At 42.8% G+C, this 72089-nt stretch overlaps 1 protein-coding gene across 3 annotated transcripts; it reads right to left on the minus strand.

The window, feature by feature from the left end:
* Window positions 1-651: 651 nt before the first annotated feature.
* cbll1 (Cbl proto-oncogene-like 1, E3 ubiquitin protein ligase) lies at window positions 652-52521 on the minus strand. 3 transcript variants are annotated; one of them, XM_073065943.1, is made up of 6 exons: window positions 52447-52521; window positions 51697-51864; window positions 38046-38146; window positions 37472-37555; window positions 19036-19109; window positions 652-2355 (listed from the first exon to the last, which is right to left on the minus strand). In XM_073065943.1, exons 1-6 carry the CDS (start codon window positions 52457-52459, stop codon window positions 1317-1319), a joined length of 1479 nt encoding a protein of 492 aa, XP_072922044.1. In that variant the 5' UTR covers window positions 52460-52521; the 3' UTR covers window positions 652-1316. The 3 variants fall into 3 exon arrangements, with proteins under 3 accessions (XP_072922044.1, XP_072922045.1, XP_072922046.1); XM_073065944.1 differs by lacking the exons at window positions 38046-38146; window positions 52447-52521 and having other exon boundaries at window positions 51697-51819; XM_073065945.1 differs by lacking the exons at window positions 37472-37555; window positions 38046-38146; window positions 52447-52521 and having other exon boundaries at window positions 51697-51818.
* Window positions 52522-72089: the final 19568 nt, after the last annotated feature.

Here is a 72089-nt window from a genome sequence, read left to right on the forward strand (position 1 = left end):
TATATCTTCATGCCAAGATCAATCAAGAATCTATCAATCTCTATCCTAGATATACATAAAGACTTGGCCTTCCCAACTGCCTGCGGCAAAGAATTCCAGATTCATCACTCTCTGGCTAAAGAAATTCCTCCTCATCTCCGTTTTAAAAGGACACCTCTCTATTCTGAGGCTGTGTCCTGTGGTCTTAGACTCTCACACCAGAGGAAGCATCCTCTTCTTCATATCCACTCTATCAAGGCCTTTCACCATTCGACAGGTTTCAATGAAGTTACCCCTCATTCTTCTGAATTCCAGTGAATACAGGCCCAGAGCTATCAAACGCTCTTCATATGACATGCCATTCAATCCTGAAATAATTTTCGTGAACCTCCTTTGAACCCTCTCCAGTTTCAGCAGATACTTTCTAAGGATCCAAAACTGCTCAGCATACTCCAAGTGAAGCCTCACCAGTGTGTTATAAAGTCTTAACATTACATCCTTGCTTTCATATTCTAGCTCTCTTGAACCGAATGTTAACATCGCATTTACCTTGCTCAGCACAGACTCAGCTTGCAAATTAACCTTCAGGGAATCCTGCACAAGGACTCCCAAGACCCTTTGCATCTCTATACTCTGCACATTTTATTAGAAATCACTGCAATACAAAAGACCTTCAATTAAAACTCACTTTGAAGTTTATTTTTCTTTCTTTTCTTGTCAGTAAAAGGTGTTTTCAATAATAAAACAATATTCAGCTGGGGTGAGAAGACCTGAGGCAAAGCAATCAACAACATATTACAGAGAATGCAAACTCATTAAAAGTTGCTGGCAATCACTTAGTTTGGATTTAATATTCAAATGCATGTGAATTTATACACAGAAATTAATAAAAATATCTCCATTCTATGATCTGGCATTGAACCCTACACATTGTCAGCTTAAGGCTTTATGTGTATGTTCATCTTAAAACAACATAAAATGCTTAGAAGTATATTTGTATATACAGTATATTTTACAGTGGTGTCAAAGAATGGATGTTAAGAAAAGTAAACAACACTCCAAAATGAAATAAAGCGGAATTTTCAGCTACTCATTCCTCGTTTCTTCACCCAAGTACTGATTGTTACAGGACAACTTTGTGCACGATTGAAAATGTAGTTGTACATAGTCTGAAAAATACGCCATGGATGGCAAAACACTAATTCCCATGGGCTTGACACAAGTTGAGATGCAGAGCCTCTCTTCTTAACCCTTTACACTGTAACTCCTCTACTGCATGCTCCCTTCTAATATAAAGAGATATGGAACCAATGTTAGACCATTGGACAGTGAAGAGCTTACTGATAGTACGGTCTGTACCGCGCCTGGTCAGGGTGATGTGGTGCAGGTAATGGAGCCTGTGGCGGTGGAACTTGAATCCTTGGGGGAGGTGGACCTCGGGGAGCAGGCCAAACACCAATACCAGGGCTGTGCCCTCCAGGTTGGGAGAATGGAGGACTGAGAGTTCCTTGGTCTTCTGTGTACTGAGGCATTGAGGAAGCAGAGTAATGATGGGGAGGAGGAGTATTCACGGGGGGTCCCGTATGCTGTGGAGGAGGTGGCCCATGGGGAGGATGGTTCATATATGGTGGCATTTGAGCCAAGATGTGCCCTGGTGGGGGGTTGATTGGGGGGGGAGCTGCTGACAGTGGTGGGGGTGGTGCCTGATTGTAGACCATGTGTGGGTTGCCGGCTGTCTGTGCCGGGTGCTGCATGGGGTGGCTGATGGGTGGAGGAGGGGGAGGCGGCGGAGCATAGTGCTGCTGTGGAGGCAACATGTGGTGTGGGTGAGGCACCACAGGATTGTTCTGGTACTCAGGATGGTGGTGAGGGGTGGCAGGCGGGGGCTCTCGACTGCCTGAACTGGAAGAATCATCCTGAATGGGAACGGTGATCAGGTTGCTGTGCTTCCTTGTGGTCACTGTTGAGATTCGGAAGGTCTCCTGGTTCACGGACCGTGGTGGTGGAGCAAGAGCCATCTCAGAGGGCGGTGGGCGGATGTCCTCATGCGTCTGGCTGTAATGATCATGTGACACGTGCTGCAGAGGAGGTGGTGGCATCATGATGGCATGCTGCTTGGGTGGAAGGTGAGGCAGGTGATGCTTATCTTGTGGCATCAGGAAACGTTCTGTAATCTCTGCCGCAGGAGTCATGGCGTTGTGCAGCTGCTCTGGCTGGGGCCTAATGACGGCTTTGTTAGTTCTCATGTGTCTATGGTTAATGTGAGCTTGCAAGTCTCTTTGAGAAAGATATGTCCGTTTGCAGCCTTGGACAATACTACACATGAACAGTGACCCCCTTAAGCACTGCTCAATGCGTTGGACTGGGTCATTACACCTAAAAGATATAAAATAAATGGATTTTATCAACCTCAATAACATTATGCTTTGGTTCAAGAACACTGATAAATGTGCTTTGGAAGTTTCACCACACAATCAAACTCTGCATTATATTTGCTCATTATGGATATCAAGATCACTAGAACAAGTGAACATCACCTTCTAAAATGTTATATAAAGAAATCAAGATTCAGTAACACAGACCATGAGCTTAGCAGCGAGTTCACAGTTCATCTCCAATGATGGAGCAGCCATTGCTTCACTGAGCTGACAGGACTACAACAAAATTAACGCATGATTGTGAAGTGGCCAGAAAGCTGTATCAAAACCATCATATTCACAACTGCATGTTTGTGCACTTGTGACACCTCCAATCTGAAAAAGGCTTTTGAAATGTAGGTTACATGGCAAACTCAAGAAAATGATGAAAATCAGTCAGAGATGAGTCTTGTACATCCCTGAATAAGCAGGCCATCCACACCTAGGAAACAGAACAGTACAGCACAGGGAAAGTTGTCTCCAGGATCCTTCTTGATAGCCTCCCAGTGACTAAGAAAGGCTCACTGTGCTTCAAAGTGCTGATACTGCCCATTCAAAGGATATAATTTTCACTCAAAAGGAGATGTAGAATGGAGCTTCAACTATGTGCAACATTTTCTGAACAGACTAAAACCTCTGACTCCATCAACAAGTGCAGAACACTCCACTCACTTTCTGATGCCCACAGAAATTCTTCAGTTTTACATTTGCTCCACAATATTGATCCTAACAGATCTAAAACAGAGTCAAACTCAATGAACAGAGACTTTCTCTTCTTTGCTCCTAACTCGAGGGATCCTTGGACTGTTACTCAATACTTCCAAAGCCCGTATCGTATAATCCTCCCAAGCTGCATCTGGATTAAATTCCACCTGCCATTTCTCTATCCACCTTACCTATTCATTATTAACATTTTTCTCCCTTAGAGGATAGATCAAGTGTGCCCTCACACAGTATGCTTACTCTTCTTACTCTAATGCACCACTTCCCTTGCAAAGTGTTCCCTGCACTTGCTTATGAACTGTGATCTGGCTCCTGCTCCTTGTTCTGACACGTTTCATGATGCAGCACACCAAAATTGCTCTGCACATTTCTCTGCTAAAAATATTTATTCATTCTTACAGCCAAATGAAGATCTTCCACAACCGCACCAACTCCCCAACTCCTGAATGTAAGTAGGAGCAACATCAGACCTGCTACACCTTTCTCCTCCATCAGCCCCACCTTCCTGCAAAAACCACAATCTGCTTCTCAGAGAGTTTTGGATATGAATCTCAACCAGTCTAAAGTTACTCCAAAAAGTTCCAAAGGTTCAGAACCTTTCAATCAAAGGAATTTTATTTCATCTCAGTTCAGAACAGCAGACCCATTATGCTGACCCCTGTTTATTTCTATCTAAACAGCATCTCTGCTGTAAATACCCAATAGAATTTGATATTTCAATGCGATCAACCCTCAGCCTTCAAGCCTCTGGCCTAGTCTGCTTTAATCTCTCTTCACAATTCAGACCCTTCAATCTAGCAACTAAGTGAAAACAAATTGCTGCAGACTCTCTAGCATGAGTTCATTGTGGCTTTGGTGAAGAGACCAGACCAGAACTGGCACACTTATTCCCATCATATTCTGTTCCTTAACAAGTCCTCAATCCACAAAATATACCAACACCACAAACCCACAGGCTCCAATACTGCTCAAAATCCTCTTCTAATGATCAAATCCAAATACATAACTGGTTCCTCCTCATCTAATGTGCTAGTTATAATCTCAAAAAAGTTAATCATTTGTCAAACATCCTTTTTTGGACCCATTCTGATTCTGCGACTCTGCTCTATTCTATCATTATTTTGTAACTGGCTTTGTATTACCACTTCCTTAAGAGCAGATTGGGGTATTGCCCTCCTTATTAATTTATAGCTACCTGGGTTTTCACTTCCTCCTTTCTTAAATAGAGGGGTTACTTTTGCTATTGTCTAACTTTGGGGACCATTCTAGAATGGTTGGAATTCTAAGAGACATCCAATGCAACTGTTATCTCCGCATGCTCCTTTGAAACAATGGCATTTAGGCCAGAGTTCTGGAGTCTCCCTTTAAGAAAAACATATTGGGATAAATTAAAACAAATTCCTTTCATTCCAAACCTGATGTTTTCCACTAATGCCAGGAAATTTTCCGGGACTTGTGTGACAACAATATTAACTTCTCTGTTATTTCCTGTCTCAGTCTGCAATTATCAACCTTTCTTTCTTTCCTGCATTCTATATTCCATTTATTATTCTTCCGATTTCTTAGTGTTCTTTGCTGCTGTCTTATTCAGCCTTGAGTAAGCAGATCTCTGCTTACTCCTCACATCATTTTCACACAAGTCTTTTCACTCAAGTAATATCATTAATTGTCTAAGGATTTAGGACCGAGACTTGCACTGTGTCTCTGGTAGCAGCCAGATTGATTCATGCCTGAATGTTGTCTAGGTCTTAAAGTGTGCAGGCATAGCCTGCCTCCTTTGCTAACATGCTGCCAGTTGTTCAAGCATCAGCAAAGATTCCCATTTTGACCCCAGTCATGGAAGAAAGAGATCAAGTTGGGTTTAGGATACAATCCCATGGTAACAAACAAAATATGCTTGTCCATGATCTTGTCACTTGGTCCATGTTTGATACTCCTCTCCCTTTTATTGATCTGTTACCAGCTACCGGAACAGATTACCTGTGGACATCTTGCAGAATCATAGGTATAGCCATAGGCCTCAGCTAGGCCTGCCTTTTCAATGGCTATGTGGATCAGCTCATGTTCCAAGTTCACACTGGTAATGCACCCCAACTGATTCTCTAATACATTAATGACTGAGCACATCAATTTCATCAACTTTGGCTCCAACTTCCACCCTGCTCTCAAATTGACTTGGTCCTTCTCTGATATCGCTCTTCTCTCTGTCTCCATCTCCAGATACAGACTGTCAATGGAGAATGTTAACACCCAATATTTTCCACGTTGTCCAAGATTTCCAGCACCTGCAGAATCTCTTTAGCTGAGGTACAGTACTTCTGTGGTAATACCCTGGGACTAAGATGATTTCCTACAACCACAAAAATCTTCCTTAGTGCATTTAAAGAGCTCCCCCCCACCACACTACTTTCAGCTTCACCAGATCTCACTGGTATGTTTGGTCAAACACTACTTTGGGTCAAGGCACTCACTCTCATCTTTGGGATTTATCTTTGGGATTTTTCTTTGGCCTCTGTTTGGACCAATGTTTTGATGAGGGCCTGGTGTAACGAATGAGAACAACTGAAGAGTGGGGGGGGGGGGGGGAATGGGATGGCATTGATTTGATGGGTCAAAAGGTTTCTTGTTATGTTATAAGAAATAGGAGGGTATGTATGATGTGTGTCTTCCATCACTTTGCTGATGATTGAGGGTGTACTTTTTGAACAGGACATATCTGGGCAATCTTTTGTGTTATTGAGTAGTTGCCAGTGTTGTAACTTTACCTGAGTAGAAAGCTGGGATGAATTATCCATTTAGACTTGTGGCTGAACACACTTCAGTCTTGTCTTCAGGCCTAATATTGCCGAGGATGTGAATGTTCTTAGAGACTCCTCCTCCTTTTAGCTGTATAGTTGTCCACCAATATTCAGGACTAGGCATTATAGAACACAGAACAATACAGCACAAGTACAGCCCCTCGACCCACAATGTCTGTCTAGATGCAAAATTAAACTAAATCTCTTCTGCCTGTACCAGAACCATATTCCTCCATCCTTTGCATATCCATGGATCTATTAATACCATCTTAAACACCACTATTGTACCTGTGTCTACCACCAACCCTGGCTGCCTGCGGCATCCACTACTCTGTGTAAAAAAAACATGCCTCATCCATCTTTAAACTTTCCCCCCTTGCCTTAAATGCATGATCTCTAGTATTTGAAATTTAAACTCTTAGAAAACGATTCTACTGTCTAACCTATATAGGCCTCTCATAATTTTATAATCTTCTGCAGCTTCTCCAAAGCTTCCACATCGTCAATCTAATGAGGCAATCAGAATTATATACCAATGCTCCAAATGTGGCCTCATAAAAGATTGATATAGCCACAACATGACTTGCTCTACACTGTGACCCATGAAGACAAGCATGCCATAGTTCTCCTTTACAACCGTCTACCTGTGTTCCACTTTAAGGGAGCTATGGACCTGGGCCCCAAAATCCCTTTGTACATCACTGCTGTGAAGTATCCCGCCAGTAACTGTACACTTACCCCTTATGTTTAACCTCCCACAATGCAACACCTCACACTTGCTCAGATTAAACTACATCTGCCATTTTTCTCTCCATTTATGTAACCGATTATACAGCAGAATATACATTTGAAAATATACTAACTCAGCCATCCACATATTCATCCAAGTCACTTGGATTAATAGAGCACTTCAGCACAGAAACAGGTCCTTTGGACAATCTTGGTCATGCAGAATTGTTATTCTGCCTAGGCCCAATGACTCAAACCTAGCCCACAGCCCTCCATGCCCATCTCATCCATGTACTTATCCAAACTTCTCGTAAGTTTTGAAATCAAATCCACATTCACCAATTCTACTGGCAGCTTGTTCCATACTCGCACCACCCCCTACCCCCCCAGGTTCCCCTTAAATATTTTTCCTCTTGAATTAGTCTTATCCAACCTCAGTGGAAAAAGCTTGCTTGCATTTACCACTGAAGCCAATGTCAAATACAATTTATTACCTCAAACAGAATGACAGTTTTTCCTTCATTAACTTTCTTGGTAACCTCCTCGAAAAATCCTGTCATGGTAGACATGACCTACCATGCACAAAGCCACGTCCACTGTCCCAAATTGTGCCCTATCTAAATACAGTGGATTCCAGTTAATTGGACCATTAGTCAATCAGGGCAGCCGCTTATTTGGAACAACTCTTAAAGAACAAAAACTACTTGAGAAAATAGCGAGGGTTCCTTTCATTTATTTGGGACACTATAATCACTTAAATGGGAGAGGAAACTGTTGCTGACCAGTTTCTAACTATGGTCAGTTGCGTGCGCTTGTGTGGCCATTAGACACTACACCATGCTTTGAGCAATCATAAACATCCACAGATGCTAGAAATCCAGGCAACATACACAAAAAGCTGCAGGGATTCCAGGTCAGGCAACATCTATGGAAAAGAGTAAACAGTCAATGTTTTGGCCAGGGACCCTTCATCAGGACTGGAAATTAAAGCTGAGAAGTCAGAGTAAGGAGGGGGGAGAGATGAAGTAAAGAGCTGGAGAAGGAGAAATCTGATAAGAGAGAGTGGAAGACATGGAAGAAAGGGAAGGGAGAGGAGCACCGGAGATCTCACCTTTTCTGGCAGACGGGACATAAGTGCTCGGCAAAATAGTCTCCCAATCTACGGCAGGTCTCACTGATGTACTAGAGGCCACAGTGTGAGCACCGAATACAGTAGATGACCCCAAAAGACTCACAGGTGAAGTGTCACCTCACCTTGAAGGACTGTTTGAGGCCCTGAATGGTAGTGAGGGAGAAGGTGAAGGGGTAGGTATTCAACTGGTTTCACTTGCAAGGATAGGTACCATGAGGGAGGGAAGTCTGCAGTAAGTGGGAAGTGGAGGGAGGGAAAGATGTGCTTGTTTGGCGGTGGGATCTTGTTGGAGATGGTGGAAGTTATGGAGAATTATATGCTGGACACAGAGGCTGGTGGGGTGGTAGGTGAGGACAAGGGGAACCCTATCCCTGGTAGAGTGCCAGGAGGATGAGGTGAGAGCAGATATGGGTGAAATGGAAGAGATGCGGGTGAGAGCAGCATTTTTACTGTCCCTTTCTTTGAAGGAGGACATCCCATTAGTTCTGGAATGAAAAGCCTCATCCTGAGAGCAGATGCGGCAGAAAGGGAGGAACAGAGAGAAAGGGATGGTATTTTTGCAAGTGACAGGGTGAGTACAGTCCAGGTAGCTGTGAGAATCAGTAGGTTTATAAAAGATATCAGTAAGATAAACTGTCAGAGGCAGAGAGATTGAGAAAGGGGTGGGAGCAGTTGGAAATGGATCAGGTAAATTTGAGGGCAAGTTGGAGGCAAATTTGATTAAGTAGATGAGCTCAGCATGGGTGCAGGAAACAGCACCAATGCAGTCATCGACTTAGTGTAGGAAACATTGGGGAGTGATACCGGTGTAGGCTTGGAATATAAACTGCTCCATGTAGCCAACAAAAAGGCAGGCACTCATGTGAGTGCCCATGCTACACCTTTGGTTTGAAAGAAGAGGGAGAAGTCGAAGGAAAAGTTATTGAGAGTGAGGACCAGATCCACCAAATGGAGGAGAATGGTGGTAGATAGGAACAGGTTGGGTCTTTTGTCTAGAAAGAAGCGGAGAGCTTTACGGCCCTCCTGATGGGGGAAATGGAGGTGCAATGAGATGATCGGGCCGGGGAACTTGAAGTCATTGAAAAGATCTAAAGTGTGTGAAGTGCCACGGATGTAGGTAGGAAGAGACGGAACTGGGGGGATAACACAGAGTTGAGATATGTAGATACAAGTTCAGTGGGGCTGGAACAAGCAGAAACAATGGGTCTACCAGGACAGGCAGGCTTGTGGAGCGAAAAGTCTGTAATTTTTGTCACTGATAGTTGGAAAGAAATAAGCTGAATGACAAATTAGAACTGTTTTGTTCATTGCAGTTTCAAGGATTCAGGTTTGTAGATGACAGAAATGGCCATGAGTGAAAATGTAATGATTTCACAACATGAAGAAGTTAGAAACCACGAAGAATTAAGGTATCGGCAATCATCTTGAATGTTACAATGAAAATGAAGATTTGGAAAGTACAATTGTGAAAAGCATCTTACAAAGGCAGTCTATTATCTGTACCAGGTGTTGACACTGATTTTGTTCATTTACAATCAAAAGGAACATGGACGAATTTCTCCATTGATACCTATTAGGAACCAATACTCACTTACGGTACTGTAGAAATGTTCCAATTTGTTCTGCATTTCATTTAAATAGTCAATTAAATGACATATGGCTTTTTTAATACCTTTTTGACTACTGTATTTCCATGAAAAGTAGGTTAATTGGGGCAGCTGCTTAATTGGGTCAAAATGCACTGGTCCTAATTAACCAGAATCCACTGTCCTTATGCATCTGGTCCCTTAGAATACTTTCCAACAACTTACTCACTACTGAAGTCAGGCTCACTGGTCCATAAATTCCTGGCTTATTCTTACAGCAACAGAAACACATCGGCTGTTTTAAATACCTCTGCTGAGGCCCCTCTAACTTCTGCACTAGTCTCCCACAGTCCAAGGGGACAATCTGTCAGGAATTTGACAATTTGCCACAAGACAGCAAGCACCTCCTCCTCTGTAATCCATATAAGGTCCGTGACCTGACTGACATCTTTTTTGTGCCCATCTCCTGAGTAAATATAGGTATTAAAACAAAATCCATCTGACTGCCCACCTGTTTCTTAGTTTATAAACAAAACAAACAGCAGAGGTCCCAGCACTGATCACTGTAGAACTCACTGGTCACAGACCTCCAGACGGAATAACCCCCTTCCGCCACAACCCTCTTGCCTTGTATGGCGATGACAATTGTGAATACAAACAGCCAAGTCACTGTGGATCCCAAGTGTCCTCGTGAATTAGCCTATGACCTTGTTTAATACCTTACTAAAATCCACACAGACATTCACTGCTATACCCTCATTAATCAGCTTCATCACCTCTGCAAGACTTCAATACATTTGTAACCTGCCTCCCACAAAGCTATGCTGACTGTCCCTAATCAGACCATGATATTTCCATGTGTGTAAATCCTGATCCCTAAGCATCCTCTCTAGTATATTCCCTACCACTGACATGACACTCACTAGCCTGTAATTTATTGGATTCTTCCCATTACCTTTCTTGAACAAAGGCACAACACTAGTTAATTGGTCTGGGACCTCACTTGTTGCTAGGAAGGGAATGAAAACTTGTGAAAATTTCAACCAACTTCCCCTCTTCATCAGATTCTGAGGACTGACCCGTCTTAAAGCACTTCAAAAGACACAGCACCACGACTTTCCTGATCTCTAATTAATGTTACTGATCACAATAACCATCCCTACACTGCTCTCGCTACCCTCCTGTCCTCTTCTCAGTGAATATCTTGTCCGCATCCTCTGACTCACAAGCATAAAAGCCCTCCTTTACCTTTGTGGTCCTACCCTCTCCATAGTTACCTTCTTGACCCTTTGTCACAACCAAAATATTTGAGTTGCCAGTCCTGTCTCTTGTATTCAGATCTCCAAAGTGGACACAACATCATAGTTCCACATACTGATCCAGTCTCTAAGCTTATCACCCTTACCCTTTATGCTTCTTACATTGAAATAAACACTGCAGAACTCCGGATACTTGATCTGCAACTTACTGAAGAGATCATAAACTTTGCCTGTTGGCACAGTGGCATGCTATCTTCAGGTGTGCTTGGCACTATTTTTGGCATGCCCTTCTGCACTCTGCAGTGACACAAAATGCCATTTACAGTTCGCTCAAGTTGTAAACTTAGTAAGACACTTCCAAGTATTTTTTTTTTGAACAGACCATCGGCATGTGCTCATTTTTTATTTCTACTTAGTTAAAATGAACAATTTTTGAAGGAATTGTTAGTTTGGCTTCTGAAGGCAGTTTTGTCTGCAAATCAGCCTAATATGTAGATAATGGACCAATGTAATTATAGTGATTTGTCTGATAATTTTGCTTGCAGACCAGTCAAGTTTCTTTTGAAATCAAAAATGGTTGATTTTTATATTGGTCTCCTAAAATAACTTCTGAGGGATTTGCTAAATATATCCTTTGTGTTGTCCACTATTGATTTTGAGTTGGGTTCCTAAGTCCTATCAAATAATTCCTGATACTTTACAATATTACAAATATTATGAAGTAACTTATTTGAAATGTAATTCCTAAATTATGGAATTCATTATCTAAAACTACAAGTGATACAGACTCAGTTGACACTTTTAAAAGCCAACTCAAATCCTACTTAACTTTTAACTAACATCTTTTCATCTTTTATTTTCATGTTTGCACTTTATCCCATTGTAAAGTACTTTGAACTACACTGTCTGTATGAAAAGTGCTCTATAATTATTATTATTCTAAATGGGAAGTACAACATGAAAGACCACTTGGTCCAACTGATTGATGCTGATGTTTGGTGAATTTATTTACTATTGTCACATGTATTGAGCGACAGTATTGCATGGTATTGCATACCAGCCATATTGATCATTTCATCATTAGTACATTGAGATAGTACTAGGCAGAAGTGTTACAGTTACAGTAAACGTGTGGTGCAGGCTGACAATAATGTGCAAAGCTATGATGTGGTAGATTGTGTGGTCAAGATCTTAGCTTTGTTCAACAGTCTTATCCAAGGGAAGAGTTGTCTCTTTTCCCTTAGTTCCATTGCAGCTACTATCCACTTCCCAGTTTGCCATGAAAAGATACCTTTTTTTAAAAAAAATGGATAATGTTCCAATCATCAGAACTTCGATTAAATCGTTTCTTCTAATTTCCGAGTATGATTTAAACCCATGCCTGTGCAATCAAACTAATTCATGATCTAAAACTCCTGAACATCCATTGTCCCACTTTTCTGTTGACCAATCCAGGAATTCATCAAGCTACTTTACCAGTCCATTTTTAAAAATTGTTTAATTCAACAAATAAATGCTCTTGTTGCCTAAACTAATAACAACTAGAGCCTCCTTCAGCAGCAATAACCTGCTGTAAATGCTTTCTGTAGCTGCTGATCAGACTTGCAAATTGGTGAGTAAGAATTTTAGACAATTCCTCCATAGAAAACTGTTTCAGTTCATCAATATTTCTGGGGTACCTTGCTTGAACAGTCCTCTTCAGGTCATGCCACAGCATCTCATTTGAAAAGGTCTGGAATCTGACTTGGCCATTCCAAAACACAATTGTTTTCTTTTTAAACCATTCTGTTGTTGATTTACTGCTGTGTTTTGGATCATTCTCTTGTTGCATTAACCAACTTCTATTAAGCTTCAGGTGACAGACACTACCTTGACGTTCTGTAAAATGTCGATACAACTTTGAATTCATTGTTCCCTCAACAACTGCTGTCCAGGCCCTGAGGTAGCAAAGTAGCCCCAAACCATCATGCTCCTTCCGTGAACCACGAAACGCCTTGGTAGGATGGGTGTGAAGAGGATGTTTCCTATGGTGGGAGAGTATCAGACCAAAGGACACAGCCTCAGAATAGAGGGGCATCCTTTTAGAACCGAGATGAGGAGTGGTGAATCTGTGGAATTCATTTAAGGCAGAAGTTGATAGATTCTTGATTGGTTAGGGCTTGAAGGTATACAGGGAGAAGGCAGGAGATTGGGGTTGAGAGGAAAATTGGATCAGTCATGATGAAATGACGGAGCAGCCTTGAAGGGCCAAATAGCCTTATTCTGCTCCTCTATCATATGGTCTTATAAAACCCTGGTTAGATCACACTTGGAATATTGTGCTCAGTTCTGGTCATTTTATTAAAGGAAGGATGTAGAAGCCTTAGAGAGGTTGTAGAGGAGATTTACCAGGATGCTTGCTGCCTGGATTAGAAAGCATGTTTTATGGGGATAAATTGAAAAGCTAGGGCTTTTGTCTTTGGAGTAAAGGAGGGTGAGAGACAACTTGGTAGAAGGTGCAAGTGATAAAAAGTATAAATCAAGTGCATAGCTAGAAAGTTCTTCCCTTGGCGGAAATGGCCAATACCAGGGAGCGTAATTTTAAGATGGCTGGAGGAAAGCATAAGGGGAATTCAGAGGCAAGTTCTTTACACAGAGAGGGACATTTAAGAATCTTTTGGATGGGCACATGGATGATAGACTTGATTGACTGTGCAGTGTGCTCTTTTAAAGTAAGGAAACATAATATGCAGCTCAGTGGGTATGTGACAGTGTATCTGCAAATACCAAGGTCCGCTGCCACATTTTGATCAGCAATTTCAGTAGGCAGGTTGCCCTCAAATTTTTTATACTGTCATTAGTGTCAACAACACACACAAAATGCTGGTGGAACACAGCAGGCCAGGCAGCATCTATAAGGAGAAGCACTGTTGACGTTTCGGGCCAAGACCCTTCGTCAGGACTAAATGAAAGGAAAGATAGTAAGAGATTTGAAAGTAGTGGGAGGAGGGGGAAATGAAAAATGATAGAAGACCGGAGGAGGTGAGATTAAGCTAAGAGCTGGAAAGGTGATAGGTGAAAGTGATACAGAGCTGGAGAGGGGAAAGGATCATGGGACGGGAGGTGTAAGAGCAGGTGTAGCACTTGTTCCACTTACAAGGATAACTGCCAGGAGGGAGATCGGTGGGAAGGGATGGGGGGGTGGAATGAGTGGACAAGGGAGTCGCGTAAGGAGCGACCCCTGCGGAAAGCGGGGGGGGGGGGGGGGCGGGAGGGAAAGATGTGCTTGGTAGTGGGATCCAGTTGGAGGTGGCGGAAGTTACAGAGAATTATACATTGGACCTGGAGGCTGGTGGAGTGGTAGGTGAGGACAGGGGGAACCCTATCCCGAGTGGGGTGAGGGCAGATGTGCGGGAAATGGGAGAGATGCGTTTGAGAGCAGAGTTGATGGTGGAAGAAGGGAAGCCCCTTTGTTTAAAAAAGGAAGACATCTCCTTCGTCCTGGAATGAAAAGCCTCATCCTGAGAGCAGATGCGGCGGAGACGGTGGAATTGTGAGAAGGGGATAGCATTTTTGCAAGAGACAGGGTGGGAAGAGGAATAGTCCAGGTAGCTGTGAGAGTCTGTAGGCTTATAGTAGATATCAGTAGATAAGCCGTCTCCAGAGATGGAGACAGAAAGATCAAGAAAGGGGAGGGAGGTGTGGGAAATGGACCAGGTAAATTTGAGGGCAGCGTGAAAGTTGGAGGCAAAGTTAATGAAGTCAACAAGCTCAGCATGCGTGCAGGAGGCAGCGCCAATGCAGTCATCGATGTAGTGAAGATAAAGAGGGGGACAGATACCCGTAAAGACTTGGAACATGGACTGTTCCACAAAGCCAACAAAAAGGCAGGCATAACTGGGACCCATACGGGTGCCCATGGCTACACCCTTGGTTTGGAAGAAATGGGAGGAGCAAAAGCAGAAATTATTGAGAGTAAGAACTAATTCCGCTAGACGGAGGAGAGTGGTGGTAGAGGGGAATTGGTTAGGTCTGGAATCCAAAAAGAAGCGAAGAGCTTCGAGACCATCTGGGTGGGGGATGGAGGTACATAGGGACTGGATGTCCATGGTGAAAATAAGGCCAGGGAACTTAAAATCATTGAAAAAATTCAAAGCGTGAGAAGTGTCACAAACATAGGTGGGAAGAGATTGAACAGGGGGGGGGGATAAGACAGTGTCAAGGTATGCAGAAATGAGTTCGGTGGGGCAGGAGCAAGCTGAGACAATAGGTCTACTTGGACAGGCAGGTTTGTGGATCTTGGGTAGGAGGTAGAAACGGGAAGTGCAGGGTGTGGTAGGAGGTAGAAACGGGAAGTGCGGGGTGTCAACATGTTGTTTTCTCTCAAGGGAGGCTCCAATGCACAGAAGGTTCTAGACCTTCGTCACATGCCAGCTCCGTCACATGCACAACCTTCCCCCAAGAGGTGGAACCTCAAGAAAGTATCACCAAGTATACTCACCACCCAGGACATGCCCTCTTCTCATTATTATGATCAGAGAACAGGTACACTAGCCTGAAAACCCACACTCTAAGATTCAGAAACAGCTTCTTCCCTCTATCCATCAGATTTCTGAATGGTCCATAAACAAGACTTTATTTTTCCTTTTTTTTTCTACTACTTTTGCAATTTATAGCTATTTTATGTCTTTGCATTGTATTGCTGCTGCAAAACACCAAATTTCACTTTACTTATGTCAGTGATAATAAACCCGATTCAGATTCTGTGAAGCTCAGACTGCATAAGCACCATTGGAAACTAAATACTAAAGCCAGAAAACAGAAGCAAAAGAAAGCACTTGTACAAGCTGCTGATATGAAACTTTGCACCAGCAATGGGTGAATCACAGACAGTGTGTATTAAGTGTATTGATAATTCAACAGGAAGTGCAGGAAATATATACAGTACTGTACAAAAGTTGTAGGCACAGATATATAGTTTGGGTACACAAGGCTTTTACTCAGTACTCTATTTGTCAATGTGGAGCAGCATGGGAGGGGTGTGAGACAGGGGGCAGAGAAGGAGGGGTTGCATAGGTACAGACACACCCAGCTGTGAGACAGCTGCTAAGGTCATTTCATTGCAAACAGTTAGTTTATTGATCATTACAGAATGTCTCTCTGGTGCTTCCTGCTCCCTCCCTTCTCCTTTTCCAAACCATGATCCCCCTCTTCCTGCTCCTTCCCACTCAGTCCAAAACACAGGCCTATTATCATCACTCACATATGTCATGAAATTTATTTTTTTTGCAGTAGTACAATGCAATTAATAAAATTACTACAATACACTGCAAAAGTCTTAGGATATATATAAATATATATTGTACAGCATGGTACTGTATGTAAGGCACCAACTGCTGAGAGAAACCAAAGCATCCTTTCAGGGCAATGACCTTTCTTCATTCTCAGTGGTTCAAAGGTTCATTCACTGATAAATGAACCTTTGAAATCTATGGATTTACAGAAATCTACATTTTGGAAATAGTGATCATAATTCTATCTCTTTTACAATAGCATTGGAGAGAGATAGGAACAGACAAGTTAGAAAAGCGTTTAATTGGAGTAAGGGGAATTATGAGGCTATCGGGCAGGAATTGGAAGCTTAAATTGGGAACAGATATTTTCAGGGAAAAGTACAGAAGAAACGTGGCAAGTGTTCAGGGATATTTGTGTGGAGTTCTGCAAGGTACGTCCAATGAGACAGGGAAGTTTTGGTAGGGTACAGGAACCGTGGTGTACAAAGGCTGTAATAAATCTAGTCAAGAAGAAAAGCTTACAAAAGGTTCAGAGAGCTTGGTAATGTTAGAGATCTAGAAGATTATAAGACTAACAGGAAGGAGCTTAAAAAGGAAATTAGGAGAACTAGAAGGGGCCATGAGAAGGCCTTGGCGGGCAGAATTAAGGAAATCCTCAAGGCATTCTACAAGCATGTTAAGAACAAGAGGATAAGACATGAAAGAATAGAACCTATCAAGTGGGAAAGTGTGTATGGAACCAGAGGAAATAACAAAGGTATTTAATGAATACTTTACTTCAGTATTCACTATGGAAAAGGATCTTGGTGATTGTAGTGATGACTTGCAGCAGACTGAAAAGTTTGAGCATGTAGATAATAAGAAAGTGGATGTGCTGGAGCTTTTGGAAAGCATCAAGTTGGATAAGTCGCCGGGACCAGATGAGATGTACCCCAGGCTACTGTGGGAGGCGAGGGAGGAGATTGCTGAGTCTCTGGTGATGATCTTTGCAACATCAATGGGGACGGGGGAAGTTCCGTTAGATTGGAGGGTTGTGGATGTTGCTCCTTTATTCCAGAAAGGGTGTAGAGCTAGCCCAGGAAATTATAGACCAGTGAGTCTTACCTCAGTGGTTGGGAAGTTGATGGAGAAGATCCTGAGAGGCAGGATTTATGAACATTTTGAGGGGTATAATATGATTATGAATAGTCAGCATGGCTTTGCCAAGGGCAGGACCTACCTTACAAGCCCGATTGAATTTTTTGAGGATATGACTAAACACATTGATAAAGGAAGAGCAGTAGATGTAGTGTAGATGGATTTCAGCAAGGCATTTGATAAGGTACCCCATTGAAGGCTTCTTGAGAAAGTTAAGGAGGCATGGGATCCAAGGGGACATTGCTTTGTGGATCCAGAACTGGCTCTGTTCTGGGACCTTAACTCTTCGTGATTTTTATAAATGACCTGGATGAGGAAGTGAAGGGATGGGGTAGTATGTTTGCTGATGACACAAAGGTTGGAGGTGTGGACAGTGTGAAAGGCTGTCAGAGGTTATAGCGGGATATTGATAGAATGCAAAACTGGGCTGAGAAGTAGCAGATGGAGTTCAACCCAGGTAAGTGTGAGGTGGTTCATTTTGGTAGGTCAAATATGATGGCAGAATACAGCATTAATGGTAAGACTCTTGGCAGTGTGGAGGATCTGAGGGATTTTGGGGTCTGAGTCCATAGAATGCTCAAAGCAGCCGTGCAGGTTGACTCTGTGGTTAAGAAGCCATACGGTCTATTGGCCCTCAGTAATCCTGGAATTTAATTTAGGAGCCGAGAGGTAAAGTTGCAGCTATATAGGACCTTGGTCAGACCCCACTTGGAGTACTGTGCTCAGTTCTGGTCGCCTCACTACAGGAAGGATGTGGAAGCCATAGAAAGGGTGCAGAGGAGATTTGCAAGGACGTTGCCTGAATTGGGGAGCATGCCTTACGAAAACAGGTTGAGTGAACTTGGCCTTTTCTCCTTGGAGCAACGGAGGATGAGAGGTGACCTGATAGAGGTGTATAAGATAATGAGAGGCACTGATCGTGTGGATAGTCAGAGCTATTTTCCCAGGGCTGAAATGGTTGCCACAAGAGGACACAAGTTTAAGGTGCTGGGAGTAGGTAGAGAGGAAATGTCAGGGGTAAGTTTGTTTGTTTTTTTTACACAGAGAATGGTGAGTGCGTGGAATGGGCAACGGAGGTGGATACAGATACGATGGGGTCTTTAAGAGACTTTTGGATAGGTACATGGAGCTTAGTAAAATATAGGGCTGGTAAGCCTGGTAATTTCTAAGGTAGGGACATGTTCGGCACAACTTTGTGGGCTGAAGGGCCTGTATTGTGCTGTAAGTTTTTTATATTTCTATTAAAGATACTACTTGACCGGAGTTTTTCCAGCATTTTTTAAATTTCTAGTTTCTGCAGATCAGCATTAAGGGTTGTAAGGAAATTACATGATATTAGAATAATTCAGAACTGAATCAGAAGCTCAGAAGTTCTTGTTCACCTAGACACAAGAGAGTCTACAAATACTGGAAATCTACAATAACAAATACAAAATGGTAGTCAGGCAGCATCTATTGAAAGGAATAAATAGACATTCCTTTGGGCTAAGAGTTTTCATCAGGACTGTCTACTTGTTCCCTACCTACTATGATAAAGCTAAAGCTCCCCAAGTAAATGGATTAAAAAAAAACTTTAGAAAATAATGAAAAACCAAGCAGTTCTATGGATAACAATGTGAGTGGTAAATCAGCTTGTGGTTATAATACAGTGACCCTAAAAAAGAAAGGCACCTTTCATTTGATAGTTAGCCATCTGCAGAATACAAGCCAACACAAAAATGCTGGAAGAACTCAGCAGGCAGCATCTATGAAAAGAGTACAGTCGATGTTTTGGGTCAAGACTAGAGAAAAAAAGCTGAGGAGTAGATTACAAGGTTGCTTTGAACACTAGATGTCCACACCTGCAAATAGTGTTATATACCAATTACAGTTCTCATATAATCTGCACAATCTTGTACATTTGAATAAAATTAGAGAATAAAACCCATGCTAAGCAGTCAGAAAATAACGCCATGAATATCATCTGAGAAATACAGATTCTTGTTAGTAGATGTGATCTTACCCAGGACATATCCTGTCCCCCTTTCTCTCTTGCAAACTTGCACAGTTGAAACAAAAAACATGTTTACATGGAATCTGTAAAGAAATTAAGACAACAAAACATGAGATTGTGGCTTTGTGCTTACTAGGGACAAAATGTTAAATTGATAGGAAAGACAGCTTTGAAGGAGAAAATTAGATTTTGACTCATCTCCTGTTCTTAAGGATAAGATCAGAAGCTAATGTGTGTCCCAAGGCTGTATGCCCCCTCAAGTTGCATTGTTTCAACAAGATCAAACCTGATGATCTTCCATTATTCCACACTTCTGTGGAATAATTCCCTTGACTCCTACTGATCCTAAAATAAATCTCAGAGTATCACAGACATCTGGAGTAAAGAGTTCCAAATGTTTACCAAATTATTAAGAAATAACCTCTGATGTCCAACAATACTAGAAATTGTTGATTTCCAATGCTAGATGCTGGAAACACACAAAAAATGCTGGAGGAACTCAGCAGGTCAGGTAGCATCTATGAAAATGAATAAATAGTTGACATTTTGGTCCAAGACCCTCATCAAGGCTGGAAAGGAATGGCGAAGACTCCAGATTAAAATTGTGGGCAGAGGGAAAGGAGGACAGGCTAGAAGGTGATAGGTGATGCCAGGTGGATGGAAAAGGTGGATGAAATGCGAGAGAAAGAATCTGAAAGGAAAAGAGAGTGGACTTTGGGCAGAAGGGAAGAAGGAGGGGCACCAGGGGTGATGATAGACACACAAGGAGAAGAGTTAAGAGGCCAGAGTGGGAAATATAAGGGGAGAGGGGAGCGAAGAAACAAAATACTGGAAGGAGAAATTGATGTTCATGTCATCAGGTAGGCTGGATGATATACCAGAAGGTGCTCCTTCATCCAGAAAGTGGCCTCATCGCAGCAGATGAGGAAGCCATGTGCCAACATGTTGGATCAGGAATGAAGATAGCTAATAAAATGGCTGGCCACTGGGAAACCGGAAATCAATAAGGACCCTTATTATCCAGGCCATGCTGTCTTTGGTCCCACACCACCAAGTTCAGTAACAGTTATTACCACTCAATCACCAGGCTCCTGAACCTTCACTCATTTCAACACTGAACTATTCCACACCCTATGTACTTACTTTCAAGGACACTGCACCCATGTTGTTGATATTATTTATGTATTGCAATTGCAGTTTTGTCTTCTAATGTACATTGGTTGTTTGCCTGACTTTGTGTGCAATTGTTCATTGATTCTATAGTGTTTCTTTGTATCTACTGTGAATACCCACAAGAAAATGAATCCCAGAGTAGTATATGATGACAAATATATACTTTGATAAAAAATTTACTTTGAACATCACCTCCAGACTTTTGAATTTAATGCTTTGACAAATAAAGTCATGCACACCATATGCCTGCTTTATAAGCCAATCAACTTGTACAACTACTTTCACGGATTTGGACCTCCAAGATCCCTCTGTACATCAACACTATTAGGGGTCCTGCCATTAACAATGTGCAGTTGCTTTAATTTCATCTTACAATGTGCAACACCTTACCTCTGGCCACATTAAATACCATCTGCCATATCTCTGCCCATATCCGTAACTGATATCTTTCCTGCTGTGTATCCCTTAGCAATCTTCTGCACTAACCACAGAACCACTAATCCTTGCACCAACTGCACATACTAACCCACACATCCACATTTTTATCAGTTATTTACATCTATCACAAACAGCAATAAATCTCAACGTAGATAGATACCTTAGGAACACTACTAGTCATGGACTTCATATGCCAGGATAAGACCGATTAAACACTTCCTTTTAGTCTTCTATGGGCAAGCCAATTTTGAATCCAATAACCATTCACCAAGAATTCCATGCATCTTAATTTTCTTGATGAGCCTATCATGAGGGCCCTTGTCAAACACCTTAATGAAATCCAAGTGCACAGTGTCCACTGCTCTACTTTTATCAATGACTTTCAAGCCCCTTCAAAAAACTCAATCAAGCCTGTAAGATGTGACTTGCCCCACACAAAACCATGCTGACTGCCCCGAATTAGGCCACAGTTTTCCAAATGCTCTCGTCCTGTCCCCAAGAATCCTCTCCAAAGGTTTCCCTGCTACTCACGATCATCAGAATATGATTTCCAGGCTTTATCCCCATTATTTCACTTTAACAAAGGAACAACATTAGCTATCTGCCAGCCTTCCAGGACCTTGCCTACAGCCAGACAGGACACAAAGATCTTGGTCAATTCCACAGCATTTGCATCTCTTGCTTCTCTAAATAACATGGGGTATATTCCATCAGGCCTGGGGACTTCCCCACCTTAATATTCTTCTTCCTCTTTATCTTCAAATGTCCTAGCATATTAGCACACCCACTATCCATCAGTACCTTTTTTGCTTGCTAAACACCAATGCAAAGTACTTATTTAGAACCTCTACCAGATACTCTGCCTCTAAGCACATATGCTCTCTCCCTCATTCTTGTGTGGTCTTATCCTCTCCCTAGTTATCCCTTTGCTCTTGATGTATGTATGTATATTCTTTTTAATCCTACTCACCAAAGACTTTTCATGGTGCCTCCTGTTTATAATCTTCAAAGGCTCTGTTTGATTTTAGCTTCCTAAACTTTACATATGCTTCTATATTCTTGTTGAGCACATTCACCAACTCTGCTTTACATCCAAGGTTCTATATCTGGGTGCCACAGTAATGCAGCGGTTAGCACAGCACTGCTACAGCTCAGGCAGTCCAGAGTTCGGAGTTCAACTCCAGAAACGTTCTGTAAGGAGTTGCTATATATCCTCCCCATGGAACGGGTTTTCCCCAGGTGCTATAGTTTCCTTCCAAAAAATAACAAAAAATAAAAATCTTGCTTCCCTTGTCCTTACTTCTTCCTGGAACATATCTGCCCTGTACTCTGTTCAGTTGATCTTTAAACACCCTCCAAATATTAGATGTAGATTTGCCCAAACAGCTATTCTCAATTAACTCTCCCTAGGTTTATGCTGAGTACTCTCGTAATTTACCCTAACATAATTTAATACTCTTCTACAAGATACATACACGTTGTTGTTTGTCATCTATAATCAATGATCTGGATGATCATGCGGTTAACTGGATTCACAAACTTGTGGATGACACTAAGATTGGGGGTGTAGTGGACAGTGAGAAAGACTATTAGAGTTTGCTGTGGAATCTTGATCAGCTGGAAAAATGTGCTGAGAAGTGGCAGATGGAATTTAATGCAGACTAATGTAAGGTGTCACTTTTCTAGGACCAACCAGAGTAGGTCTTACACAGTGAACAGAAAGACACTGAAGAATTCCATAGAGCAAAAGGCTCTGGTCTCAAATACAGGTCCATAAGTAATTGAAAGTAGCTAGGGTCATTTTGGCACATTGACATGTTACAGGAGATAGAATATTAGGGTGAATTTGCTTAAGATGTTGGTGAGGCCTAATTTGGAGTGTTGTGTGCAGATGTTGCCAGGACTGGAGGTCCTGAGTTATAAGGAAAGGTTAAACAGGTTAGAACTTCATTCCTTAGAATATAGAATAATGAGGGATGATTTGATAGAGGTATACAAAATTATGAGGGTTATAGATAGGGTAAATGCAAGCAGGCTTTTTTCCACTGAAGCTGGATGGGACAACAACTAGATGTCATAGGTTAAGAGTGAAAGGTGAAAAATATAAAGGAAAAATGAGGGGAAGCTTCTTCATTCTGAGGGTTGTGAGAGTGTGAAACGAGTGGTGCATGCGAGCTCAATTTCAACATTTAAGAGAAGTTTGTATCGATACATGAATGATAGGGGCATGAAAATGGACCTGGTACAGGTCTATGGGAGTAGGCACTTTAAATGGTCCTGCACAGACTAGATGGGCCAAAGGACCTGTTTCTGTGCAGTATTTTTCTGTGACTCTATATCCTTATTTATAACTATACTAAAGATCAAGGATTTGTGAGTACTATTTCTTACATGTTCCTCTCCTGAAAAGTTAGTCACCTGGCCAAGTTTATTTTCCAGTATCAAGTCCAATATGTCTTTTCATTTAGCTGGACTTCCTACATACTGATTTAAGAAACCCTCCTGGATGCATCTACCATTTTAATTCTAAAGAGGTCAAAGTCTAAATTGGGGAAGTTGATGTCCCCCATGACAACAACTGTGTGGTTTTTGCAGCATTCTCTAAGATGCCTGCATTTCTGTTCCTCAATATCCCGTTGACATTTGGGTTCTGTAAAAGGAACCCCATCAAAATCATTGCACCTTTCTTATATTTGAGTTCTGTCCATGTATACTCAGTGAATGAGTCCTCTGAGTAATTAATTAATAATGCAGCTCTCTCAACCTTTACCATGCTCTATATTTATCTAAACATTAAAACCATGGAACATTAAGTATCCAGTCCTACCCCACTCTCAACCAAGAGTCTACAATGGCTATTACATGTTCCATGTTCTATGGTCATTACCCTTACCATTTAGACATCCATCATTAAAATATCCATCCCATCACAGTTGCAGAGAGTACATCATTTAAACAATCACAATCTAGGTTCAAAAAACATTGGAAACCTCTGGGTAATGCCTTCTGCAAAAGCAATTTGGAGTCAGATGTCCCAATCAATGAGATGAGATTGGAGGTGTGGGTTGTCAAGGTGCCCTGCCCTATAAAAAGGCAAGGTCAGGTTACCGACGGAGCCTACTCCTCAAGAAAAATCTGTTTTATGTGCACCATGCCTCGATCAAAACAACTTTCAGAGAGCCTTAGAAGAATCGCAGAGATGCATGAAAGTGGAAAATGCTACAAAAGCATTTCTAAAAACTTGAGTGTTCATCAGTCCACAGTAAGAGAAATTGTCTACAAATGGAAGAAATTCAGTACTGTTGCTACTCTCCACAGGAGTGGGCATTCTGCAAAGATCACACCGAGCATAACGTGAAATGTTGAAGGAGGTGAAAAAGAATCCAAGGGCAATATCAAAAGACCTGCAGAAATCTCTAAAACTTGATAAAGTCTCTGTTCATATGTCCACAATAAGAAAAAAAAATTGAACAAGAATGGTGCTCATGGAAGGACACCACAGAGGAAATAATTACTCTCCAAAACAAAACGTTGCTGTACATCTCAAATTTGCAAAAGACCACCTGGATGTTACACAACTCTGCTGTGACAATATTCTGTGGATAAATGAGACAAAAGTTGAACTTTTTAGCCAAATTGTATATTGCTATGCTTGGCGGAGAAAGCAAAACCAAAACTTCATCCCAACTGCGAAATATGGTGGAAGGAGTATCATAGTTTCGGACTGCTTTGCTGCCTCAGGGCATGCAATTTGTTGAGGGAACAATTAATTCAAAAATTATATCAAGACATTTTACAGGAGAATGTCCGTCGCCTGAAGCTGAATAGAAATTGGATGATGCAACAAGACAGTGATCTAAAAAACAAGAGCAAATCAACAACAGAATGCCAGAATCTAGTGATTATTAGTCACAGAGAAGTAAAGAAGTAGGGACTTCAGCTCATCTAGTCCATGCCAAAGCTATTTAAACTATCTACTCCCATCGACCTGCACCAGGACCATAGTCCTCCATATCCCTACCATCTATGGACCTATCCAAACTTCTCTTAAACATTGAAATCGAGCTTGCACGGACCACTTGCGCTAGCAGCTCATTCCACACTCTCATGACCCTCTGAGTGAAGAAGTCTCCCCTCCCCTTAAGCTTCTCACCTTTTACCTTTAACCCATGAGGCACTGATCGTGTGGATAGTAAGAGGCTTTTTCCCAGGGCTGAAATGGCTGCCACAAGAGGGAGTTTTAAGGTGCTTGAAGGTAGGTACAGAGGAGACGTCAGGGGTAAGTTTTTCATGCAGAGAGTGGCGAGTGCGTGGAATGGGCTGCTGGCAACGGTGGTGGAGGCGCATACAATAGGGTCTTTTAAGAGACTTTTGGATAGGTACATGGAGCTTAGAAAAATAGAGGACTATGGGTAACCCTAGTAATTTCTAAGGTAGGAACATGTTCGGCACAACTTTGTGGGCTGAAGGGCCTGTATTGTGCTGTAGGTTTTCTGTGTTTCTATGTCCCACCCAACCTCAGTGGTAAAAGCCTGCTTGCATTTACCCTATCTATACCCTTCATAATTTTGTATAGTTCTATCAAATCTCTTCTACATTCTAAATGCGACAGTCAACCCGCAACGTTTCCTCTAAGGTGTGCACGCACACATCTTTTGCTAATAGCACACATAGGAATTCAAACTGTGCACAAAAGCTTGTCGCCTTCGACCTTGTTGGCATGTTAAGTATATTTCATGACCGTACTGGTGGCCAGAAGAAACTTCAGTCTAATCAAGGACAGGTGAAGCAGACAAGGCAGTTGTCTTTGTTTCCACCTTTTTGTTGACTCTAAACTGATTCTTGCTCTTGGATGATCTAATCAGAGCAACTGAATGTGGACACAGGAAGCTTCAGGTAATGATCTGCTAAACCTGAGAGCATTCTTAAACAGGTAGCCATCTACTCTGAACTGATTCTTGCTCTGGGACAATCTAATCAGAGCAATAAACCTGACACCATTTTCAGAGAGTAGCTATTTGTTATGTAAAATGCCAGACCTGCAATTGGTAATCTTGTTAGACTGTCTGGGTTTGGACCAGTCAGAGCCATGAAACAATGTTGTCTGTAGCCCTGTACACTAACTAGTAAGAAGATGACCCAGGTAGATCAGGCGACCTTGAGCCAATGGGATGGAGATCCAATGGTTTAACCGATGAGGAACAATATAAGACTCAGGAGCTTCAAATATGCAGGGGTGATAACTCTCTAGCAGCCAGAGACCAACCGTCGCGGATAAGGAGGACCCCACAGACACATGGAGATCGGGACCATGAGGAACGCCTGGCAGCGTAGACTCCTTTTCTGGGTAATAACCTTTTCTCTTCATTGACTGTTCATGGAGGGTCAGGGATTCTAGCAGGGAGCACATAGGTAGATAAGAGTGTGAACTCATGTGCGTTTTAGTTGAAACAATAAAAGTTACTTGTTGGTAAATACAGGTTTTCTCTACCTCACTGATCATTATTACAAGGGGTGATGCTTGTAACAGTACACAATCACATTTCCTTTTCTGGTTTCTGATGTGAACGGTGTTGATAACATGGAGTCTGCAATTATCTGTCTGCAGATTTTAAAACTGGTTGGCTTTGTTGTTTTTAAATCGAATTACACAGTGCACAATATACACAATATACCTGTCACTGGGCAAAAATTTGCACAACACAAGACTTTTTTGCGTACATTTGGTCATTACAAATTAGAGGAAACATCGTCCACCCAGCAATATCCTTGTAAATTTTCTCTGCACTCTTTCAACCTTGCTTACATCTTTCTTGTAGGTAGGTGACCAAAGCTGAACATAATGCTCCAACCTAGGCCTCACCGACATCTTATATAACTTCAACATAACATCTCATCTCCTGTACTCAATACATTGATTTATGAAGGCCAATGTGCCCAAAAGCTTTCTTTACGACCATATCTACCTGTGACACCACTTTCAACAAATTATGGACCAGTCTCAGATCTCTTTGTTCTACCACACTCCTCAGTGCCCTACTGTTCACGGTGTAAAAAAACGCACTGGTTGGTCCTACCGAAGTGCAAAACTTTGCACTTGTCTGCATTAACTTCAATCTGCCATTTCAGCCCGTTTTTCCACCTGGTGCCGATCCCAATGCAAGCCACGATACCCTTCCTTGCTATCAACTACACCCTCAATCTTGGGTGTCATCTGCAAATTTGCTGATCCAGTTAACCACATTATCATCCAATCATTGATATAGACGACAAACATCAGAGGACCCAGCACCAAACCCTCCAGTCACAGAGGCAACCCTCTACTACCACTCTCTGGCTTCTCTTACAAAGCCAATGTCTAATCCAATTTACTACCTCATCCTGAATGTGAGCAACTTGACCAAACAGGACCCCATCAAATGTCTTACGTAGACAACATCCACTGCCTTGCCTTCATCCACTTTCCTGGTAACTTCCTCAAAAAACTATTAAGATTGGTTAGACATGACCTACCATGCATGAAGCCATGCTGACTATCCTTATTTAGTCCATGTTTATCCAAACATTTACATATCCGATCCCCTAGAATATCTTCCAATAACTTTCCCCACAGCTGATGTTAGAGTCACTAGTTTCCTGGCTTCTGTTTAGAGCCTTTTTTTAAATAGTGGAACCATATTGTCTGTCCTCCAATCGTCTGGTACATCTCCTGTTCCTAACAAAGTTTTAAATATCTCTGCTAGGCCTTGGCAATTTCTGCACCTGCCTCCTGTAGGGTCCGATGGAACATCTTGTCAGGCCCTGGAGATTTATCCACCCTGAAATGCCTCATGGTAACAAACACCTCCTCCTCTGTCATCTGTAGAGGGTCCGTGAAGTTGATGCTGTTTTGCTTCACTTCTACAGACTCTCTATCTGTCTCCTGAGTAAATACAAATGCAAAGGACACATCTAAAATCTCCCATCTGTTTTAGCTCCACACACAGATTGGTCCAGAGGACCAATTTGTCCCTAGCAATTCTTTTGCTCATAATACACCTGTAGAATCCCTTAGGATTCTCCTTCACCTTGTCTGCTAGAGTAACTTCATGCCTTCCTTTAGCCTTCTGGATTTCTTTAAGTGTTCTCTTGCATTGCTTGTACTCCATAAACATCTCATTTGTTCCTACTGGCCTATAGCTGCTATGTACCTCCTTCTTTCTCTTAACAGGACCCTCAATAACTCTTGAAAATAAAGGATCTGAACACTTGTTATCTTCACCTTTTATTCTCACAGGCACATACAAGTTTTATGTTCTCAACATTTTGCTTTTGAAGGTCTCCCTCTTTCCAAGTACACCTTTCTCAGAAAACAGTCTGTCTCAATCCACACTTGCCAAATCATTTCTGATACCATCAAACCTGGTCTTTCTCCAATCTAGAATCTCAACCTGTGGACCAGACCTTTCTCTTTGCATATTTACTTTGAAATTAATGGCACGGTGGTCACTGGATGCAAAGTGTTCCCCTACACAAACTTCTGACACCTGCCCTGTCTCATTCCCTAATCTCGGATCCAGTATCACACACTCTCTCATTGAGATTTCTACATTCTGATGAAGGGAACTTTGCGGAACACATCTGACAAACTCTATCCCATCTAGTCCTTTCACAGTAAAAGACTCCCAGTCAATATGTGGAAAGTTAAAGTCACCTACTGTAACAACTTTAAGTTTCTTGCCAACAGTTTGCAGTCTCTTTACAAATTTGTTCCTCTAAATCCCTCGGACTGTTGGGTGGTTTGTAATGTATCTATAAATGTGGTCATGCCTTTCTTATTTCTCAGTTCCATCTGTAATACCTCACTAGTCAAGTTCTCCAGTCAGCCCTGACGCCACCCTTCCTCCTTTAATCCTTCCTACTCTGTCATGTCTAAAACAATGGAACCCCGAAATATTGAGCTGCCAGTCCTGATCCTCCTGCAACTAAGTCTCGTTAATGGCTACAACGTCATAATTCCAGGTGTTGATCCATGCCCAGAGCTCATACACCTTTCCTATGTTACTTCTTGCATTGAAATATTCGCAGCTCAGAACACGGTCACACCATGCATGACCTTTTGATTCCTGACTTTGTCTGAGCTTTTACAAACATCTGCCTCCACAACCTCGCCACTAACTGTTCTGGCACTCTGGTTCCCATCCACCTGCAACTCTAGTTTAAACCTCACAGTGCAGCATTAAACAAACCTTCCCACGAGGATATTAGTCCCCTTCCAGTTCAGGTGCAAACCATCCCTCCTGTACACGCCCTGCCTTCCCTGGAAGAGAGCCCAATGATCTAAAACTCTTATGCCCTCTCTCCTCCACCAACTCTTTAGCCAAACATTAAACTGTATAATCTTCCTAGTTCTGGCCTCACTAGCATATGGCACAGGTAGCAATCCTGAGATCATAACCCGGGAATCTTGCCCTTTAACTTAGCACCTAACTCCCAGAACTCCCCATGCAAAACCTCGTCAATCGTCCTACCCATGCCATTGGTACCTACACGGACCGCAACCTCTGGCTGTTCACCCTCCCACTTCAGAATGCTGAGGACTAGATCCAAGATTTCCCAGGCTCTGGCACCCAGGAGGCAACATACCACCCAGGGATCTCAGTCTCGCCCACAGAATCTGCTGTCCATTCTCCTCCCCTATTGCCTCTTCTCCACCACTCTTTTTGAGTCAAGAGCCAGACGCAGCACCAGAAACCCAACCATTGTGAGCTTCCTCTGTTAGATTGAAGTGATATACCTGTTGTTGAGGGGGATGGCCACAGTACTCTGCAGTGGCACCTTAACCCCTTTTCCCCTTCCTGTCACCCAGTTTCCTGTGCCCTGCACCTTGGGTGTAACTACCCATCTGTATGTCCTATCTCTCACCTGCTCAGCCTCCCAAATGATCCAGAGTTCATCCAGTTCCAGCTCCAATTCCTTAAAGTGGATTGTCAGAAGCTGTAGCTGGATGCACTTCTCACAGTTGCAGTCGTCAGGGACACTGGAGATCTCCCTGCCTTCCCAACCCCGCAAGAGGAGCATTTCACCATCCTGCCTGGCATAAGAACATAAGAAACAGGAGCAGGAATAGGCCATGTGGCCCATCGAGCCTGCTCTGCCATTCAATAAGATATTGGCTGATCTGGCCATGGACTCATTTCTAGCGACTGCCTTTTCAACTACTATGCAAAAATCTTGTCTTAAAATATCTCTACTGTCCTAGCTGAGCAGATATAAAAGATGGAAAACAAAAACTTAATCTAGAGCTTTTCTTGAAAGATCATTACCAATGCCTTCAACTACTTCCTTTAGAAGCCTGGGGTGTAGTCCATCTGGTTCAGGTGACTTATCCACCTTCAGACATCTGAGTGAGTTTGCGAAAGTGAACAAAAACAATTAAGGGTTTGTACTTTCATAACAAAAAAAACCTTCCAGAGCTAGTTAATTACCAACTGCTAGAGCAAGGATTAGACAGCATCTACAGATGCAAAGGAATACTTGATATTTTGGATCAAGATCTGATGCAATGCCTTGATTTGAGAAGTCAATCATGAGCACAGAAAGATGATTTATTAACCCGTTTAAGAATTTTATTCCATCTTTCATCAGAAATCTGACAATTTAGGTCATCCTCCCAAGCTTTTTATATTTTATCTAAAAAGTCTTGTCTAGAATCAATCAACAAGTTATAGATAATAGAACTATTAACAAAAGGTTTTAAATTTAAAAGATCATCCAGTAAATTTTTATCAGGACCTATAGGAAAAGTAGTTAATTGGAAACGTAAGAAATCTCTAATTTGAAGGTATCTGTTGTTATGACCCCAGCCCCCTCCTTTGTGAGATTCGCAAGAGCCCTAGTCAAGGGGGGGTCAAATGGCCCAAGAGGGGGAGAGACGTGCTGAATAGACACAGGAAAATGGGAGAGAAAGCGGGAGACGTGCTGAAGACCACGTTCCCCCGGGAAGCAGAATAAAGCGACTCTTTGACTATTGTCTCATGAAGACCATGTGTAAAGCCCTCGGGCAAAGTGGGCTGGTTGAGAGAGAGATTGGCACCGGCGATCCCGTGAGGAAGTATAAAGGAGGGTCTGGGGGGGAGGACCCCTTCAGACGCACCAGAAGACACGCTAGAGATCCTGTGACAGCGTTTTGATAGCGACAGCCGGTGGTGGGGTTCGTGTGCGTCTTTTCCTTGCCTGGGATTGGCGACCCCACAACGGAAGAACGGCTTAGCTACAGGGGAGGCCACAGATGAGCGTTCATTCCCCCAACGAGGCTCCGACAAACCGAACTCCTCCAGGTTGGAAAACCGGTCGGGTAACTCTTTCATCCCATCTCTCTCTCTCTTTCTAACAAAAGTACACCAACGCGACACCACAACGACGGCAGCTGGTGGAACTGCAGTGACCGCAAAAGACTTTTAGATATCCAGTAAACAATATATATCTACATTACCCCTAGACAACGATAGAGCTTATTTCTTATTGATTATTACTATACCTGTGCTTTACATTGAGTTGTGATGACATATATGATCTGAATGTTTTCTATTAACCATACATTTGTGCCCCTTTATAAATAAAAACGTTTGAAAATAGTAGCATCAGGCTTCAGCGGACCCATCTATCTTTGCTGATAAGTCACCCGGTTACTGGGGAACGTAACAAGTGGGTTACTCGTCCCGGATTTGAAACCAAAGGGGAAGGTCAGTGAATCGGGCTGTAAGTCCAAACTTAAATCTGGTTACGCAGGTAGCCAGACAGGAAACCAGCAAAGATGGATGTGGGTGAATTTATGAGAAATCCGACTGTAGAGGCGCTGGGGACGGCTACCAAATCAGACTTGGTAAATCTGGCAAAGGGGTTAGGCCTCGCAGAGGTGAGGTCATCAATGAAAAAGCAGGAAGTGCGAGGGGTCATAAATCAGTATTACATTGAAAAGGAGGTGTTTGCAGCTGAGGATTTGGAAAATATCCCCGAAAAGAGATTAGCGAGTGGGACAGATCAGGTAGAGTTGGAGAAAGTAAGGTTGGACCATGATCTTAAAGTAAAGCAGCTAGAAGCAGCTGAAAAGGCTGAGGAACGAGCTGCAAAGGAAAAGGAAAAGGAAAGGGAGCAGGTGTTCAAACTAAAGGAATTAGAGATGAAACGGGGTCATGAGCTCCAGCTAAAGCAGCTAGAAGCAGAAGAGAAAGAGAAACAAAGGAGCCATGAATTGGAGCTGGACAGGCGAAAGCAAGAGCCAAGAGCTCAAGGGCAAGAGAGAGAGGAGGGGTTTGATGTTAGTCGGGCGTTGAGGTTGGTCCCCCCCCCTCGAGGAGACGGATGTTGATAGTTATTTCTTGCTTTTTGAAAAGGTGGCAGTGAATCAGAAGTGGCCCAGAGAGCAGTGGGTGGCGTTGTTACAAAGTGTGTTACGAGGGAAAGCACAGTGGGCATATGCCACGTTGCCCCCAGAAGGGGAAGGGAATTATGATCAAGTAAAGGAGGCCATTCTCCGAGGTTACGAGTTAGTACCTGAGGCGTATAGACAAAGGTTCCGAAATTTAAGAAAAGGATGGAATCAAACGTATACCGAGCTAACCCATGAGAAGGGTGTGCTCTTGGACCGTTGGTGCACCGCGGAAAAGGTGGCCGAGAATTATGGGCGTCTCAGGGAGTTATTTTTGATTGAGGAATTTAAAGGTTGTGTTCCGGAAGAGATCCAGATGTATTTGAATGAGAGGACGAATCAGTCCATCTCAGAAATTGCTAGGTTCGCCGATGAATATGCCCTAACCCACAAGACAAAGTTTTCCTTGCAAAAAAGTTACCAGAGAGACCGTGGGAACGGTAGAGAAAGCCTGCCGGCTGAGGCGGAGATCCCGCTGGGAGCTAGTGGTAAAATTGAGGAGGACAGGCAAGACGGCAGGAGAGGTCCTGGCTTGACCTGTTTTAATTGTGGAAAGGTGGGTCATATTGCATCTAAATGCTTTGCTCCGAGAAAGGAGCCAGAGAGAGGGAAAGCAGCGATCCCTATCGGGTGTGCAGTGGTAATCAGAAAATCGGCAAGAGGGTCCCAGGAGAGCAGAGAGCGCAAGGGGTCGGAGATTTATCTGTCACAAAGAACCGTGTCTGTGAGGAAGGGGGACCCGCCAATTCCCGTACGGATTTGGAGAGACACGGGGACAGAGCTATCATTAATTAGCCGTAACGTATTACAATTCAGACCTCCGACGGGCGAGGTAGCACTGAGAGGAATAGGAAAAGGGACAGAAAGGGTGTCTTTGCGTAGGGTCATTTTGGATTGTGAGCTGGTGTATGGATCAGTTGAAATGGGGGTGCCATCAGAATTCCCGAGAACTGACGTGGATGTCCTCCTTGGGAACGATTTAGCAGGAGGAAAAGTTTGGTCGGCCATGACTATGACCTGCTGACCGGTGCGTGTTGAGGCCCCGCCCATAGAGTCCCCGAGCTATCCCGCATGCGCGGACACTCGCAGCCTGTCGAGAGCGGCAGCTGAGAACGGGAGCAGTTTAAAATTGGCCAGTTTTGATTTGGCCCAGACATCTTTACTGACCCTGTGCCACGAGGGTTTCGGGGGTGGTAAAACGAGGAATAGTAACGTAAAAGGGGGTAAGGGAGAGAAGGTAGATCTTCCCTTAGCGAAGAAAAAGGTCCTAGAGGTAGGAAATAAAGATGAGAAACAGATAAAGCTGTTAAAAGGTCCAGGGTTGGACATGGATGATCTGTCTGGTTTGGCAGGACTGTTTGAAGAAGTTGAAAATTCTAAAGGTGTTCCCGATAATGAAATGAGGGCAGTCCTAGATGAAAAGGATGCCATTACCTTGAAGAAGTCTGCTGGGTTGGCAGATGGGGTTGTTTCAGCCCGCGGGGTTGAGTTTACTCCGGAAGTGAGTTGCCCAGAGAGTAACTGGGAGGATCAGGGGAATTTAGAATTTGAAAAGGGTACGGGTATTGAAAGCCTGGAAGAGGCCAATGCCCCGTTTGAGTGTGTCCAAGATGGGGATGCACGTGGTCCTGAACCTAGTCACGGAGCTCAGAAAAAGTCTGAGGTATTTGACTCAGCTGGACGAGACGGCCGTCCTTTTGGAGCAGATAGACTTGGTTCGGAAAAAAAGGGGTTAACCTTGGGAAGTGTGAGTTCCCAGATGGTTGTGCTGAAGGGGGTGTTCAGAGTTAATGTGGAGTTTACGAATGGGGAGATAACTGTTGTTGTGGAGGAGAACAGTAAATCTGTAGTTCCCAAATCGAATGATTTGGAATGTAAGGGTGCCTCACACGCTATTGTTATTCAAGAAAGCGCTGTGAGGAAGCCAAAATTTAAATGCGGCCGGAGAAAAAGGTTCGAACTGAAACACATCAGTCTGCATGGTCTTGACAAAAGGGTTAACTACCTGTGTAGCATTAAAGAATTGGGTGGAAATTCCCATGATGGACTAGGTTGGGGACACGGAGTTAAGAGAATAACCCTCGTGGAAAGGAAAGGCGGGAGAGTACCTCGCCAAATTACTCAAGTTCCCCACGGGGGGACTCTCCGGAAAAGAGGCGATGGTTAATAGAAAATGCCATTTTTAAACAGCAACGCCGGTTGTACGGGTTTGCGCCAAAGCCTGTGAATAATAAAGACAACCCCTTTGGAGACCTGCCGGTGAAATAACACGACCGAAACGATTAGTATTTGTATAAACTTTTGTAGATGCACCTAAGCTAAGATCACACCTCCTTAGTTTTGTTGCTGAAGAAAATAAATAAATAGGTGGTTATTGAGCTGAAGTTTGATGCTACCAGACTTTAGTACGGTACGCGATGTTAAGATATTAAAGAAAGGGACACTGTAATTGTTACCTGTTTAGATACTGACTTGAATGTATAACGGTAGTACTCTGTGAAGAGAGGAGCTTGTGTATTGTGTTAGAAAAAAAAATCCTTAACGACTCTGTACCAACTTGTTTTAAACCGCTGGTAAAAAAACTTTTAAGAGGGGAGGTGTTATGACCCCAGCCCCCTCCTTTGTGAGATTCGCAAGAGCCCTAGTCAAGGGGGGGTCAAATGGCCCAAGAGGGGGAGAGACGTGCTGAATAGACACAGGAAAATGGGAGAGAGAGCGGGAGACGTGCTGAAGACCACGTTCCCCCGGGAAGCAGAATAAAGCGACTCTTTGACTATTGTCTCATGAAGACCACGTGTAAAGCCCTCAGGCAAAGTGGGCTGGTTGAGAGAGAGATTGGCACCGGCGATCCCGTGAGGAAGTATAAAGGAGGGTCTGGGGGGGGGAGGACCCCTTCAGACGCACCAGAAGACACGCTAGAGATCCTGTGACAGCGTTTTGATAGCGACAGCCGGTGGTGGGGTTTGTGTGCGTCTTTTCCTTGCCTGGGATTGGCGACCCCACAACGGAAGAACGGCTTAGCTACAGGGGAGGCCACAGATGAGCGTTCATTCCCCAACGAGGCTCCGACAAACCGAACTCCTCCAGGTTGGAAAACCAGTCGGGTAACTCTTTCATTTCATCTCTCTCTCTCTTTCTAACAAAAGTGCACCAACGCGACACCACAACGACGGCAGCTGGTGGAACTGCAGTGACCGCAAAAGACTTTTAGATATCCAGTAAACAATATATATCTACATTACCCCTAGACAACGATAGAGCTTATTTCTGATTGATTATTACTATACCTGTGCTTTACATTGAGTTGTGACGACGTATATGATCTGAATGTTTTGTATTAACCATACGTTTGTGCCCCTTTATAAATAAAAACGTTTGAAAATAGTAGCATCAGGCTTCAGCGGACCTATCTATCTTTGCCGATAAGTCATCCTGTTACTGGGGAACGTAACACTGTAAAAATGTGTTTTTGGGGGTGCAAATTTAGTTGACAATTGGTCAAATGAAGCAAGAGATCCTGAGATAAACAGGTCCCAAAAACACTTAATACCTAGTTCATCCCAATCCTTAAAGACTTTGTCAGTCATGGAAGGGATTAAAAAAAAATAATTAAGGAGAATGGTAGATGATAATGAAAAATTCGCTAAACCAAAAAATTTTCTAAATTGAGACCAGATCTTTAAAGTTTGCTTAACAATTATGTTATCTGTTGTTTTATTTGCTGAAAAAGAGTATGATCCAAGAAGAGAGACAATAGAGGAATTTTTTACAGAATTAACTTCTAAGGAGACCCATGATGGGCAATCTTTACGATAAATAGGACCACAAAGTAATATTCTTTATATTGCCAGCCCAATAGTAAAACCTAAAATTGGGTAGGGCTAATCCACCCATCTCTTTATTTCTGTGTAGGTAAACTTTACTTAAACGAGCTTGTTTATTATTCCAAATATAAGATGTTAAAATTGAATCTAAAGAATCAAAGTAGGTCTTAGGAATAAAAATAGGTAAAGCCTGAAAAAGATACAAAAATTTAGGAAGAATCTTCATTTTAATCGAATTAATTCGGCCAATTAGGGATAAAGAAAGAGGAGACCATTTAGAAAGCGTCTTTTTCACATAATTCAATAAGGGGTTTAAGTTTTCTTTAAATAAATTCTTGAAGTTTTTAGTAATTGTTACACCTAGATATGTAAATTGACTTGTAACAACTTGGAACAGAAATTTGGCATTTGATGACATTAGGTCATTTAAAGGAAATAGCTCACTTTTATGTAAGTTCAGCTTATATCCTGAAAAAAAAACTAAACTGGGAAATTAAAGAAAGAACTGAAGGTAAAGAAGTTTCAGTGTTAGAGATAAAAAGTAAAATATAATCATCGTCATTCTCTTCTACAATTTAAAGTGGTTCATAGAGCTTACATTTCTAAACAGAAGCTGTCCAGTTTTTATCCGAACGTTTCTCCACTTTGTAATAAATGCAACTCTGCTGATGCCTCTTTAATTCATATGTTTTGGTTTTGCCCTAAAATTGAAAAGTTTTGGCAGGAAATATTCCATACCTTCTCACAACTTTTTAGGGTCCAATTTGCCCAAATCCCCTTACTGCCTTGTTTGGTATTATTGCAAATGAAGATATAACTTTAAATACTCTTAACCTACAGGTTTTAGTTTTTACCTCTCTTTTAGCAAGGAGAGCAATCTTGCTTAAATGGAAGGAGTCTACCCCTCCTACACATCTTCAATGGCTATGTGATATTATGTCTTACTTAAATTTAGAAAAAGATCCGCTGCTCAGTCTTAAATTCGAAACAATCTTTTCATGATATCTGAGGACCTTTCCTAAATTACTTTTCCAATTTATAAAGTTTAACAGTGCACAGACTTTTATGTCTATTTTTATCTTCTCTTCTTAAGCAAATATTTTTTTTTCTAATTATCCATTATCATCCATCAGCTTTTTTCTTTGGTAGTTGGTAGGGGGTTGACTTTTTATTTTATAAAAAATTTCTTTTATGATGTATGACCTATCTTTAAATTTTTGATTACAGACTGGTATACCTTTATGTGATATGCTATAACATTTTGATCAATTTTATTACAATATATGAATGTACACAATTTATGTTGAGATGTAAATCTCAAGATGCACTCTGTAAATCTTGTTTTTTCTTCTGAATAAAAATATTGTAAAAAGAACAAAGAGTCAATCATCCTGTTGTCTCCATAGATGCTGCTCAACCTGAATTTTTCTAACAGCTTGTTTTTGGGTTCAGATTACAGTATCTACAGTCTTGTGTCTTCTATGAATAGTGTACTTTGAACTGTGTAACTAACAGAACAGGAAACAGAAAAGCATCTTTGAACACTGGAGAAAAAAAACAGTAGCATTACAGCTGAGGAAATTAAAACAACCTCACTCACCATTCGCCCATATATCTTGATTGGCAATCCACATTTATCACAGAAATGAACTGGGGTGTCATCTTTTTCACCCAACAAATTTACCTGTAAAACACGTGACCAGATTATTCCCATACCCAAGAATACAATAACACACACACACACACATATATAAAGTATAAATCTTTATAAAGTAGAAATCTTGTATGTACGGTGTAGTTTCACTGATCACAATTGGGAAGCCAGCGAGCTGAAATCCATTTGGAGGAAAAAAAATCGGCACATACACACATAGACGCGTACGTACATGCGTAAGCATGTACACACAACTGCATGCACAAGGCTTCATGGTCCCGGCAGTATTTCTCGAGGTAAATACACATATAAAGCGAGCGTCTTTTTATCATAAAAGCGAAAATCCTCTTTGGTTAGCGAAAACAGGTCCTAAGGTTTGTAACAGCGGGCTGGTGTAAAGCGAATGTTCAACGGGGGGGGGGGGGGGGGGGGGGGTGGGGGGGTGTTCGTGTGTGTGTATTTTTTTTTATATAGATATATAATCTATATATACAAAAGTATATTTGTATCAAAAAGTTACCTTAAAATCCCAGAAAAACTGCAGAGAGAATCTGCGCTGGTTCCCAAACACTTCTCCACCCTTACATTCATAGATCTCATCTTCATTATAGTCAAACCCTTCTGAAAGATACCAGAGTGAAAAGTTTCACAAGAGAATCTGATGTCAATACATTCACAAGCAAGAAATTCGGGAGAATTATAGAATGTTACACAGTGAGATAAAAAAGGACAGCTATTATACACCAGGGTTGAGAGGCAGTACCCAACATGGCTTTGTCTGTGGGAGATCACGTATTAAAACCTAAAACTGAGTTTCTTGCTGATGTTACCCAAAATGTCAATTAGCACATGGCAGCAAATGCGGCTTACATGGACTTCAGTAAGGGTTTTGATGAAATTCCATATGCTAAGTTGTTCCAGGAGGTTAGATTGCATTGGGTCCAGGAGAGCCGGCTAACTGAATATAAAATGATGGTAGATAGCACAGGGTGATATACAAGGCTGTCTATTGGACTGGAGGGCTGTAAACTGTGGTGTGCCTCAGAGGTTGGTACTGAGCCCATTGCTGTTTGTTATTCATATCAATGATTTGAATAAGAACGTACATGGCATGGTTAATAAGTCCGTTTGTTTTCAAAGGTTTCCTGATCCTCCAGCTTGCTATGTTGTATGCCCGTCTTCTGCTTTTTTGCTCTATTTGACTTCCCTTATCTGCCCTGTCACCTTATCCTCTCTTTAGAATGCTGAGAATCGCCTTTTCTCTAGTGGGTTCAACTACAAGTTGCTCTAAAAAGCCATCTTGTAAGCATTTTACAAACTCTTTCTCCTGGGATCTAGCACCAACCTGATTGTCCCAATTACCCTGCATACTGAAATCCAAACATTGCCTTTTTTACATGCTTCTTCTATCTCCCAAATCCTAGCTACTGTTTGAGGCATGTATATAACTCCTATTAAGATCATTTTACCTGTGCAGTTTCTCAACTCTACCCACAAGCATTCTACATCTTTTGATCCTGTTACAGGTTTCCCCCGCAATCCGACGGTAGAGCATTCCTATGAAACTGTTTGTAATCCGAAATGTCATAAAGCGAAGAAGCAATTACCATTAATTTATATGGAAAAATTTTTGAGCGTTCCCACCCAAAAAAATAACCTACCAAATCAAAGCAAATAGCACATAAAACCTAAAATAACACTAACATATAGTAAAAGCAGAAACTATATAATAAATTTACACCCTATATAAAGTAGAAATACTGTAGGTACGGTGTAGTTTCACTTAGCAAACTCAGGAGGGCAGCGAACCAAAATCGATTTGGAGGGAAAAAAATTGGCACGTAAACGCATGCGTAAAAAACTGCCCGCACAAGGCTTCCCAGTCATTGCAGTCTTTCTCGGGGTAAACACACATATAAATCGGGCATCTTTTTTTTCGTAAAAGCGAAAATCCTCTTTAGTCAGCAAAATCAGGTACTAATGCAAGTCTTTTGTAACAGCGAGTTGTTGTAAATCGAACGTTCGAAAAGCAGGGACCACCTGTACTTTGTAAGAATTTGATTTCATTTTTTTTTTTACACAAACAATGCCACCCCATCTCCTCTACCAACATATTTGTCCTTTTGATACAAGTCACTTTTGTTGTCATTTTGACCATAACTGCTATGTATAGCAGTTTTTTACTGCATTTTTACTGCATAGTAAAAATGAGACAACGTTTTTCAGGACCATGGTGTTACATGACACAGTAGAAAAACTAGACTGAACTACGTAAAAAACAACAGAGAGAAAAAAAAACTACACTAGACTACAGACCTACCCAGGACTGCATAAAGTGCACAAAACAGTGCAGGCGTTACAATAAATAATAAACAGGACGATAGAGCAGTAAGGTGTCAGTCCAGGCTCTGGGTATTGAGGAGACCGATAGCTTGGGGGAAGAAACTGTTACATAGTCTGGCCGTGAGAGCCCAAATGCTTCGGTGCCTTTTCCTAGATGGCAGGAGGGAGAAGAGATTGTACAAGGGATGCGTGGGGTCCTAAATAATGCTGTTTGCTTTGCGGATGCAGCGTGTAGTGTAAATGTCCGTGATGACAGGAAGAGAGACCCCAATGATCTTCTCAGCTGACCTCACTATCCGCTGCAGGGTCTTGTGATCCGAGATGGTGCCATTTCTAAACCAGGCAGTGATGCAGTTGCTCAGGATGCTCTCAATACAACCCCTGTAGAATGTGATGAGGATGGGGTGGGGGGGGTGGGGGGGGTGGGAGATGGACTTTCCTCAGCCTTGGCAGAAAGTAGGGACGCTGCTGGGCTTTCTTTGCTATGGAGCTGGTGTTGAGGGACTAGGTGAGATTCTCTGCCAGGTGAACACCTAGAAATACAATATGTGTCCTTATAACCATTACAGCACCGAAACAGGCCATCTCAACCCTTCTAGTCCGTGCTGAACGCTTACTCTCACCTAGTCCCACTGGCCTGCACTCACCCCATAACCCTTCATTCCTTTCCTGTCCATATACCTATCCAATTTTTTTTTAAATGACAAAATCGATTCTGCCTCTACCACTTCTACTAGAAGCTCATTCCACAAAGCTACCACTCTGAGTAAAGAAATTCCCCCTCGCGTTACCCCTAAACCCTTGTCCCTTAATTCTCAACTAATGTCCTCTTGTTTGACTCTCCCCTGCTCTCAATGGAAAAAGCCTATCCACATCAACTCTATCTATCCCCCTCATAATTTTAAATACCTCTATCAAGTCCCCCCTCAACATTCTACACTCCAAAGAATAAATAGACAATAGACAGTAGGTGCAGGAGTGGGCCATTCGGCCCTTCTAGCCAGCACCACTGTGATCATGGCTGATCATACACAATCAGTACCCTGTTCCTGCCCTCTCCCCATATCCCTTGACCCCGCTATCTATAAGAGTTCTATCTAACTCTCTCTTGAATGCATCCAGAGACTTGGCCTCCACTGCCTTCTGGGGCACAGCATTCCACATATCCACCACTCTCTGGGTGAAAAAGTTTTTCCACATCTCTGTTCTAAATGGCCTACCCCTTATTCTTAATCTGTGGCCTCTAGTTCTGGACTCACCCATCAGCGGGAACATGCTTCCTGCCTCCAGCGTGTCTAATCCCTTAATAATCTTATAAGTTTCAATCAGATCCCCTCTCATCCTTCTAAATTCCAGTGTATACAAACCCAGTTGCTCCAATCTTTCAACATATGACAGTCCCGCCATTCCGGGAATTAACCTTGTGAACCTACGCTGCACTCCCTCAATAGCAAGAATGTCCTTCCTCAAATTTGGAGACCAAAACTGTACACAATACTCCAGGTGGAGTCTCACCAGGGCCCTGTACAGCTGCAGAAGGACCTCTTTACTCCTATACTCAATTCCTCTTGTTATAAAGGCCAGCATGCCATTAGCTTTCTTCACTGCCTGCTGTACCTGCATGCTTGCTTTCATTGACTGATGTACAAGAACACCTAGATCTCGTTGTACTTCCCCTTTTCCTAACTTGACTCCATTTAGATAGTAATCTGCCTTCCTGTTCTTGCCACTAAAGTGGATAACCTCACATTTATCCACATTAAACTGCATCTGCCATACATTTGCCCACTCACCCAACCTGTCCAAGTCACCCTGCATTCTCATAACATCCTCCTGACATTTCACACTGCCACCCAGCTCTATGTCATCAGCAAATTTGCTAATGTTACTTTTAATCCCTTCATCTAAATCATTAATCCAAACCTTGCGGTACCCCACTGGTCACAGCCTGCCATTCCGAAAGGGACCCGTTAATTGCTACTCTGTTTCCTGTCAGCCAGCCAATTTTCAATCCATGTCAGTACTTTGCCCCCAATACCATGTGCCCTAATTTTGCCCACTAATCTCCCATGTGGGACTTTATCAAAAGCTTTCTGAAAGTCCAGGTACACTACATCCACTGGATCTCCCTTGTCCATTTTCATAGTTACATCCTCAAAAAACTCCAGAAGATTAGTCAAGCATGATTTTCCCTTCATAAATCCATGCTGACTCGGACTGATCCTTCTACCGCTATCCAAATGTGTCGTAATTTCCTCTTTTATAATTGACTCCAGCATCTTTCCCACCACTGACGTCAGGCTAACCGGTCTATAATTCCCTGTTTTCTCTCTCCCTCCTTTCTTGAAAAGTGGGACAACATTAGCCACCCTCCAATCAGCAGGAACAATTCCTGAATCTATAGAACATTGGAAAATGATTACCAATGCGTCCACGATTTCTAGAGCCACCTCTTTAAGTACCCTGGGATGCAGACCATCAGGTCCCGGGGACTTATCAGCCTTCAGACTCAACAGTCTATCCAACACCATTTCTTGCCTAATATAAATTTCCTTCAGTTCATCCTTTACCCTAGTTCCTTTAACCACTATTACATCTGGGAGATTGTTTGTGTCTTCCCTAGTGAAGACAGATTCAAAGTACCTGTTCAACTCGTCTGCCATTTCCTTGTTCCCCATAATAAATTCACCCGTTTCTGTCTTCAATGGCCCAATTTTGGTCTTAACTATTGTTTTGCTATTCACATACCTAAAGAAGCTTTTACTATCCTCCTTTATATTCTTGGCTAGTGTTTTTCTTAGTATATGTATATCCTTGAATATTCATTTCCCAGGCCCTGTCCGCTTGAAGCCATGTCTCTGTTATTCCCACAACATCGTACTTGCCAATTTCCAACTGAGTCTCAAGCTCATCTACTTTATTCATCTACATTTTTTCTTGGCGTATTGCCTTTTTTGTTATCTTCTGTTGCTCTTTAAAAGCTTCCCAGTCCTCCGGTTTCCCGCTCATCTTTGCTATGTTATACTTCTTCTCTTTTATTTTTATACTGCCCTTTACTTCCCTCATCAGCCAAGGCTGCCCCTTACTCCTCTTAGGATCTTTCTTCCTCCTTGGAATGAACCGATCCTGCACCTTCTGCATTATTCCCAGAAATACCTGCCATTGTTGTTCCACTGTCTTCCCTGCTAGGGTATTGTTCCATTGAACTTTGGCCAGCTCCTCCCTCAGAGCTCCACAGTTCCCTTGTTCAACTGTAATACTGACACATCCGATTTCCCCTTCTCCTTCTCAAATTGTAGGTTAAAACATATCATATTATGGTCACTACCTCCTAATGGTTCCTTTACCTCGAGGTCCCTGATCAAATCCGGTTCATTGCACAACACTAAATCTAGAATTGCCTTCTCCCTGGTAGGCTCCAGTACCAGCTGTTCTAAGAATCCATCTCGGAGGCACTCCACAAACTCCCTTTCTTGGGGTCCAGTACCATTCTGATTCTCCCAGTCTACTTGCATGTTGAAATCCCCCATTACAACTGTATCATTACCTTTGCGACATGCCAATTTTAACTCTTCATTCAACTTACACCCTACATCCAAACTGCTGTTTGGGGGCCTGTAGATAACTCCCATTAGGGTCTTCCTAACCTTAGAATTTCTAAGTTCTATCCATACTGACTCTACATCCCCTGATTCTATGTTCCCCCTCGCAAGGGACTGAAAATCATTCCTCACCAACAGAGCCACCCCACCCCCTCTTCCAGTCAGTCTGTCTTTTCGATAAGATGTATATCCTTGAATATTCATTTCCCAGGCCCTGTCCGCTTGAAGCCATGTCTCTGTTATTCCCACAACATCGTACTTGCCAATTTCCAACAGAGTCTCAAGCCTTTATTCCTTATACTTTGTGCATTCATATATACTACTTTTAATTCGTACTCCCCTCTCCTTTCATATCAATTCCTATTTCACTTGGCCATACTGTATGATCACTTCTTGAGCTTTCTACTCCATTAATTCTGTTGTCCTTTTTAACTTCTCTTATGTTCACTTTCCCTTTAACTCCATCCTTATATTTCCAGTTCATCCCCTCCCCCCACTACTTAGTTTAAACACATCCGTGTTGCAGTGGCAAACCTGTCTGCCAGAATGCTGGTCCCCCACCTATTAAGGTGCAACCCGTCCCTTTTGTACAATTCATCCCTACCCCAAAACAGATCCCAGTGGTCCAAGAATGTAAATCCTTGCTTCCTGCACCAGTTCCTCAGCCACACATTCAGATCCATTATCTCCCTGTTCCTGCCCTCTCCAGCACGAGGAACTGGAAGCAAACCAGAGATATCCACCCTGGAAGTCCTGCTTTTCAGCCTTCTTCCGAGTTCTTTGAAGTCCCGCTGCAGAATGTCCTTCCTTTTCTTCCCGATGTCATTCGTGCTGACATGCACTACCACTTCCAGCTGTTCACCTTCACCCTTGAGGATTCCCTGCAATCGGTCCGTGATGTCCTGGATCCTTGCACCAGGGAGGCAACACACCATCCTTAAATCTCGCCTGTTGCCACAGAAACCCCTTTCCGTACCTCTTACTATGGAGTCCCCTACTACCACGGCTCTTCCTGATGTCTGACTCCTCGGCTCTGCTTCTGCCCCAATTTTCGGCTCGCAGACCTGTCCGCCTCTCAGACTGGCAGTATCTTCTGTCCTGACAGCTTCCAAGAAGGTGAACCTGTTTACGAGAGGAGAGGTACATCCCTCTCCATCCCTGGGGTCTCCTGTACTTCAAGCATCCTTTCCTTCCTCATCGTCACCCCCTTTCTCTCTTCCGGTATCCTTGGTGTAACGACCTCACTGTAGGTCCTGTCCAGAAAACACTCGTTTTCGCAGATAAACCTGAGGTCATCCAGTTCTTTCTTCAGTGCTGCAACATGCTCCTTCAGAAGCTGAATCTGGACACACTTTCCACAGCTGTAGCAGCTGGGGGCACCATCAGTGTCCCTGACCTCCCACATCATGCACGTAGCACACTGACTCAGCTTAGCGGTCATGTCTTCACCCTCTCCAATTGTGCCTGGCGTAGTCTCTTTCCTCAGCCACCTCGCCGAACACTCTTGAGCCAAAGACTAGCACTTTTCACACCAGGCACTTCCCTCAAAGACCTAACTTCTTCAACCTTTCTCTGTAACTTAGGTGCTGATTAGGTAACATTCTAGTAAATCTCCTCTGTACTCTCTCTATTTTGTTGACATCTTTCCTATAATTCGGTGACCAGAACTATACACAATACTCCAAATTTGGCCTCACCAATGCCTTGTACAATTTTAACATTACATCCCAACTCCTATACTCAATGCTCTGATTTATAAAGGCCAGCATACCAAAAGCTTTCTTCACCACCCTATCCACAAGAGATTCCACCTTCAGGGAACTATGCACCATTATTCCCAGATCACTCTGTTCTACTGCAGTCCTCAATGCCCTACAATTTACCATGTATGTCCTATTTGGATTATTCCTACCAAAGTGTAGCACCTCACATTTATCAGCATTAAACTCCATCTGCCATCTTTCAGCCCACTCTTCTAACTGGCCTAAATCTCTCTGCAAGCTTTGAAAGCCTACTTCATTATTCACAATGCCACCTATCTTTAGTATCATTTGCATACATACTAATCCAATTTACCACCCCATCATCCAGATCATTAATGTATATGTCAAACACCATTGGACCCAGTACAGACCCCTGAGACACATCACTAGTCACCGGCCTGCAACATGACAGACAGTTATCCACCACTACTCTCTGGCATCTCCCATCCAGCCCTGTTGAATCCATTTTACTAAGTGCCCAACTATGATCTTCTTTCAGCCACAACTTAGTGATGCCTGCAATGTCATATCAGCCAATTTCTAACTCCGCTATAAGATCATCTTCCTTATTTTGTATACTATGTGAATACAAATATTGCACTTTTAGTCCCATTTTCACCAACCTTTCAACTTTGTCTCCATGTTGCCTAAAGTTAAATTCTTATACCTTTATAAACTTTTTTGTCTTATTCTTTACTCTGCAGTTTGACTTACTCTCAAGAATAAAGAATAAGTTTAGAAAGGTATAAGAATCTAATTTCAGGTTGCTTCCCCAATACTGATGCCAATGTCCTAAGTATTCAAACCTACTTCTCCCTCACTAATCTCTGAGCCACACCTTTAGCTGTTTGGTCTTATTAACCCTGTACCAATTTGCATGTGGTTGGGCAACTGCTCCAGTCTGAAAAACAATCTTCCAACATCATCCTCAATCAACCCAACCAACTAGTTTCCCCTGGATCCCAAGTGATCCAACATTTCATCCCATTTTACCATGCAGTACCTTATCAGAGACTTTGCTGAAATCCATATAGACATTTCCTTATGTTGCATTCCATGTCACTTCTTTGCTCATTTTCCTATCTGCCCAATTCCTTCTATAAACTCCTTTCTTCCTCAACACTGCCCCTTCACCCATCTTTGTATCATTCGCAAACTTGGCACGAAGCCATCAATTCTGTCATATAAATCATTACATGAAACAAAAGGGCCGAAAAGCAATGGGCTCAACAGCAACCCCTGAGAAACATCTGGTCACCGTAGCCAACCAGAAGAGGATCCTTTATTTCCTCTTTGCATTTGCCAGTCAACTTATCTTCTGCCCATGCGCTTTTACCTTGTTTAGTGGTGTCATGTGTGGCACCTTGTCAAAGGCCTTCTGAAAATCTAAGTAAGGAACATCCACTGACTATCCTTTGGCTATCCTGCCTGTTATTTAGTCATAGGATACTGCAGCACAGAAATAGATCTTTCAGCCCATCTAGTCTGTGCCAAACTATCATATCCATGTACTTGTCCACATTTCTTTTAAGTGCTGAGATTAAGCCTGCTACTACCACTTCCGCTGGCTGCTTGATCAACACTCGCAACATCATCTCAGTGAAGAGGTTCTCCCTCATGCTCCCCTTATACATTTAATCGTTCACTTTTAATTCATGACCTCTAGTTCTAAAGAAGGATCCGGTCCTGAAGAAGGGTCTTGGCCTGAAATATCAACTGTTTATTCATTTCTGCCTGATCTGCTGAGTTTTTCCAGCATTTTGTGTGTGTTGCACTGGATCTACAGCATCTGAAGAATCTCTTGGAAGGATGCCTACCCTGAAGAAATATAATTTTTTTTCTCTCCAGTCCTGAATGTGTCTCGGGCTGAAAAGTCAACTGTTTATTAATTTCTATAGGTGCTGCCTGGCCTGCTGAGTTCCACCAGCATTGTGCTGGTGGAACTCAGACCTCTAGTTCTGGTCTTACCAAAGCTCTGTGTAAAAAGCCTGCTCACAGTTACCTTATCACAATAAAATGACATCCCTTCAGAATTGAGATAAGCAAGGACGACTTTTGCCAGAGGGTGGTGAATCTGTAGAATCACTGCCGCAGATGACTATGGAGGACAAGTCATTGGGTATATTTAAAGCAGAGGTGTCAAAGATTATGAGCCGAAGGCAGAAGAGGGTCGAGAAGGATAATCGGCCATGATCAGATATTGAAGCAGACCCGATGGGCCGCATGGATATGATACTGAAGTGCCTGTCTGTGTACCTCTCTTATCCCCTCTGGCAGCAAGTACCAGGTATCAACCATTCTCTGTGCAAAAAAACTTCCATCTTCCATTCCAAATCCTCTTTAAACCTCCTCTACTCCTTAACCTGTTTTCTATAGACCTAATAAAGGAAAAGGATTCTAATTATCCAACTGACCTTACATACTTCTATCATGTCACTCTGAGCCTCTTCAAATTGATGGAAAACAAGCCCACAACCTATCTAGTCTCTCCACAGTATAATCCTCCAATCCAGACAAGATTGGAACATGAAAGTTGGTGGAGCCAGAGACAACAAAGATGATTGTCTAAGGATACAGGCACACATAACAGCTGAAAAGTTGGCAAAGCAGCAGCAGATGAAATTTAATTCAGATATGTGTGAGGTCACTTTCTGGTAGAATATATAGAGTACATAGCAGAGACCTAAAAAGTTCCTACAGAGGAATATTGGTGTGCAAGTCAAATGCTCCCTGAAAATGGCAACACTAAATATGATAATGAAAAAGCCATGAAGTATTCTTGCCTTCACAGCCCGAAACAGTGAGTACAAGAGTTGTCATGTCATGTTGCTATTGTACAAAATATTCATTACACCACACTATTGTGTACAGCTTTGGTCACCCATTTGAAATGGAGAGATTAATTAGAACATTGCTTGGAATGGAGAGCTGTAATTAAATGAAAAGATTAGATTGGATGGGTTTATTTTCACTAAAAGATTGAGAGGTAACTTATACAGATTTCTAAAATTATGGAGGGCACAGATAAGATAGTCATTTTCCCATAACAGCAGAATCTAGAACAATAAGGCAGATTTATGGTTGGGGTGGAGGGGACTGGGGTGTGAGGAAATCCAAAAGGTCGCTCTTTCCACACAGAAGATAGTGGTTACCGAAAACAAGCTGCCAGAGGTGATAGGGAAACTAGATACAATTACATAATTTAAAAGGCATTTGAACAGGTACTTGATAGGAAATCCAGAAGACTACAGAAATTTGGCATGTCCCCATCGGCTCTTACTGATTTTTATTGATGCACACATCATGGGAACCAGGTTCCCCTCTATTGATTCTGTCTATACTTCTCACTGCCTCAGTAAAGCACCCAGCATAATCAAAGACCCCCACCCACTCTTCTCCCATTGCAGAAGATATAAACGCCTGAAACCACATTATCGAATTTGAAGACAGTTTCTATCTCACTGTTATGAGACACTTGGATGGACCTTTTATATGATAAGATTGACTCTTCAACCTCACAATCTACTGCGTTGTGATCTTACACTTTATCTGTGCTGCACTTTCTCTGTAGCTTGTACATTTTATTCTGTATTGTCATTGTTCTAACTTGCATTGTGTAATGATCTGATCTGTATGCAAGAGAAACTTTTCATTGTACACATGTGACAATAATAAACCTATAGAAAACAATGTAGATAGGCAGTTATGACGTGGGCCAAAAAGGTACTTTTCAGCTGTACTTATTATTACAGTTACTCTCTACTGCACTCACTTCAGCACAATCCTTCCTATAGTGTGGCAAACAGAACTATATAAAATACCCCAAGTATGGTCTGACATGTGATTAATAAAGTTGCAACAGGTCTTGTAATGAAGCCCATAATAAAGTTCAAAATTTTATTTTCCATTCCCGATCTATAAAGGCAAGAATGCCATATGTGTTCTATCATCATTTTCAGGGAACTATGCACTTGAACCCAAAACTATCTGTCAACAATCCTTAGCATTTCACCATTTTGTATACATGTCATATCCCTATTTGATTTTCCCTGTAGTTACTTGAATTAAATTCCATTTGCCAATGTTTCAACCAACTTTCTATCTGATTTGTATCCTGCTGTAATCTTGGAGAACCCTCCTTATAACCTATGAGAAAGCTAATTTACATATTCTACATTTACTTGCCACTGAGATCAAGGTTCCCAGCAGGAACCTTCGCTCACACCGCTGGCCAGTGTGCTGTGTGCCAATTAGAAAAACAACCCACCAGATTACTAAGCCAATTCTGGATCCATTTTGACAGCTTAGCCAAACACTTTGGTCCAGTTTCAGTTAACTTGCCTTATTTGTCCAAGTCAAATCTGGCAATTTTTGTTTTCAGTTGTATCTGGTATAGGCTCAGTGTTTATAAACTCTCTCCATATATTTACAACATATCATTGTTCTCCACCGCCTGCTAATTGCTCACATTCCCAAAACAACTGCCTTTCCCACTTGAGATTTTGCGTGAAACATTAACTCTATTTCCCTTTCTACAAGTGGTACCAGACACAGAAGTGTTTTGAGCACTACTACTAATGGGACATATGATGGTTGTAAGACAACATACCAAAGTGGATGAGAACAAGAGAATTTAATTTCCTTTTAAAAATAGCTGGAAATGCTTAAAAACTACTGTTCAGACCCAGGAACTGAATGTGCATGTACAACATTTATGAGTACAGTTTATTCCAGGGCTACTCACAAGTGAACTCAGTGCATCTTTACACCATGAGGATCACTGGAATTTTGATCTCTGTACTTAAAAGGGTACAACTTGTTTTGGATGTGATCAGAGTTGCGCCACACAAAATGTTTTAATTGACCTTTTTACTCACCTCCATTAATCCAAAATTAGATCTCTATTATTCTATATTTTGCGCATTTAAGTGGCTGTCTAAATCCCTCAATTAATGTATCTGATTTCACCAGCTCCTCTTGCAGCATGTTCCAGAAATTAATCACACTGTAAAAATAAACTCACCCCCAATAAACAACCCACAGGGGCCAGTGTTGGGACCCCATTTCACTTTAAATATTAATGATTTGGATGATGGAGTTGATGGCTTTGAGGCCAAGTTTGCTGATGGTATGAAGATGAAGGGGCAAGTAGTGTTAAGGAAGCAAGGAGTCAGCAGAAGAACAGATGGGACGAATGGGGAAAGAAGTAGCAGATGGAATATAACGTAGGGAAGTGCATGGTCATGTACTTTAATAGAAGGAATAAAGGCGTAGACTATTTCCCAAACTGGGAGAAAATTCAAAATTCATGAAGTACAAAGGGACTTGAGAGTCCCTGGATTGAATTCCTTCAAGATTTACTTACATGTTGAGTCGGTGGCAAGGAAGGCAAATTCAATAATAGCATTCATTTTAAGGACTAAAATATAAAACCATGGGTGTAATGCTGCGGCTTTCTTTATAAGGCATTGGCTAGACTGCACGGAGTATTGGGAGCAGTGGGCACCTTATCTAAGGGGAAGTTCATGAGAATAATCCTAGGAATGAAAGAGTTAATATATGAGGAGCATTTCATATCTCTGGGCCTGTACTTGCTGGAGTTCAGAAGAACGAGGAGGAATGATTAAAACCTATTGAATATTGAAAGGCCTAGATAGAGTGAATGTAGAGAGGATGTTCGTTACACAGGAGGAGTCTAGGACCAGCAGCACTACCCCAGAATAGAACAGAGATGAGGAGGAATTTCTTTAGCCAGAGGGTGGTAAATCTGTGGAATTCACTGCCACAGAGGCAGTGGAGACAAAATCATTGGGTATATTTAAAGCTATGGTTGATAGATTCTTGACTAGTCAGGGCATCAAATGTTAAGGAGATAAGTGGGAGATTAGGGCTGAGAGGGATATTAAGCCAGTCATGCTGCAATTGTGGAGCAATTAATACTCGAAGGGCTGAATGGCCTAATTCCGCTTTTCTGTCTTGTGGTCTTTAAATCTCATTCCTGTCATCTTAAATCTGTACCCTATTGTTTTTGAGACCCCTACCATGAAAAAAACATTCTGACTATCTGAGGGGCAAGGGCTGACTGCTCCATCCCAAGAGGTGAGGCAGTTTACACAACATAAATAAAGGGAAATAGTGTTCAGAGAACCAAGTTACAGAATCTACCACATTATTGAATGAAAATGATGGAAACATTTTTGAGAAATAAGACCAGATCTGTTTCTTCAGTTTCTGTTACTCACTGATGGTGAATGAACAATTATCTCACAACAAAAAAGTTAACAACAGTATAACAGAAAATTAAACAATTATTAACTCCAATTTGCATTTGGATAACTGACTACATCTAAAGCAGCGACCCTTTGGTCTTTGGTGCAAATTCTGTCTGGGTCATTGGTTACCAATCGAGTTGTAATATTCAATTGAACTAAAGAGTTATTTTCATCATATCTGAGCAATATACCTTCATCCGTGGGGACTGACTTTGAAGAATTCCTGTTCATATTTCTCTGACTTCGAGTTGAGATTCGATTTCGGTTAGACTGTTTGGAAATCAGTTTGATGGGGATTCGCCTACGAACGTCAACACCGCCAAGACATCCAGAATTATCAGTGGCTTGCAGATCTTTATCTTTGGAAATAGACGTTGTATTGCAATGAGTAGCAATTAAACATATAAATACAGACGTGAAACAAACAATAGAATCAAATCACAATTAAAAAGGACAGGGCAGCTGGACACAAAGGGTGAGACAGGGTTCGGCGGGGCGTGGGTTAGGGATCACAGGTGAAGAAGGGAAGTTTAGGTGGGGGTATCAAGTAAATGGCACAGGGAGAAGTGGGGATCAGGCAGGGAACACGGGGGAATGAGGCGAAGGTCACGGAGTTTCAATGAGGAAGGGCCACGGGAGGGTACATACGTGCCCGCGCTTTGCACGGTTCACCCGCCACCACACCACAAGGGCTGTGCGCGGCGTCGAATGACTTCTCCCGTGAGGACAAGAGGCCTTTTAGCGGGGGTGTCAGTGAGTGAGAGCACAGGAGGGCCAAGGCCAACAGATATCCTACCACCACCGGCCTCGCTTCGCTCAGGCGGGCACTGACGGAGCGATGCGGAGCCTAGGGCGGTGATGTGCGGGAGCGGCTGCTTCACGCCGTAAACCAGTAAGCGATGGGAACAGAGACCACAAGCCGACGAGCCCCAATCACTCACCTCCCTCCTCCATCTTGAATGAAGCATTGTGGGAAGGAGGAGGTGGAGCCCGTAACCTGGCAACGGGGGGAGGGGACTGGCCTGGCCTGGCCAGGCGCCTGATGCTTCAGAACGGAGGGATCTGTTCTCGAACGAGTGGTGGAGTGAGTGGAGGGTGGTAGTGAATAAGCAGATATGATGGGGTAAGGCTTGAAAAGAGTATGGTAGTGAATAGAGTGGGAATGAGGAGGATAGTGAGTTGGTGGCGTAAAGGGAGGATGATAGTTGTAGTGAGTTGGGTGCAGTATGGAGGAATGAGGGGAGGGTGATAGGGGGTGGGGAAATGGGAGAATGAAGGAAAGGAACAGTGGGGGAGTAAAGGGTGGGAATAGGGGCTGAGGGAAGGGATAGTGAGGTGAGAGATTTGAGGAGTGAGGCAATAAGGGCAAAAACCTAATCTAACACATGGTCTGGTAGCCTTCAATGTCCTCTGTGGGACAGCAATGTATATGGACACTATTACTACAATTACCATAGCTACGGTCTGTTACGTACCCCGTAACTGGGTGTCTTACCAGCAAAGATAGAAGAATCCGTTGGAGTCTGGTGGTACTATTTTCAAACAGTGTTTATTAGTAAAATATACAAATCAATATCAACAATGCAAATATATCGATAATACACATTAGCAATGCTAAACCTAAAAGTGTGGGTATAATAATAATCAATAATAAACAAGCTCTATCGATGTCTAGGGGATAATGAATTGTCATATGTGAATATAAAGTTCAGTTCATACGTGCTGAGGTAGTTGTTGGTGGTTTTGCTGTAATTGTTGGAGAGAGAGAGAGCGAGCAAACAGTGACAGCTACAGTCAATCAAACCTTCCTTTACACGTTCTTGATCTGTCGATGTGTTGTGGCCATTCAGGTATGACCCCTCTGTCCTTCAGCTAGACCGTTCTGTGGTGGACTCGTCACCCAGGCAAGGGTGGACACACACACAAGCCCCCACCGGCCCTGCTATAAACACTGTGAGTTAAACTGACCGATCCTTTGTGCAGTCTCCGATGCCCCACACCTTCACGTGGGTTCCAACACTCAAGCAGTGCTCACTAGTGTGTCTCCTGGTGTGTCTGAGGGGTGTCTCCCCAGACCTCACTTTTATCCCCACTCACGGGGTTTCAGGTGTCAATCAATTTTGAATGGCGTAGCCCATCAAACCAGCCCACTCCGGCTGTCCATTGAGGAATTTTAATGAACAGAATGGTACCAAGTAAACAGCCCTCTCCGGAGCCATAAGTCTTTCAGGAGTCATAATATAGTGGGTCAACAAGTCTCTCTCTCCTGGTGTTATCTCTCCCTTGTCTGAAGCAGATGTTCCAGTCCCAGTATGTCTCTCTTTCTCTCTCATTAGCAGCGTGGTAACAGTAACAGTTTGTGATTCTCCGGGGGGGGGGGGGGGGAACATGGGCAACTCTTTTCCCTTCTGCCCATCAGAGTTGTTTATCCTTCATAACACCCCCATCCTTCTAGGAATTTTAAAGGGGAAAATTAATTAATACAGCGTCTTACAGATCTAACAGAATCTAACAAAATACAGAAGTGTTTTTTTTAACTACAAAGATAATACAGGTATACATTCAACTTAGCATCTAAACAAACAGTCAGCGATTACATTGTCACTCCCTTTAATATATTGTATCTTAATATCTTGTATCTGAATATCAAATTCCTGTAGCATCAGACTCCAATTTAATAACCTCCTATTTTTTTTCAGCAAAAAAAATACTAAAGGGTTGTGATCTTAGCTTAAGTGTATATTACAAAATGTGAATTACAGTATGTGTAATTATACTGTGGTACATTACAGAAGTTTGTGCAAATACTAATCTCTATTTTACTTTTAAACTTAACAGTCAACCTTCCATAGTGTTGTCTTTATTATTTACATGCTTTGTCGAATTCCCTCAAAACCAGATCCTGTTATTTAAAGTGGCATTTGATCAACCTTTGCCCCTTTTCCACTTAACTCTCACGTGGTTAGCTTGCTCACCAGTGTAGAATAGGCTTTCACATACTTATTTCATAGGAATTATCACCAATGTTTTCCAAACTCAGCCCATTTTCTGAACTTCCACACAATTCTTTATTTTTGAGCAAGTCATTAATTTTATCTTCAGGACCCTTCATTTTATTAGTTTTCAGTTTAACATCTGCAAGTTGTTTACCTTTAAATTCCAAAACAAACTAATTGATTCACAGGCACCTTGTTAACAAGCCATTGTTTCTTCAGCCTGGTTACTGCTTCCAAAACCAATCCAGACTTTAAATTTTCTTTATTCAATTTAGGAACACCACCTTTCCCTTCTCCTTCAATAATATTCACATCACCAGCTTTAATCTCCTCACTAACTTTTAACACACCTTCTAACACGAACAACTGAGAATTCTCACTTTCCACTGGTACCAAGGTTAACCCTTTCTTCACTGAACCAAGTCCATCTGACCCAAAAGGACTGCATTCCTTTTCAACTAAATCAGATACCTCAGACTTTTCCTGAGTTTCAATACTAGGTTCAGTATCCTGTGACTCCACAGGTACTTCAACAATCTGAACACAAGCAAACGGGACATCTACCTTTTCCAGGCTTTCCATACCAGTCCCTTTTTCAAATTCTAAGTTCCCCTGATCCTCCCAGTTACTCTCTGGGCAACTCCCATCCGGAGTAAACTCAACCCTGCAGGTTAAAACAACCTCATCTGTTAACCCAGCAGACTCCTTCAAGGTAATGGCATCCTTTTCATCTAGGACTCCCCTTATATCATTATCGGGAACACATTTAAATTTTTCAACTTCTTCAAACAATTCTGTCAAGCCAGACAGATCATCCGTGTCCAACCCTGGACCTTCTAACTGCCTTATCTGTTTCTCATCTTTACTCTGTGCCTCTATAACTCCCTCTTGGCTAAGGGTAGGTCTACCTCCTCTCCTTTACTCTCTTTCACCTCCCTATTCTCTGCTTTACCATCCCCTAACCCCTCTTGGTACAGGGTCCAGCCAACCCCTCTTGGTACAGGGTAAAAACGTCTCAGCCAAATCAACACTGGACTCATTTAAACTGTCCTCTTTCTCAGCTGCCTTTCTCGACATGCTGCGAGTGATCGCGCATGCGGGATAGATCTTAGAATCTAGGGGTGTGTCCTCAGCACTCACAGGCTTGCTTGTCAGCTTCACTGCTGAACACACATCACCACCTGCTAAATCATTACCAAGAAGGACGTCCACGCTGTCTCTCGGTACTTCGACTGGTCCAGCTACCAGGTCACATTTTAAAATGATCCCATGCAAAGGCACAGCTTCTGTCCCTTTTCCTATGCCTCTCAAAACTACCTCTCCAGTTTCAGGTCCGAAATCTAGCACCTTACTTAGGATCAATGACTGATCAACCCCAGTATCTCTCCAGATTCTCACTGGAACTGGGGTTTCTCCTTCTTTCACAGACACCGTCCCTTCTGAAATAAATTTCTCACGCCCCACTCATACTCTATCTACCTTTGCCTTCCTTGTTGATTTGCTAATCGACTCAATACTCCCTGTAGGGACTGCTGTTTTCCCTTTTCCTGTCTCCTTCTTTGGAGCAAAGCACTTAGCTGCAATATGCCCAGCCTTTCCACAATTATAACAAGTCAAGCCAGGAACCTTCCTGCCAGCCTGCTTGGTCTCCTCCTTACCTTTACCACTAGCTCCTGGCTTATTCTCTACCTTAGCCAGTGGACTTTCTTTACCGTCCCTACTGCCTTTCTGGTAACTCTTATTTGAGGAAAACTTCGTCTTGTGGGTTAGGGCATATTCATCTGCGAACCTTGCAAATTCCGATATAGACTTATTCGTCTTCTCGTTCAGATACATCCGGATATTAGCTGAAACACAACCTTTAAATTCCTCAATCTGAATTAGCTCTCTGAAACGATGGAAATCCTCCTCCACCCTTTGCAGCACACCAGCGATCCAAGAGCACACCCTTTTCATAGGCAAACTCTGCATACGTCTGATTCCACAATTTCTTTAAATCTCTGAACTTTTGTCTACACGCTTCAGGTACCAACTCGTAGGCCCGAAGGATAGCCTGCTTTACTTCCTCATAATCCTCAAACTACGCCGCATATGCCCATTGAATCTTCCCTTTTAATACACTTTGTAACAACGCCACCCACTGATCTCTGGGCCACTTCTGATTCACTGCCACCTTTTCAAAAATGCAAGCAGTAACTATCAACATCTGTCTCCTCGAACGGAGGTACTAACCTAAACTTTCTACTAACATTAAACTTCTCAACTGAGGCTTCCACCCGGTCTTTTCCCTGTTGCTTTAACCTCTCCATGTCCAGCGCATGCTGCCTATCTCTCTCCCTTTCCCTTTCCTCCAACTCCCTTTCGGCTTTCTCCTTCTCCCTTTGTGCCTCCCAGGCAGCTCTTTCCCGCTCCCTTTTCACCTCCAACTCCTTTAGCTGGAGCTCATACTCCCTTTTCTCATGTTCCGCGTCCAACCTTAATTTTTCCAACTCTAACTGAACCACCCCAACAACTGGTTTCTTCTCAGGAAACAGATCCAATACCCCAGCCGAAAACAGAATCCTCTGATATATAATGCTGGGCTATGGCCCTCTGTATCTCCCACTTTTTCATTGACGACATCACCTCTGGGAGATTTAAACCTTTCGCAATATTCACCAAGTCCGTCTTTTTGGCACTCTCTAGTGCCTTCAAAGTCGGGTTTTCTATAAATTTGTCTATATCAATCTTTGCTGGTTTCCCGTCTGGTTACCCACGCAACCAGATCAAATAATGGACTTATAGCCCGATTCACTGGCGCCCCCCCAATTTGGTAATCAAATCCCAGACGAGCCCCCAATTTGTTATGTACCCCGTAACTGGGAGTCTTACCAGCAAAGATAGAAGAATCCATTGGAGTATGGTGGTACTATTTTCAAACAGTGTTTATTAGTAAAATATACAAATCAATATCAACAATGCAAATATATAGATAATACACATTAGCAATACTAAACCTAAAAGTGTGGGTATAATAATAATCAATAATAAACAAGCTCTATCGATGTCTAGGGGATAATGAATTGTCATATGTGAATATAAAGTTCAGCTCAGTTCATACGTGCTGAGGTAGTTGTTAGTGGTTTTGTTGTAATTGTTGGAGAGAGAGAGAGAGCGAGCAAACAGTGACAGCTACAGTCAATCAAACCTTCCTTTACACGTTCTTGATCTGTCGATGTGTTGTGGCCATTCAGGTATGACCCCTCTGTCCTTCAGCTAGACCATTCTTCTGTGGTGGACTCGTCACCCAGGCAAGGGCGGACACACACACAAGCCCCCACCGGCCCTGCTATAAACACTGTGAGTTAAACTGACCGATCCTTTGTTCGGTCTCCGATGCCCCACACCTTCACGTGGGTTCCAACACTCAAGCAGTGCTCACTAGTGTGTCTCCTGGTGTGTCTGAGGGGTGTCTCCCCAGACCTCACTTTTATCCCCACTCACGGGGTCTCAGGTGTCAATCAGTTTTGAATGGCATAGCCCATCAAACCAGCCCACTCCGGCTGTCCACTGAGGAATTTTAATGAACAGAATGGTACCAAGTAAACAGCCTTCTCTGGAGCCATAAGTCTTTCAGGAGTCATAATATAGTGGGTCAACAAGTCTCTCTCTCCTGGTGTTATCTCTCCCTTGTCTGAAGCAGATGTTCCAGTCCCAGTATGTTTTCCCTTTGTCTCTCTTTCTCTCTCATTAGCAGCGTGGTAACAGTAACAGTTTGTGATTCTCCCGGGGGGGGGGGGGGGGTGTATGGGCAACTCTGTACCCTTCTGCCCATCAGAGTTGTTCATCCTTCATAACAGGTCTAACCTGTTATCCTGTATATCCTGTATATTTACAGTGAGACATCCTTATTGAACTACTCAAAACCTTTTCCAACAAAGGCCATCATGCCATTTGTTTTCTAACCTGCGTCTCTCTGAAGTCTCTGCATCCTGTTGACTACTCAAGTTCAGCTATTGACATACTCATGGTAAAATCGTGGACATGTCCGGTAACACTTACATCCACTTTGAGTGACGAGCCAGCCTGAGAAGTGACTTGGATCTGCTCCAATTTGCCTACCGGCACAACAGATGCCATTTCATTGGCTCTTCACTCAATTCTGGAACATCTGGACAGCAAAGCTGCATTCATCAGGATGCTCTTTATCGACCACAGCTCAGCAACAAATAATATCGTCCCCTCAAAACTAATCAATAAGCTTCAAGAACTTGGCTTAATACCACCTTATACAATTGGATCATTGATTTCCTCACTTGCAAACCCCAGTCATGTTTGGATTGGCAAAAACATCTCCACAATCTCCATAGCCTAGGTGCACCACAAGGCTTAGCTCCCTGGTCTATTCACTTTATACTTGTGACTGTGGGGCTAAAGTCCAATCCATATTTAAGTTTGCTGACAACTCTACTTTGCTTGCCTGTCCATTATCTTATCCAATTGAGAATCTATCAACCACTGATAAGACCATAAGATAATAAGAGCAAAGGGAGATCTCCAGCAGCCACACACACAATAAGTACCACTAAGAAATTCTGGAAGGTCATAGGTGGTGCAAAAATTGCATGTAATATTTTCATTTTCTGGTCCTATCGCTTGGTGGTTGAAATGACTGCTTTCACCTTTATCCTACTGAAGCAACATCACAGCAGTCTGCAGTAGGAGGATTGATACCACCCTTCAAAGCAGTTGCATTGGCAGGACTTCCCTTGGAGCTTCACATGAAGCTAACAGTTCCTGAAATAGGCACCTCTTTCATTGGTGGGATATCCTGACTGGTAGGTATGGCACTCTGCAGCCAGCACCATCTTCTGGGCTTCAGGTATATGTTAATGGAAGCCTTTAAGAACTTGTGTTAGTGCTATACAATACGACAACATGATTTCACTCATGGTGTGCATGTGCATCTAGAACATAGAAAACCTACAGCACAATACAAGGCGTATGGTTTTTTTGGCCTTCATCAATCGTGGAATTGAACTTAGGAGCCAAGAGGTAATGTTGCAGCTATATAGGACCCTGGTCAGACCCCACTTGGAGTACTGTGCTCAGCAGTTCTGGTTGCCTCACTACAGGAATGATGTGGAAGCCATAGAAAGGGTGCAGAGGAGATTTACAAGGACGTTGCCTGAATTGGGGAGCATGCCTTATGAAAACAGATTGAGTGAACTCGGCCTTTTCTCCTTGGAGCAACGGAGGATGAGAGGTGACCTGATAGAGGTGTATAAGATGATGAGAGGCATTGATCGTGTGGATAGTCAGAGCTGTTTTCCCAGGGCTGAAATGGTTGCCACAAGAGGACACAAGTTTAAGGTGCTGGGGAGTAGGTACAGAGGAAATGTCAGGGGTAAGTTTGTTTTTTTTACACACAGAGAATGGTGAGTGCGTGGAATGGGCTGCCGGCAACAGTGGTGGAGGCGGATACGATAGGGTCTTCTAAGAGGCTTTTAGATAGGTACATGGAGCTTAGTAAAATAGAGGGCTATAGGTAAGCTTAGTAATTTCAAAGGTAGGGACATGTTCGGCACAACATTGTGGGCCGAAGGGCCTGTGTTGTGCTGTAGCTTTTCTATGTTTCTAATACAGGCCCTTCGGTCCACAAAGCTATGCCAAACATGACCTTAACATAAAAATTACGTAGGGTTACCCATAGCCCTCTATTTTTCTAAGCTCCATGTACCTGTCCAGGAGTCTTTTAAAATACCCTATCATATCTGCCTCCACCACGTCACTGGCAGCCCATTCCAGCCACTCACCACTCTCTGTGTAAAAAAGACTTACTCCTGACATCTCCTCTGTACCTACTTCCAAACACCTTAAAACTGTGCCCTCTTATGCTAGCCATTACATCTCTGGAAAAAATCCTTTGACTATCCACACGATCAATGCCTCTCATCATCTTATACACCTCTATCAGTTCACCTCTCATCCTCCGTCACTCCAAGGAGAAAAGGCTGAGTTCACTCGACCTATTCTTATAAGGCATGCTCCGCAATCCAGGCAACAGCCTTGTAAATCTCCTCTGCACCCTTTCTATGGTTTCCACATCATTCCTGTAGCGAGGTGATCAGAACTGAGCACAGTACTCCAAGTGGAGTCTGACCAGGGTCCTATATAGCTGCAACATTACCTCTTGGATCCTAAACTCAATTCCATGATTGATGAAGGCCAATGCACCATATGCCTTCTTAACCACAGAGTCAACCTGCTCAGCAGCTTTGAGTGTCCTATGGACTTGGACCCCAAGATCCCTCTGATCCTCCACACTGCCAAGATTCTTACCATTAACACTATATTCTGCCATCATATTTGACCTACCAAAATGAACCATTCACACATGTCTAGGTTGAACTCCATCTTCCACTTCTCAGCCCAGTTTTGCACCCTATCGCTGTCCTGCAGTAACCTCTGACTGTCCTCCACTCTATCCACAACAGCCCCAACCATTGTGTCATCAGCAAATTTACTAACCCAGCCCTCCACTTCCCCATCCAGGTCATTTATAAAAATCAAGAGAAGGGGTCCCAGAACAGATCACTGAGCCACACCACTGGTGACCAACCTCCATGTAGAATATGACTTGTCTACAACCACTCTTTGCCTTCATGGGCAAGCCAGTTCTGGATCCACAACAGCCCCTTGGATCCCACGCCTGCTTACTTTCTCAATAAGCCTTACATGGTGTACCTTATCAAATGCCTTGCTGAAATCCATATACACTACATCTACTGCTCTACCTTCATCAATGCATTTAGTCACATCCTCAAAAATTGAATAAGGCTTGTAAGGCATGATCTGCCTTTGACAAAGCCATGCTGACTATTCCTAATCATATTGTGTCTTTCCAACCACTGAAGTAAGACTCACTGGTCATTATAATTTCCCGGGCTATCTCTACTCCCTTTCTTGAATAAAGGAACAACACCCGCATCCCTTCAATCCTCCAGAACCTCTCCCGTCCCCAATGATGATGCAAAGATCATCGCCAGAGGTTCAGTAATCTCCTCCCTCGCCTCCTACTGTAGCCTGGGGTACATCTCGTCTGGTCCCAGTGGCTTATCCAACTTGCTGCTTTCCAAAAGCTCCAGCACACCCTCTTTCTTAATATCTATGTGCTCAAGCTTTTCAGTCCGCTGTAAGTCATCCCTACAATCACCAAGGTCATTAAGTACCTCTGCTATCTCCTCTGGTTCCATACACACTTTTCCACTAACACTCTTGATTGGTCCTATTCTCTCATGTCTTATCCTCTTGCTCTTCATATACTTGTAGAATGCCTTGGGGTTTTCCTTAATCCTGCTCACCAAGTCCTTCTTATGCCCCGTTCTGGCTCCTTCCTGCGAGTGTTATAATCTTATAAATCTCTATCATTACCTAGATTTTTGAACCTTTCATAAGCTTTTCTTCTTGGCTAGATTTACAACAGCCTTTGTACCATGGTTCTTGTACCCTCCCATCCTTTCCCTTTTTGCTTAACCAAAAGTGACTGTCAAGTGTATAGGAAACCTGCATTCTATCTTATGCAGAGATAGGCTTGAAATAACAAGCAGCATAGACAAACGAGAATCAGTTGATGGTGTGCACTTGAATTTTCAAAAGGAATTTAACAAGGTGCTACACAGGAGGTTGCTTAACAAGCTATGAGCCTGTGGTATTGCAGAAAAGATTCTAGCTTGGATAAAGCAGTTGCTGATTTGCAGTAAGAAAAAAGTGGGAATAAAGAGAGCCTTTTCTGGCTGGCTGCCAGTGACTTGTGGTGTCCCACAGGGGTCTGTGTTGGGATTAATTCTTATGTTATACATAATATTCTTATGTCAATCATTTGGATGATGGAGTTGATGGCTTTGTAGCAAAGTTTGCAGACAATATGAAGGTAGGTAGTTTTGAGGAAATAGACTACAGAAGGACTTAGATTAAGAGAATGGGCAAAGAAGTGATAGATGAAATACAGTGTTGGGTAGTGAATGGTCATGCACTTTGGCGGAAGAAATGAAAGGTTGACTATTATTTAAATGGAAAGAAAATACAAAAAAATTGAGAGGCAAAAGGATTTGGGAGTTCTTGTGCAGGATTCACAAAAAATTAATTTGCAGGTTGAGTCTGTATTGAGGAAGACAAATACAATGTTACATTGTATTCTGACAGGCTGCATCACTGTCTGGTATGGAGGGGCTACTGTACAGGACTGAAGGAAGCTACAGAAGGTTGTAAATCTAGTCAGCTCCATCTTGGGCTCTAGCCTACAAAGTACCTAGGACATCTTTAGGGAACGGTGTCTCAGAAAGACAATGCCCATTATTTTATTTTTTTTTAAACTTTTTTTTATTGTTTTCAAATAATTACAGAATAAATGTGTATGAAAAAAAATGTGTTACCCAGCCCCCCTCCCCTTAACCCCTCCCCCCTAACATCCCTATTAAAAAAAAGAAAGAAGAAAAAAAAAGGAATGCCTGGATATTGGAGGGTCCCCACATGCCCCACGGAGTTCGTAATAACTTTAGTGTATATATTTATTTCTTTCCCCAAGTAACCAATTATTTCATCTTCGGAGCACCTATATATTTAATCCTGTCTTTTGTAAATAAGGGTGCCAAATTTTCAAAAATGTTTCATATTTATCTCTTAAATTGTAAGTGATTTTTTCAAGTGGAATACAGCCATAAATTTCGTTCTTCCAACGATCTATACTTAGATATGTATCCGATTTCCAAGTCACTGCAATAGCTTTTTTGGCTACTGCCAATGCAATTTTTATAAATTCTTTCTGATATTTATTCAATCTGGATATCGGTTTTATCCCTTCAATATTACCTAGTAAAAGTAATATTGGGTTGTGTGGATGTTGTATTCCAATAATTTGTTCCAGTAAAACTCTAATGCCCATTATTAAGGACCCTTTTCTCACTGCTACCATCAGGTAGGAGGTACAGAAGCCTGAAGGCATACTGTCAGCAATTCAGAAGCAGCCTCTTCCTCTCTGCCATCTGATTCCTAAATGGACATTGAAGCTTTGGACTCTACCTCATTTTTTTAATATATAGTATTTTTGGTTTTGCACATTTTTATTCGATATACATAATTGATTTACTTGTTTATCTCTTACTATCATTCCTTTCAGTTAGTCCTGATGAAGGGTCTCGGCGGCCCAAAACGTCGACAGTGCTTCTCCTTATAGATGCTGCCTGGCCTGCTGTGTTCCAACAGCATTTTGTGTGTGTTGTTGTTTGAATTTCCAGCATCTGCAGATTTCCTCATGTTTACTTGTTTATTTATTATGTTTTATTTTATTTATTTATTATTATTATTTTCTCTCTCTGCTGGATTATGTATTGCATTGAACTGCTGTTGCTAAGTTAACAAATTTCATGACACATCAATCAGAATCAGTGATCATAATCCTGATTCTGATTCTGAAACTGAAGAGGGTTCAAAATGATTCCAGGATTGAATGGCTTGTCATGTGAAGGGCATTTGATGGCTCTGTATTTGTTGGAATTCAGAAGAATGGGGGGTGACCTCATTGAAACCTATCCAATGTTAGAAGTCCTTGATTAAGTGGATGTGGAGAGGGTGTTTCCTATAGTTTGAGAGTCTAAGACTAGAGGACATGGCCTCGGAATAGAGTGGTGACCTATAAGAACAGAAATGAGGAGGAATTTCAATCATAGCTGATCATTTCCCCCTCCTCAGCTTTATACTCCAGCCTTCTCTCTGTAACCTTTTTATGCCTTGACCAATCAAGAACCTGTCAATCTCTGCCTTAAATTCACCCAATGACCTGGCCTCCACAGCTGCCTGTGCTAACAAATTCTACAAATTCATCACCACTCTCTGACTAATGAAATTTCTCTGCATCTCTGTTTTAATATCCTGAGGCTGTGTCATCTTGTGCTAAACTCCCCCACCATGGGAAACATCCTTTCTACATCTACTCTGTTACTCTGTCTAGGCCTTTCAACATTTGAAAGGTTTCAATCAGATACCCCCCCATCTGTCTAAATTCCAGTCAGTACAGACCCAGAGCCATCAAATGTTCCTCATATAAAGCTTTCATTCCCAGAATCACCTTTGTGAACCTTTTCTGAACCCTCTCCAATGTCAGCACATATTTTCTATGATAAAGAGCCCAAACTGGTCCACAACACTCAAGGTGAGGCCTCACCAGTGCCTTACAAAGCCTCAGCATCAAATCCCTTCTCTTATATTCTGGACCTCTTGAAATGGATGCTAACATTGCACTTGCGTTCCTCATCACTGGCTCAACATACAAGTTAATCTTTAGGGTCTTCTGTACAAAGACTCTCCAGTTCCTTTTCATCTCAGATTTTTGCATTTTCTCCCTGTTTAGAAAATAGTCCACATAATTATTTCTTCTACCAAAGTGCATGACCACATATTTTCCAACATTCTGTTTTATTTGCCACTTTCTTGCGCATCTGTCTAAGCCCTTCTGCAGCCTACCTGTTTCCTTAACACTATAGAACCATAGAACACTACGGCACAGTACAGGCCCTTCAGCCCTCCATGTTGTGCCGACCCATATAATCCTTAAAAATAGTACTAAACCCATACTACCCCATAACCCTCCATTTTTCTTTCATCCATGTGCCTGTCCAAGAGGCTCTTAAATACCCCTAATGTTTTAGCCTCCACCACCATCCCTGGCAAGCCATTCCAGGCACTCACAACCCTCTGTGTAAAAAACTTACCCCTGAGGTCTCCTCTAAACTTCCCTCCCTTAATTTTGTACCTATGCCCTCTGGTGTTTGCTTTTGGTGCCCTGGGAAACAGGTACTGATTATCCACCCTATCTATGCCTCTCATAATTTTGTAGACCTCTATCAAGTCTCCTCTCATTCTTCTACGCTCCAAAGAGAAAAGTCCCAGCTCTGCTAACCTTGCTTCATATGACTTGTTCTCCAATCCAGGCAACATCCTGGTAAATCTCCTCTGCACCCTCGCCATAGCTTCCACATCCTTCCTATAATGAGGTGACCAGAATTGAACACAATGCTCTAAGTGCGGTCTCACCAGAGATTTGTAGAGTTGCAACATGACCTCACTACTCTTGAACTCAATCCCCCTGTTAATGAAGCCTAGCCACCCATAGGCCTTCTTAACTACCCTATTAACCTGTGCAGCGACCTTGAGGGATGTATGTATTTGAATCCAAAGTCCCTTTGTTCATCCACATTCTTAAGTAACTGACCATTAATCCTGTACTTAGTCTTCTGGTTTGTCCTTCCAAAATTCATCACCTCACACTTGTCCAGATTGAACTCCATCTGCCATTTTTCTGCCCAACTCTGCAGCCTGTCTATATCCTCTTGTAACCTTCGACCACGTACAGCTCCATCCACAACTCCTCCAATCTTCGTGTCATACGCAAACTTACTCTCCCATCCTTCCACCTCTCCATCCAGGTCATTTATAAAAATCACAAATAGCAGGGGTCCCAGGACAGATCCCTGCGGCATTCCACTAGTCACCGATCTCCAGGCGGAATACTTTCCTTCCACAACTATCCTCTGCGTTCTTCCTTTAAGCCAATTTTTTATCCAAACAGCCAGGGATCCACTTATCCCATGCCTCATGACTTTCTGGATGAGTCTCTCATGAGGGACCTTGTCAAATGCTTTGCTAAAGTCCATGTAGACCACATCCACTGCCCTACCCTCATCATTTTCTTTTGCTACCTCTTCAAAAAAACTCAGGCTCGTGAGGCAAGATCTTCCCTTCACAAAGCCATGTTGACTATCCATGAGGAGACTGTACTTCTCCAAATGCTCATAGATCCTATCCTTAAGAATCCTTTCCAGTAGTTTGCAGACCACCGACTACAGGGAACTACATTTGCCATTCTCCAGTCCTCCGGCACTTCCCCTGCAGCCAAAGAGGATTCAAAGATCATAGCTAATCCTCCTGTGATCTCTTCTCTCAATTCCCACAACAACCTGGGGTGTATCATATCCGGCCCTGGGGATTTATCAATCTTAACGTTTTTAAGAAGATCCAGTACTTCTTCTTCCTTAATTTCCACATTGTCCAGCACACAGGCCCATTCTACTTCGACCTCATCCTGATCAAGATCCTTTTCACTTGTGAATACTGAAGCAAAGTATTCATTTAGGACCTCCCCAACCTCCTCTGCCTCCAGGCACATGTTGCCCTCTTTATCCTTTAGGTCCTTTCTTGTCCTATAGGTGACAAGAAACACCTTTGTTCTTGTCAACCTCCTATTCTTCACATACGCATAGAACGCCTTGGGGTTCTCCTTAATTCTACATGCCAGGGCCTTCTCATGCCCCCTTCAAGTTCTCCTAAGTCCTTTCTTTAGCTTCTTCCTGGCTACCCTAGATTTCTCATAAGCCCCTCCTACTTCCTGCTTCTTATATCTAACATATGCTTCCTTTTCCTCTTGACGAGTTGCCTCACATGCTTCGTCAGTCACGGTTCCCTTTTCCTACCATTTTTCCCTTGCCTCAGTGGGGCAAACCTATCCTGAACCCAGCTCAAGTGGTCCCTAAACCTCTCCCACATTACTTCTGTGCTTTCCCCTTTGAACATTTGTTTCCAATTTACTCTCGCTAGTTCCTGCCTCATCCCTTCAAAGTTAGCCCTTCCCCAGTTAAGCACTTTACCATTTTGTCTGATCTTATCCCTATGCTGAAGCTAAGGGAGTTGTGGTCACTCTCACCAAAATGCTCCCCCACCAAAAGGTCTGTCACCTGACCAGGTTCATTACCCAGAACTAGATCCAGTATAGCCTCTCCTCTCGTTGGCCGGTCCACATACTGTGTCAGGTATCCTTCTGGAACACACCTGACAAATTCAGCCCCATCTATCTATCCCCCTTGCACTCAGGAGATGCCCGTCAATATGAGGGAAGTTGAAATCACCCATAACTACTACCCTGTATTTCCTGCACCATTCTAAAATCTGCCTGCTTATCTGCTCCTCGGTGTCCTGAGGGCTATTTGGGGGCCTATAGACTACTCCCAGCACAGTGATTGATCCCTTCCTATTCCTGACTTCCACCCAGACTGACTCAGTGGACACTCCTTCTGCAGTGTCCTCCCTTTCTATAGCCATGATACTATCCCTGACCAGCAATGCCACTTCACCCCCCCTTTTCTACCCCGCATCCTATTCCTTTTAAAACACCTTAACCCTGGGACTTGCATCATCCAATCCTGCCCTTCGTCCAACCATGTTTCAGTAACGGCCACAACATTGTAATTCCGTGTACTAATCCATGCTCTAAGTTCATCCTCCTTGTTCCTAATACTACTAGCATTGAAATAGACACCTTTCAACCCCTTTAACTTGCTACAATTATGTTCTGTTCCCTGCCTGTCTTTCCTCATCAACTCAGAACTCTTAGCATCATGCCCTTGTCCTTCTACCTTAATCCCTGCACTCACATTCTGATTCCCACCTTCCTGCCAAATTAGTTTAAACCCTCTCCAACAGCTCTATCAAACCTGTCTGCCAGGACATTGGTCCTCCTGGGATTCAAGTGCAACCCGTCCTTTTTGTACAGGTCACACCCCAAAATGATCCAGAAATCTGAATCCCTGCCCCCTGCTCCAATCCCTCAGCCATGCATTTATCTTCCACCTCATTCTATTCTTATTTCCAGTGTCGCGTGGCACAGGCAGTAATCCTGAGATTACTACCTTTGAGGTCCTGCGTTTCAACTTGCTTCCTAACTCCCTGTAGTCTTCTTTCAGGACCTCTTCCCTTTTCCTACCTATGTCATTGGTATCAATATGTACCACGACCTCTGGCTGTTCTCCCTCCCACCGCAGGATATCTTGGACACGATCAGAAACATCCCGGACCCTGGCACCTGGGAGGCAAACTACCATCCGACTTTCTTTCCTGCGTCCACAGAATCGCTTGTCTGAACCCCTGACTATTGAGTCCCCTATCACTACTACCTTCCTCTTCCTTTCCCTACCCTTCTGAGCCACAGGACTGGACTCTGTGCCAGAGGCACGGCCACTGTCACTTCCCCCAGGTAGGTTGTCCCCCCCCCCCAACAGTACACAAACAGGAGTACTTATTGTCAAGGGGTACAGCCACAGGGGTACTCTCTAGTACCTGACTCTTCCCCATCTCTCTCCTGACTGTGACCCATTTCTCTGTTCCCCGTGGCCCCGGAGTGACCACCTGTCTAACTCCTCTCTATCACCTCCTCACTCTTCCTGACCAGACAAAGATCATCGAGCTGCAGCTCCAGTTCCCTAACACGGTCCCTTAGGAGTTGCATCTTGATGCACCGGGTGCAGATGTGGCTGTCCGGGACACCGGGAGACTCCAGGACTTCCCACATCTGACACCGACCACAGAAAACTGGCCTCACACACATACTACCTCCATTAGCAATCAACAACTGCCTCACCTCGTCCCGTTACCGCCGAAGCCTGTGGAGCCAAAGCCCTTTCACTCTGCTGCCTCTCACTCCACTGCCTGCTCCCAACGCTACCCGCTGGGTATGGCTGCCTTTTTAAACTATTCACGCTCAACTGGCTGACGTCATGTGCCTGCGCAGTCTGGCCTCTCTCTTACGCCGAGAACTCAAAATGTCTTCCTGCTGGAAATCCTTAGGTGCTCTCCTGCTGCCTTCTTCTTTTGAATCCTACTTGCCCCTGAACCAATCTACATATCATCTGCAAACTTGGCAAAAAAGCAATCTATTCCATCATCTAAATCATTGATATACAGTATGAAAAGAAGCGGTCCCAACACCGACCCCTACAGAACACCACTACTCACTGGCAGCCAACTGGAAAAGGATCTTTTTAATTCCATTCAGTGCCTCCAACCATGCTAGTAACTTTCCTGTAATACCATGGACTCTTAACTTGGACTCATAGCAGACTCATGTGTGACACCTTGTCAAATGCCTTCTGAAAGTCCAAATACACAACATCCACTGCATCCCCTTTGTCTATCCTACTTGTAATCTCAAAAATTCTGACAGGTTTGCTGGACAAGATTTTCCACTATGCTGACTTTGTCCTATCATGTCCTGTGTCACCAAGAACTTCATAACCTCATCCTTAATAATTGACTCCAACATCTTCCCAACTAGTGAGGCCTGCTTCCTTTTTCAGAATCCTAAGGTGCAGTTCATCTGGTCCAGGTGACTTATGTACCATTAGGTCTTTCATCTTTTTTGAGCACCTTCTCCCTTGCAATAGTAACTGTACTCACTTCTCTTCCCTCATACCCTTCAACACCTGACACATTGCTGATGTCTTCCACAGTGAAGACTGAAGCAATATATTCACTTGGTTCATCTGCCATCTCTTTGTTCCCCATTATTATTTCTCCAGCCTCATTTTCTAGTGGTGCTATATCCACTTTCCTCTCTCTTACTTTTATACACTTGAAAAAGCTTTTTCTATGCACCTTGATATTGTTTGCTAGCTTGTTTTCCTTTTTCATCTTTTCCTTCCTCATGAATCTTTTAGTTGCTTTCTGTAGGATTTTCAAATCCTCTATTTTCCCATTAATTTTTGCTTTGTTTCATGCCCTCTGTTTTGCTTTTTTATTAGCTTTAAATTTCCTTGTCAGCCGTGATTGTACTATTTTGCTATTTGAGTATTTCTTTGTTTTTGGAATACATCTATTCTGCACCTTCCATATTTCTCCCAGAAACTCAAGCCATTGCTGCTCTGCTGACATCTCTGCTAGCATCTTCTTCCAATTTACTTTGGTAAACTCCTCTGTCATACCACTGTAATTTCCTTTACCCCACTGAAATACCACTATGTCAGACTTTACTTTCTCCCTATCAAGTTTCAAGTTGAACTCAATCATATTGTGATCACTAACTCCTAAGGGTTCCTTTACATTAAGCTCCCTAATTGCCTCTGGTTCACTACATAACACCTAATCCAGTGTCACTAATCCCCAAGTAGGCTCAATGACAAACTTCTGTAAAAAGCTGTCCTATAGGCGTTCAACAAATTCACTCTTCTGAGATCCATTACCAACCTGATTTTCCCAAGCATGTTAAAATCTCCCATGACATTTCCCTTTTGACACACCTTTTCTATTTCATGTTGTAATACAGCTACTGTTTGGAGGCCTATATACAACTTCCATTAGGGTCTTTTTACCTTTTAGTTTCTTAACTCACAAGGAGTCTACATCTTCTGATCCTATATCACATTTTTCAAATAATTAGATGCCATTCTTTACTGGTAGGGGTTCGGCACCTCCTCTGCCTACCTTTCTAACCCTCCAACACAATGTCTAAACTTGGACATACAGCTCCCAAATACATACATCCTTCAGCCACAATTCAATGATAGCCACAACATTATACTGGACAATCTGTAAAAGTGCAACAAGATCATCCACCTTATTTCTTAGACTCTATGCATTCGGATATCACACTTTGATACTGGATTTGCTACCCTTTTTGATTCTGCATCCCTAATGAATTGATACTCACCCTGCTGGCTGCTCTTCCGGACAGTGTGACTGCATGCTGTCTTTGCTTTTTTTATTATCCATCCTAAAATGAGTTCGCATCCCCTTGCCAAATTAGTTTAAACCTTCCCCAACGGCTCTAAAAAACCTACCCGAGAGAACATTGGTCTCCCTTAGGTTCAGGTGCAACCCGTCACTTTTGTACAGGTCATACCTCTCCCCAGAAGAGATCCCAATGATCCAAGAACATGAAATCATGCCCCCCTGCACCAGCTTCTCAGCCATGCATTTATCTGCCACATCATCCTGTTTCTAAAATGGCCAGTGAGTGAGTGGGCCAGTGGAAGAGTGGAGCTTTGAGGCTTTGACTTGAGAGGCTTTGACAAAAAGAGGCAGAGGATGAGCTTGCTTTACAACGAGTGAGGCTTTATAATGCCTCCTGAGACAGTGATGTGCCTCTCATGTGAGATGTGGCAGTCTTGGGGGAGCTCCCCTCTCCCGCAGAGTCACATCTGCCAGAAGTGCATGCGGCTGGGCGATATGGAAGACCGTGTAAGGAATCTGGAGCAGCAGCTGGATGACCTTTGACTCATAAGGGAGAATGAGGCAGTCATAGATGAGAGGTACAGGGAGGTAGTCCACTTAGGCTGCCGGAAGCAGGTTGTTGGGTGACAGTCAGAGGGGGAAAAGCGAAGGTGAGTAGACAAGTAGTGCAGAGCACCCTTGTAACCATTCCCCTGAATAATAAGTATACCGTCCTGGATACTGTTGGCGGGAATGACCGACCGGGGTGGGGGGGGGGGTGGTGGGGAGCCACAGTGGCAGGGCCTCCGACACTGAGTCTAAACCTGTGGTGCAGAAGGGTGGGACAGAGAAGAGGAGAGCTGTCATTATTGGGGACTCTAGTCAGGGGAGCAGACAGGAGATTTTGTGGATGTGAGAAAGGCATGGTTTGTTGCCTCCTGGGTGGCAGGGTCCGGGATGTCTCTGACCGGGTGCACGACATCCTGATATGAGAGTGAAAGCAACCAGAAGTCATGATACATGTTGGTACCAACGACATAGGCAGGAAGAGGGATGAGGTCCTGAAGTGTGAGTTT

The sequence above is a fragment of the Hemitrygon akajei genome, chromosome 14, assembly GCF_048418815.1.
Source record: "Hemitrygon akajei chromosome 14, sHemAka1.3, whole genome shotgun sequence".
Classification (NCBI taxonomy): Eukaryota; Metazoa; Chordata; class Chondrichthyes; order Myliobatiformes; family Dasyatidae; genus Hemitrygon; species Hemitrygon akajei.

Excerpts from the sequence above, each read along its gene's own strand:
- cbll1 (XM_073065943.1), bottom strand. Across the intron at positions 38,147-51,696 it reads GTCAGTCCCCACGGATGAAG|AAGGGTTTGACTATAATGAA; the intron begins GTATATTGCTCA and ends GGTATCTTTCAG. Across the intron at positions 2,356-19,035 it reads GGGGACAGGATATGTCCTGG|GTGTAATGACCCAGTCCAAC; the intron begins GTAAGATCACAT and ends TATATCTTTTAG.